At 49.3% G+C, this 58499-nt stretch overlaps 2 protein-coding genes across 4 annotated transcripts; one reads left to right on the forward strand and one right to left on the reverse strand.

Annotated features, from left to right (window-relative positions):
- The first annotated feature begins 4815 nt into the window (after nt 1-4815).
- Nucleotides 4816-21158, forward strand: PCDH12 (protocadherin 12). 2 transcript variants are annotated; one of them, XM_014850257.3, is made up of 4 exons: nt 4816-8048; nt 11507-11607; nt 13562-13713; nt 17159-21158. In XM_014850257.3, exons 1-4 carry the CDS (start codon nt 5169-5171, stop codon nt 17626-17628), a joined length of 3603 nt encoding a protein of 1200 aa, XP_014705743.3. In that variant the 5' UTR covers nt 4816-5168; the 3' UTR covers nt 17629-21158. The 2 variants fall into 2 exon arrangements, 1 of the variants encoding a protein (XP_014705743.3); XR_001399495.3 differs by lacking the exon at nt 11507-11607 and having other exon boundaries at nt 5027-8048; nt 17159-18387.
- A 1581-nt stretch (nt 21159-22739) lies between these two features.
- DELE1 (DAP3 binding cell death enhancer 1) lies at nt 22740-36594 on the reverse strand. 2 transcript variants are annotated; one of them, XM_070517283.1, is made up of 13 exons: nt 36317-36594; nt 35590-35704; nt 35372-35495; nt 33185-33332; nt 32080-32241; nt 31731-31819; nt 31533-31629; nt 28701-28843; nt 27710-27868; nt 27524-27616; nt 24811-24970; nt 24115-24354; nt 22740-23321 (listed from the first exon to the last, which is right to left on the reverse strand). In XM_070517283.1, exons 1-12 carry the CDS (start codon nt 36345-36347, stop codon nt 24116-24118), a joined length of 1560 nt encoding a protein of 519 aa, XP_070373384.1. In that variant the 5' UTR covers nt 36348-36594; the 3' UTR covers nt 22740-23321; nt 24115. The 2 variants fall into 2 exon arrangements, with proteins under 2 accessions (XP_070373384.1, XP_070373385.1); XM_070517284.1 differs by lacking the exon at nt 27524-27616 and having other exon boundaries at nt 36317-36475.
- Nucleotides 36595-58499: the final 21905 nt, after the last annotated feature.

Consider the following 58499-nt stretch of genomic DNA (forward strand, 5'->3'; position numbering starts at 1 on the left):
GGGACCAGGAGCATGGTCAGTAAGAAAGGCCTGTTGGCTATGGAGTTTGGTCCTTACAAAGGTGCTGGTGCTTCTAAGAAGTTCTAAATCAATGGTTCTCAGCGAGACTGGGGTGGAGATGGGGTGCATGCCAGAATGACTTGTGGAATATCGGAATTGAAATCTACATGCTGGAAGTAGGCCACTTCCCCTCTGGGTTGGGGAGAGAGGCATAATATATATGCAACCCTTATCAACTCAGAATTTATGTGGTCCAGTGTTGGGGCCCCGTTGTGATTACTAAAGCACAAAAGAAATTATAAATCTTTCCTTGCATTTGTCTTAAAAAATGAAGGAGATCCATACTTTGTAACAATTCATTCGAAAATCCTTATCTTCAACCTACTTCCTTCCCAGCCCCTGAGTTCTCTAGCACCCCCTCCAGAATTCCCTCAATCTTCGGCAATTCCCCTCCCTCCTCTATTTTGGCTTATATTATGTAGATCAATTAAACCTCTTTTTCCAGCAAAAAGGTCCAATCAACTTCCCAACCCTGTCCCAAATGATCTGAAAGATGAACCTGTTTCAAAGGGGGGAAAACTGGAGCCAGCAATTAGGAAATTCCCTTTGGCAGGCCGGGCAAGGGAAAAGTATGATTTTTCTTGCCCTGTCCACAGTATTTTGAAAAGCTTTCCAAGTGATTCTGATATTTGGCCCCTTTTTAGAGCTACCACTCTTAACCAAGACACAAAGCCTTTTCATTTCTTGAAAAGTCCTATTTCTTGGCAAATTTCCCCCTGCAAAGTGCATTCTTCTTTCTGTACTGGGCCCAGAAAGAGGTGCCATTATGTGGGAGTGGACATCTGTCATCTGTCACAACAAAGTTCCATGCCAGGAGCAGGTGACCCAGAACATCTACCTGAGTGTCCCCCTCAAGATTCCTGGCCGGACTGGCTCCAACTTCAGTAAGGTCTTGCTAAAAACAAAACAAAACAAAACAAAAACAGCTGACCTTGGGTGGTCCAGTCACCTTCCAATAAGAATGATCCTGAAGATGAAGCCTCCTAGCTTCATCAAAGCTGCCCTGGTGGTGGTGACTGTGGCCGCCGCTGGGCAGATTCATGAGCAACCCTGGGGGTGACCACCTAGCCCAGCAGGACGTTCGTAGTATGAGGCATGATCTTAGCCTTCATCCAGCTGGCTGGTGAGTCCCCCAAGGGCCACAGTCCCACCCTGCTTGTCTGACCCCTCAAGGTTCCTCAGGACTCGGGGCATTTTGAAAAGATCCTCTGACCCTCATCCCACTCAGCCCCCAGCCCCTCCCCATAGCCAAGGACTCAAGTGTGAATGATCTCAAGGTTGAACAAGACGTCTAAGCACCAATTCCAATCCTGCCCTTTAAAAAACATATATATTTTGGACCTAAATGAGGCCATCCTCAGCTGTTTCAAATGTATTTCAGAGAACCTCTGCAACTTCAAACGAATTTTCAAAACTCAGAGTGTTGAAGACTCTCCAGACAAACTCCAGTGACAGCTCCATTCGCCCCTCAATGTGTGGCTGCTAAAGATCAACTGACCCCTGCAGCCAGAAAGGAGGAGAGAAAATGACTAAATGGGGTCCTCATTCCCAGAGGTAATCGCCTGTAAACAGTCTGGTGCCTTGTTTGCTGGCTTTGGATTCTTAAAGAGCTGTCTTAGCTTTACGCCCCCAGTGCGAATAAAAGAAACAACAACCGTAAAAACCATCTGTGAAATCCAAATTCAAACTTTCTCGTGACCTGTGAGCACAGTTTTTGCATCCATGGTACCGGTCAAGGCAACACACCCACACACATACACACAGACGCAGAACACACATATATATATACATATAGTGTGTGTGTGTGTGTGTGTGTGTGTGTGTGTGTGTATGTCCTTTCAAGAATGCAAATGTTAACCCAGGTAAAATCAGGAATCCCGTAATTCCTTCGTGGGTGGCACTCAGAGAGACGACCGTGCCTCGTGTGTAGCTCCTTTCCTCGTGCTCTTCTGCACAGCACACGTCTAGAGCTGTGATATTTGTGAACTGCAGGCACCCACTTCCCTGCCTTTGGCCACCAGATGGCATTCTGGAAACAGTCTCAGTCCCAGAATTTCCTGCACCAAAGCTCCCTGCATTAATACTCTCAACTGCCCTCCGTCTCTCCCTCCTCTTGGTCCCCTTCCAATCCCTTTTCCAAGCTGCGGATGAAGGGGCTTTCTGGAGGGCAAAGCTGCGTGATGTTGGCCAAGTTACCCAACTGTCTGTGCTCAGCTTCTTGACTGCGATGCCATGGCTGTGAGCGCGGCACAGGACCGTGTAGGGAAAGCACCCTGGACAAGGCCTGGCATGTAGCTGCCATTCTCATCATCCTGCTCAGAGACCTTCAAAAGCTCCCCATGGCCTTCATGACCAGGTCCAAATCCTTAGCCTGGGACCCTAGGCCCTCCAGGATCTGGCGGCCCCCGCTGATGTCCCCAGCGCACCTCCTTCCTCCCCACACTCCACACACACCCTCTTGTATTACTGTAGACAGCCAGCTCGCCCACCTCGCCTTTGTCCACTCTCCTCCCTCCACCTGCTTTGCCTCTCCGCTGCCCACCCAGCTTCCTAAGGCTCACTCCTCCATGTCTTTCAGGATTCAGCTGAGTGCCCTTCTTGAGGAGCCTCCCTGACCCCGGGGTCTGAATCCAGAACCGCTCCAATGGGCTCACTTCTTTCATTTCCCTGCCCCAACCTTAGACTGCACGCCCCTTGGGGGTCCCTTTGTCTTGCTCACTGCCTTGCACATAGTAGGATGAGTGAGGCCAGACAGCAAGGCTGCCATGCTGGCTGGCTGTCCCTAGAGGGCAATGAACATACCACATGTCCCCGAGCTCTGAGGAGCCACTGAGCAGCCAGGAGCCTGGGGCCGGCATGGGCTCCCTTGAAGCACAGGCAGCACCTGGCCAAGCCCGAGCTGAGGGAGCCCTAGGAAATGAACTTTCCTCGCCAAGGAGGCAGAGAAAAAAGGGAAGGGACAAATACAAGACCATCTTCACCATTTCCATATGAGGCACAAAACCTGGAAAATAATACAAAGTAAAATAATAGTCGCACGTCATGATTTCTCTCTACCAGGCACTGTGCTGAGCCCCCACGTGTATCCTCTTATTGAGTCCTCACCACGAACTCACAAATGGTGACAGCACACTCTGCAGAGAAGGAAACCAAGGCCCCGAAGCCTCAGAGCTCGTGAGGGCTCTGCCTGTCTCCAAAGCCATGTGTGGGAAACAGCCCTGCAGATTCAGGCCTTGCTGTGGCTCAGGAGGCTCAGTAAGAGGTCTGGGAAAACTTCAGGAGAGGAACATGGGGCGAAAGAGTGTATAGTAAAGAAAAGACAGAGGGGAAGGGAAGGAACGCAGAAGGGCCTTAGGCCAGGGAGCTCCCTCAGCCAACCCCGTCCTAATGGCCACAGGCCTCCAGGCCAACAGGCCCTGACTGGGGTCACTTGTGTCCCAACAGGCACCTCCGGCCCCAAGGACGCAGCTGCAAACACCCATCAAGGGGAAGCCGGCCCTTAATTCTCATCACTTCGAATGCTTTGCAGACCCTGGACTTAACCTCGAGGTAGGGTGCAAGGCTGGGAGGAGGCTGGGGGCAGCAAATTGAAGAGAGAAATGAGAAGCCACAAGCCACCTCAAAGGCTACCTCAAAGGCCACCTAAGCCAACTGCCACTCGCCCCCTTCCTGGGCCACACCTCTGTGAGGAGGTGAATGGGAAGGAGGGCACACCTTAAAAGGTCCAGGAGGAGTGTCAGGGGGTGGCAAGGAGTGATCTTTTAGGGACTTTGTCAAAAACAGCAGTGGGGAGAGAAGAATTGGAGGAAGGGAAGGAAAAGGAGAGGAAGGTGTGGGAGAGGGAAAAGTATAAAAACCTCTGGGACAGAGGAGCGGGAGCTGGGGATTCCCCCAGGCAGGGGCTCAGGCTGGACCAGATGCAGAGAACAATGGGCCTGGAGGCTGCAGGGCCAGAAGGGAAGGAGGAGGGAGCCCACGAGGTCAGGTCAGAGAGGGCCTTGTGCTTCAAAAGCCAAGGCCATGGGCACCCTCATGACTGAGGGACTGCCCCAGGGCCAGTGCAAGAACCAGAGGCAGCCACAGGGTGGGACAAGCTGTGCAGATCACAACTCCCACCCCTAACAATGATGTCATTGCCTGTGACTAGGTCCTTCATACATCATTTCATTTCATCCTCACAATTTTCTGCTGAGAGGGCTAGTATTCTTATTGCTGTTCTCACTCTAAAGATGAGATGGGGGAGACCCAGAGAGGTTAAGTGACTCATCCCACCTGACCCAGCTGGTAAGTTGCAGAGCCAGGATTTGAACCTAAGCAGTTTGGCTGTGATGGCCACTCTCTTAATCACAGCAGCTTCCCATGAGGCAAAAATGAATGATCAGGGCAGAGTCAAGTGGGAAAAAGGGAACGGGAGAGGAATAACGGGGAAATGACGGAAACAAAGAGAGACAAGGAAGGGAAGAGAGCCGGGGAACATGGCTTGCCCAGGATGGGCATCAGGCCCTGTGTGGACAGGCAGGGGCTCAGACCCTCGGCTCACTTGGCCGCACAGGGGCTCCCTTTCCCTCAGCAGCTGCCTTACAGTGTGGATAGCACCTTCCCATCCGGCCGGAGCCCCCTGCTGCATCCTCAGCGGCAGGCCACTTGGCTTCACGGGAAGTGCTCTTTCTCTAATTGGCATTGAAACTCACAGCCCTCCCTTTTCCTGTAGGTGGGGTTTCCATAGGAAAAAGCTGCTTCTCTGTTTCCCCAGGCTAGCAACTGTTTGGAAGTCAGATCTTCACATCCTGCTCTACTGGGTCAGTCCCTCTTGGACCGGCTCTTGTCCATCATTTGCTGAAGGGAACCGACACATGCCCATCTGCAAGGTCTCCCCCAGCAATTTTACTTCATTGGTGCTTGGACCTCTCAGATTTCTTCAGATGAAGATGGCCTTGCCTGGGAATCCTGCTAGTTCCATCATCATCTAATTATGGGACGAGGCTGCGCCAGCAGGTCTGGGGGCCAGAGAACGGGGCTAATCCGGCCCCCCAGGAAACACTGGAGGACTTGCCCAGCCTTTGAAGAACTCTAGTGGTTTGTAAATCTGGCCCACTCTGGCGGTAAGCATGATGCGACTTCTGTCACTTCTGCTGGGGCTTTTGGGGCCAGGTAGCTACTTGTTCCTTTCAGGAGATTGTCAGGAGGTGGCAACTCTCACTGTGAAATACCAAGTGTCAGAGGAAGTGCCGTCTGGCACCGTGATAGGGAAGCTGTCCCAGGAACTGGGCAGGGAGGAGAGGCGTGGGCAAGCGGGTACTGCCTTCCAGGTCTTGCAGCTCCCTCAGGCGCTCCCCATCCAGGTGGACTCTGAGGACGGCCGGCTCAGCACAGGGAGGCGGCTGGACCGAGAGCAGCTTTGCCGGCAGCAGGATCCCTGCCTGGTTTCCTTTGACGTGCTTGCCACAGGGGATTTGGCTCTGATCCACGTGGAGATCCAGGTGCTGGACATCAATGACCACCAGCCACAGTTTCCTAAAGGGGAGCAGGAGCTGGAAATCTCTGAGAGTGCCTCTCTGCGCACCCGGATCCCCCTGGACAGAGCCCTTGACCCAGATACTGGCCCCAACACCCTGTATTCCTACACCCTGTCTCCTAGCGAGCACTTTGCCCTGGATGTCATTGTGGGGCCTGATGAGACCAAACACGCGGAACTTGTGGTGGTAAAGGAGCTGGACAGGGAAATCCACTCATATTTTGATCTGGTGTTAACTGCCTACGACAGTGGGAATCCCCCCAAGTCAGGCACCAGCTTAGTCAAGGTCAACGTCCTGGACTCCAATGACAACAGCCCTGTGTTTGCTGAGAGCTCACTGGCACTAGAAATCCAAGAAGACGCTGCCCCTGGTACTCTCCTCATAAACTTGACTGCCACAGACCCTGACCAAGGTCCCAATGGGGAGGTGGAGTTCTTCCTCAGCAAGCATGTGCCTCCAGAGGTGCTGGACACCTTCAGTATTGATGCCAAGACTGGCCAGGTGATTCTGCGTCAACCCTTAGACTATGAGAAGAATCCTGCCTATGAGGTGGATGTCCAGGCAAGGGACCTGGGTCCCAATCCCATCCCAGCCCATTGCAAAGTTCTCATTAAGGTTCTGGACGTCAATGACAATGCCCCAAGCATCCACATCACATGGGCCTCCCAGCCATCGCTGGTATCAGAAGCTCTTCCCAAGGACAGTTTCATTGCTCTTGTCATGGCAAACGACTTGGACTCGGGAAACAATGGTTTGGTCCACTGTTGGTTGATCCAAGAGCTAGGCCACTTCAGGCTGAAAAGGACCAATGGCAACACATACATGCTGCTAACCAATGCCACACTGGACAGAGAGCAGTGGCCTAAATATACCCTCACTCTCTTGGCCCAAGACCAAGGACCCCAGCCCTTATCAGCCAAGAAACAGCTCAGCATTCAGATCAGTGATGCCAATGACAATGCACCTGTGTTTGAGAAGAGCAGGTATGAGATCTCCACTCGGGAAAACAACCTACCCTCTCTTCACCTCATTACCATCAAGGCTCATGATGCAGACTTGGGCATTAATGGAAAAATCTCATACCGCATCCAGGACTCCCCAGTTTCTCACTTCGTAGCTATTGACTCAGACACAGGAGAGGTCACTGCTCAGAGGTCACTGGACTATGAACAGATGGCCACCTTTGAGTTCCGCGTGATTGCAGAGGACAGAGGACAGCCCCAGCTGGCATCCAGTGTCTCCGTGTGGGTCAGCCTCCTGGATGCCAATGATAATGCCCCAGAAGTGACTCATCCCATATTAAGCAATGGAAAAGCCAGCCTCTCAGTGCTTGTAAATACCTCCACGGGCCACCTTCTGGTGCCCATTGATACTCCCAATGGCTTGGGTCCAGTGGGTGCCGACACACCACCACTGACCCCCCACAGCTCCCAGCCATTCCTTTTGGTGACCATTGCAGCAAGAGATGCAGACTCAGGGATAAATGGAGAGCTCCTCTACAGCATTCGGAATGGGAATGAAGCCCATCTCTTTGTCCTCGACCCCTACCTGGGGCACTTGTTCATCAACATCACCAATGCCAGCAGCCTCATTGGGAGTAAGTGGGAGCTGGAAATAGTGGTAGAAGACCGTGGCAGCCCCTCCTTGCAGACCCGAGCCCTGTTGAGGGTCTTGTTTGTCACCAGCATGGACCACTTGAGGGACTCAGCCCCTGAGCCCGGAGCCCTGAGCACATCGGTGCTGACGGTGATTTGCCTGGTCGTCCCGATGGCCATCTTTGGGCTGATCTTGGCTCTGATCATGTCCATCTGCCGGACAGAGAAGAAGGGCAACAGGGCCTACAACTGCCGGGAGGCCGAGTCTACCTACCGCCACCAGCCCAAGAGGCCCCAGAAACATATTCAGAAGGCGGACATCCACCTCGTGCCTGTACTCAGAGGCCAGGCAGATGACCCTGGAGAGGTTGGGCAGCCCCACAAGGATGCAGGCAAGGAAGTAATGATGGAAGCAGGCTGGGATCCCTGCCTGCAGGCTCCCTTTCACCTCACACCAACTCTGTACAGGACCCTTCGTAACCAAGGCAACCAGGGATCCCTAGCCGAGACCCGAGAGGTGCTGCAGGACACTGTCAACCTCCTTTTCAACCATCCCAGGCAGAGGAACGCCTCCCGGGAGAACCTGAACCTTCCTGAGCCCCAGCCTGCAATGAGTCAGCCACGCTCAAGGCCCCTCAAGGTTGCAGGAAGTCCCATAGGGAGGCTGCCGGGAGACCAGGGCAGCGAGGAGGCCCCACTGAGCCCACCGGCCTCCTCTGCAACCCTGAGGCGACAGCGGAATCTCAATGGCAAAGTGGTCCATGAGAAAGAGTCATGTCCCCGTCAGATCCTGCGGAGTCTGGTCCGGCTGTCTGTGGCTGCCTTCGCGGAGCGGAACCCCGTAGAAGAGCTCACTGTGGATTCTCCTCCTGTTCAGGTACCTTGGGTGTGGGCAGCTCTCTCTCTGGTCACCCCTGGATCACCACCAATAGCATCAGACACCCTCATTACCCTCACATTCCTCCCATTCATTCCTTAGGCTCATCAGGCACTTTATGGTGCATTGAAAGCAGTGGTTCAGGGCACAGCTCCAGGGTCAACAGAAATTAGCTGTGGGATTCTGGACAACTGTCTCTGAGCCTTAGTTTCCTGATCCATAAAATAGGGATGATAGTAAGAACATCTGCCTCGCAGAGTTGTCCTGAGGATTTGACCAGTTAATTCCTATAAAGCACTCACTCAGGGTGCCTGGCACAAGTAACACACAGCAAAGGTAGTGATTAAGAGTACAAGCTTTGGAGCAAGGCTGCCTGGGTTCAAATTCTGGCTCCACCTTTTCCTAGCAGTGAACCACAGGGATGTCACTCAACTTCTCTGTTGATGATGTCCATGTTAACAGCACCCATCTCTTAAATTTGCTTGAAGATAAAATGAGCGCACTTAAAGCCTCTAGAATAGTGTCTGGCACATAGTCAGCACTCAGCAAATGTTTACGATTATTTCTGCAAAGCTCTTCTCCATCTCCACCTGCTCTCTTCTGATCTGGGCAACCTCCCCATGAAGCAGGCAGGCGTGGGCATCATTGCCCCCAGGCTCAGGGGCTGCATTTGACTTGCCTGAGACCCCAGAGCTTGCCAGCTACCTGCGGAATGGGGCAGTGGAAACCACCTTGGAATGTGGGTGTTTGGCAGATCTGGGTTCAAATTTCAGCACAACCTCTCAGGAGCTGGGCAACCTTGGGCAAGTCCTTTAATATCTGAGCCTCATTTTCCTCATCTATAACATGGGGATTATGATGCCAAACTTACCCTGTATCTGCCTCCCAGCAGGTTGAGGATTAAATGGGATGATGAAGGGCAAAGTGTCTAGTGACCCAGGATTTACGAGACACAAATGGGAGATCTTTTTCAGGGATGGTGCCTGGCTCACACCCATATCTGCTCCACTGCACCCCAGATAATTTTCCTGCACCAGGCTGCCTGCTTAAGGCATGCTTCTGTTTGGCCAGGCCATGAGCTCAGGTTTCCTGTGGAGTAAGGACATGGCTTCCTTCCCCCACCCCCTCCCCAGGAAGCCACCTGGAGAGGGCCTAGCTGCTCTCTTAGGAATCTTTTTTCTTTCTCCCCAAAGCCCCAGTACATAGATGTATATCTTAGTTGTAGGTCATTCTAGTCCTTCTACGTGGGCCGCCACCACAGCATAACTTAATGAGCGGTGTTTAGTTCTGTGCCCAGGATCCGAACCGGCAGACCTCCGGCCACAGAAGCAGAGCACGTGAACTTAACCATTCTGCCACGGGGCCAGCTCCTCTCTTAGGAAGCTTGCCCTGGACTCTATGCTGCCCCAAAGCCCAGTTGCCCAGAGCCATTCATTCATTTATTCATTCATTCATTCATCAAATGCTTACATGAATGAGCTCTTTGTGTCAAACACTGCTCTGGTTGTTGGTGAGCAGAGACAGCAGAAAGCAGGCATGGTGGGTGAACCCAGTAGGGTGATGGAAAGAGGGGTACCCAATTAGGATCAACTTAGGGTAAGAGGCAGCTTGCCTAATGCTCAGGCCTTTCCAGCAGCACTGTGCCACAGTGGAGTCAGACCCAGGTTCAAATCCAAACCTGCCACTAATTGCTGTGGAGCCCCCCTGAGCTCCAGGTTCCACATCTGCAAAATGGGTGTGAAGGTATCTCTTCCCTCGGGTTACTGTAAGAATTAAATGAAATTGTATACCACTCGATGGTTATTAAGTGCTTATCATAAGATCTATTAATCAGTGGTTTATACACTTTCACTCATTTAATCCTCATAACCACAACCACCACATGACCTGGGCCTCGTTATTAGTTCCTTTTTACTGCTGAGGAAACTGAGGCTCAAAATGCTTAAGTAATTTCTCAAGGCCACACAGATGGGAACTGGGGCAGGGGTAAATTTAGAATTTGAATTTGAGTCTGACTGACTCCAGAGTCTGGGCTCTAACTGTGAAGTGACCCTGAATGACAGCACTCAGCTCAGGGGGTGGCACTCGAGGAGTGTCCCTGAAATATCAACTGTCACCTGGGAAAAGGGTGGCAGTGCCTTAGGAGGGCTTCTGGGCCCAGGCTGGGAGGCGGCTCTGCCCTGAGGCAGGCAATGGGACCCTGTCCTTCCTAAGTCACAGTGAAGCCCCTGTCCTGGCTGCGTCCTCTTCCAACTCTGAGGTTGGCACTTTCTGTCTTGAGTTGCCCAGAGGGGCAGAGTGGGCCTTCCCAGCAGGAGTTGGGGTAGGCCCGAGGCAGAGGCCGTGTTTCCAGGAGCAACAACCCAAACTCCTTGCGCGTGTGGAGCATTTTTAACTTCCAAACCACCTAACTAATCCTGACAAACCTGTGAAGAAGGCTGGGTGGGTATTTCTAGCTCCAGCTTACAGATGAGGAAAGTGGGGTCTGAGTACGTCTGAAAACATTACACAAGCTAGAAATGACCTTGAACTCGAATTCAGCCTCCCAGGACTTTGTCTGTTGCCTTCTCCCTCACAAGGGACCTCCCTGACCTCTCGCCCAGCTCCTGCCCCATTCTCCAGCCTTTCTGAAACTCCCTTCACCCCTTGCCCAGACCCTCACCCTCTCTCCACTTGCCAAACTCCTGTGGAATCTTGGGGTCTCAGCAGCAGTGCCTGGCGTGTAGTATGAACTCAATAAACACCTATAGAAATAAATGAATCAACTCCCTCCTGTATGAACCCCCAACTTCCTCCTTGCTCCAAATTGGGTGAGGGGCCCTCCTCTGCTCCCACAGACCCCCCCTCCTTTCCCAACCCAATGCAACTCTTATAGTGACTTCTGTGCCCTGTCTTCCCTGGCAGACTGTGAGCTCCCTGAGGGCAGTGACTAGGCCTTGTTCTCATTCTTGTTCTCCTTGAATGAATGAAAGGATGAATAAATGAACGATTAAATGACACCATTTTTGCCTTCACTACAACATAGTCTTATATCTGGCCCACCAAAATTGGCTGAGTGTTTGAATACTGCTGGAGAGGGGCAGGGAATAACTCTTTAAGATAATCCTTATGAAAGTAATAATGAATCTATGTTTAGGAGATGCCTTTTCACCCCCATCCACAGATTCCACCAGGAGCAGGTCACCTAGGGGGAATGAGAGTGAAGGGATGGGCCCAGAGGGTCCCCATTCTCTCTTCAGACACCTAGGTCCTGCAGTGACATGGGAAAGCAGGGAATCTGCCTGCACAGGTCCCTGCCTCTGTCACATCACGGTTCACCATCCCCCATCTGATCACACAAACATCTGAAGCTGGAGGAAAGACTATAAAAAGAAAGCGCAGCATTGAGGGAAACATCCGGCAAGGAAGTGTGCTGGGTCGGAATTGTGTGGAGTCAACAGATTTTTCCTGTCTTCTAGCAAATCTCCCAGCTGCTGTCCTTGCTGCATCAGGGCCAATTCCAGCCCAAACCAAACCACCGGGGAAATAAGTACTCGACCAAGCCCGGCGGTGGCGGCAGGTAAGGAGCACGTAGCCCCCGCAGGCTTCTCAACAGCCCCACTTGCCTGCCCTCCCCCACTGCAGCCCCTGTGACCTGAGGAAGGGTGAGCACATCCCAGAGGCTGCTCCCCTGGGAGAGTTTAGCAAACAACATCCATCCCCCGACCCCCGCCCGGCAGCATAGTCCTGGAGCAATTGTATTTACAGTATTTACAGGACCCAGAGTCACTAAGGAAGTGACTTCATTCCTGAGGCTCTGACTGTCTGTCCTCTGATTGTAGAGGTGCTGGGCTATGGGCTTTAAATCTATAACTTTCGGCTTTCTTTCTCTTGACCCTTAAACACAATATCAGGGTTCCTGGCTAAAGACGTGGGTGGGGGAGTGTGTGGGTGTGTTCCTTTGTGCTGGCCTAGAATTAAAGAAACCTCAAGAGGACATCTGATCTAACTCCTTCATGTTGCAGATGGAGAAACTGAGGCTCTAGGTAGTTTGATCCAACCCAGCTACGTAAACTTGAGTAAACCAGATAAATCCTCAGGGCCTCATTTTCTCATCTGTAAATGGAGGTCACCACACTTCCTTGTAGTGATGGAGTAAGGATTTAATGATTGAATGTAGTCTAAGCCCATAGGCAGCGCACAACCAATGCTAAATCGTTTCCCCTTGAAGTGACTTTGCTCAAGAACACATAGTCAGTGAGTGGCAAAGCTGGGACCAGCCCCCAGGGCACCTGACTCCTGATTCACTGTTCTTGCTGTGACAACTTGTAGCTTCTTCTTTGTAAAGATGGTGAGAGGTAACATACAGCGGCAGCGAGTACACACACTCCAGAGTCACAGCCTAGACTTGAATTCTTTCCTTATCACTTAATCTATGGGGACCTTGGGCGAGCTGCATCATCTTCACAAGGCTTGGTTTTCTCATTTGTACAATAGGGATGATAACATGAGAACCCCTTACAGATGTGAAAGTTTTGATGAGAAGGTGCATGTACCTTGCAAAGCATAAGGCCTGACTCAGAGTTATTGCTCAATAAATATTAGTTGTTGTCATTATTACTTGCAAACTTCTCACCTCCCTGCTGATCCCTTCATAGCAGAAATGGCCATAGAAAAAATGAGAAAGGACCCCTAGGCCTTAAAGCCCCTCAGGGAGCTTTCCCGCCTGCTGGGATGAGGGGCCAGGCCTGCCCCCCCATGCTGAGGCAGTCCCAGGAACTGGCCTCCCCCAGGTGCCAGGGAGGGCTTAGGGGAGGAAGAGGCCAGTGTGGAGACAGGGTAGTCGATACTGAGTGGCTTTTGGTTGCTTCTCCTCAGCTACATCCTCTATTGACTTACTCTTCTGACTGGGGATTTGGCCACCAATAGGGAGGAAGGAATATTCAATCACTCAGTCCACAAAGCATTTAGTAAGAACCTACAATGTGCCAGGCCCTGTTCTCAGCACTGGTGAGAGAACAGAGAAGGAGACAGACGAAAAATCCCTGCCCTCACTGGAGCTCAGACTCCAATGGGGGGATGGACGGATGGAGGGATGGATGGATAAATGGATGGTTGGATGACGGCACTGGATCAACTGAAGTTTACTAAACTCCTACTGTGTGCCAGGCAGTGTGAAGGAATGGGAGGAACAATGGTGAGTAATCATATCAATGCCTTCATAGTCACTTCTGTTTGCTGAATGCTTACAACCTGCCAGGCACTGTGCTAAGCTCTTTACAACAATGTCTCCTTTTACCCTCACAATGCCCCATGAGCTGGGTATTATTTTATTACCCCCATTTTACTGAAGAGGAAACAGACTCAGAGTAGGCAGGAGGGCTGGGATCAAGTAACCCAGGTTGGTCTGGCCAAGCTGTGGATCCATATGGATGAATGAATGATGGCATGAATAGAAAAATGTTCATGAGCAGGAATGAACGAATCTATGCGTGAATTTCTTCACTCGTGGATTGGGTTGGCTTCCTTTGCAGGAGTGCAATCCCAGATACAGATGGGCCAGGTGCCAGGGCTGGTGGCCAGGCAGAACCAGACCAGGAGGAAGGGCCCTTGGACCCTGAAGAGGACCTCTCTGTGAAGCAGCTGCTAGAAGAAGAGCTGTCGAGCTTGCTGGACCCCAACACAGGTAGGGACTCCTTAGGGTCACCCCAACCCTGCTTCTGCCCTTACAGTCCCCTCACGTACCCAGGCTTTAGAGTTCTGCTCCAATCTACAGCTGGGAAACATAGCCATTCTGTTTCTGGGGAGGAATGACTATCAGCAATATTTTACTTCCCCTGGAGCTTTAGAAGATCTTCAGTTGTTTAAAGACCAGATTCTACTTTGATTATTCATTTTTAAAATCATCATAAGAATAGTGAACAATTACTGAGCTCTTGGTGTGCACCAGGTACCAGGAAAGCATCTTATACACATGATCTCATTTAAGCTTCCAAACAGTCCTTGGAAGCAGATACTATGAGCTCCAATTTAGAGATAAGCAAACTGAGGCTCAGAGAGGTAATGAGCCTGCCCAGAGTCATCCAGCTCATCAGTGGTTGAAGGGAGCCAACCTGGGCCTGCCTGCCATCTGGAGACCTCCCCTGACCTCCTAAATCATTTATCTGCATTTCTTTGGTGTGTTTAAATATCTTTTCACCCTCAGAACTGAGTCAACTCTTCAGTGTGCTAACATTTCTAACTGAAACTAAATGAATTTCTTCTAGAGAAACAATTAGTTTTGACAATAAATACATAAGGCGAACTCTCATTCAAGAATCTGCCACCTGTCCACGCTGCTGTGGACACAGGTCAGCCTCCTTTAGGTAACACACTTAGGTCCGACCATCCCTACGCTGTGGTTTTCTGTTTCTGTAGCCAATAAGCTACTTCTCATCTGGATATATCCGGTGTGCTCCATCTGGCTGCAAGCACACTGAAGGCATGGCAGGGACTTCCCTTTCTTTGGTTAAAAAAATACACTAATATTTATCGAGTGCTTTCTATGTCCCTCTTCTAAGTTCCTCGTGAGAAAATCTTACGAGGTAGGGACTATTCATTATCCTCATTTCATAAAGGAAGAAACTGAGGGGCAAGGGTGTTTAATAATTTTCCCAAAGTTGCACAGCCAATGGTTATTAACACAGGCAGTGTGGCTCTAAAGTAAAATTAAGTAAAATGATATCTAATTGAAATTAAGTAAAATGAAAAATTCAGTTCCTCAGTCATACGAGCCACATTGCAAGTGCTCAATAGCCACATGTGGTTAGTGGATATTGCTTTGGACAGCACATACATAGAAAGTTTTATAGGACAGCATTGTCTAAATTTAGGACCATGAGGTTCAATAAAGTAGCCACTAGCCAGATGTGAACATGGCTGGTTCTAATTGAGATGTGACATAAGTATAGAATACTTCCAGATTTTGAAGACTTAGTATGAAAAAAGAATGTAAAATATCTCATTAATAATTTTAAAAATATTGATTACATGATAAAATAATAAGTATAAAAATATTTTAGAAATTAATTTCCCCTTTTCTTTTCTTTTTACTTTTTTAACGTGGCCACTAGAAAATTTAAATGACCTCTGTGGCTCCCATTATATCTCTATTGGCCAGCTCTGGGCTGGAACCCATGGGTCAATTCCTGCATGGTCCTGCTTCCCCACAGCACGGCGGGGCTGGAAGAAGCGGGAGGATGAAGAGGGCAGCAGGGCTAGAAAAGCCTGTGCTGCTCACAGGCTGGACTGCGGTGGAGCTACTGGTGAGCACGCCTAACACTGGGGTCTTGGCTGCATCAGATAAAAGCGCCACCTGAGGATGTGATGATGACAGTGTTTTCCTGATTGCATGAGCTCACTGAATGCTCACAGCAATCAGACAAGATGAGTACTACTATTTCACCACTTTATGGGAGAAAAAGGAGGCTCAGAGAGGTGAAGCAATTTTCCCAAGGTCACACTGCTCATAAGCAGCAAAGCTGGGAAATCAAACCCTGGTCGTCCCAGGGCCCACCTGCCACGGAGTGAATTTTCCATCACTGTTCAGCCATTCTCATACACCCCAGTGATTTTCTCATTCCAAGCTTCATTCCTTCTGAAGCTCTCTGACCCTTGTACAAGGAAAGGCCTGATTCTGTAACACCAAACGAGTTCCAACCTTATTACCCCAGAGTCTCAAGGAACTAAGGTTTACATTTCCCAAATGTCGAGGGTTAATATTTATGTTCATTCAATCACTCAATAAACATTCACTAAGTCCCAGGCGTGGGCTGGACCAATCGGGACGGGGCCTGACCCCGCCTCTCAGCCCACACAGTCCCGCACTGACAAGGCAAGACGGAGACTCATTTATCGGTATAAATAGAAGCGATTAGCTGTATTTTGGAACAACTTTTCCAAATTACGAAAGTAATATTTGGTTAACTTAGAAAAATGTAGATAAACAAAGAGAGAATAAATCACTTCTGCCCAGGGGTAATTTCAGTTAACACCTTGACAGACCTCCTTCCGATCTTTTATTCTCTGCACAGATTTTAAAGCAGCTCACCTTAAACAAACATTAAATACATGTGAAAGTAGATGTGCTTTTTTTTTTTAAAGACACAGTTTCCTAACTACAGTACTTATACTTTCCTCTGGCTTGGCCTGGGACTAGTTTTTTGAGGCAGAATTTTCTGTTGAAGAGACGGGAAAAGGAGAAGTGCGATGGTGGCACTGGGGATCTCGGGGGCAGTTTTTCACAGCCCGTTCCCTTCCTGGGATAGCCCTCAGGCAGCCAGCCCCTTCCCAGCCTGCCTCTAGGCCAGAGTTTCCAGCAGCTTGAGAGGTGAAGGTTGAGGAGCTGAGGGCATGAGGCCAAGTGGTGACAGTACAGACCTCAGCGGGCCTGGGAATCCCAGAGGCCACAGCGGGGCACCTGGAGCATCCAGGGGAGGAAGAGTGGGGAGGGTGGTGCCGTCATAGGGGGCTTCGAAGTCATCAGGCCTGGGGTCAGATCCAGGTTTGGTTGCCTGGTAGATCTGTAATTTAACTTGTCAGAACTTCAGTTTCCTCATCCATAAAATGGGATACTCTTGACTTCCGAGGTTTGTGTGGAGGTTAAATGAAATAATGATGTAAATTGCTTGGCACGGAAGTACTTAATAAGTGGTCACTATTATTATGAATATGAACAGAAGGGAGGACCAAGCCAGGAACCCCAGCCTTGGCTAAGAAAGGGATTTTTCCCCCATCCTCAGCTAGTGGTGCCCCGGCTATACAGGAATAGGGTGAAAGACTCCTGGACCTGAAGCACACCACGGACGGGGAAATTCTTTAGAAACAGGCCAACTTCTAATTCTGGGCCTTCCTTCTCCTCTTGCCTCCTCCCCACTCAGCTCACGTGCCTACTTCAGTCAGCCACCTTCCTGCCCAGCGAGCATCCCTGTCAGGGCCTCTTCCTTCCCGTCCCCCTCTGGCCACCCCATCTGTCCCCCGCCACTTCCCTTCCCTCCTTTGTCCGGTGCCCTTGCCCTGCCCGCAGCCCCACCCTCGCCCGCCTGTCCCTTCTCTGGGCCGGGTCCTCACTGTGTCCCCTCCTCCCCTTGCAGGCCTGGCCCTGGACCGGCTGAGCACCCCAGACCCGGCCTGGATGGCAAGGCTCTCTTTGCCCCTCACCACCAACTACCGTGACAACGTGTGCTCCCCGGATGCTGCGGCTTTGGAGGAGCCAAAGACCTTCCAGACATTCGGCAAGGCGACAGGGCCTGAGCTGAGCCCAACAGGCACGAGGCTGGCCAGCACCTTCCTCTCGGAGATGAGCTCGCTGTTGGAGATGCTCCTGGAGCAGCGCTCCGGCGTCCCCGTGGAGGCCGCCTCCGAGGTGCTGCGGCGGCTCTCCGTCTGCGGAAGGACCCTCAGTCTAGACCTGGCCACCAGCGGGAACTCAGGAATGGAAGTACAGGGGGGCCCAGGTAGAAAGAGGGGGGCTGAGAGCAGGACCAGCAGCGGCAGCAGCAGCAGGGGCCTGTGGATCCAGGAACCAGGAGCCCTGGGAGATGTTAGGGAGCCCAGGCCCTGAGGATCCTGGGACATGAGCTGGTTTCTCAAATCTTTGAACTCACTGACCAGAGGTGGCCCGAGAATCTCAGGGTGATCGATGCTGCCCCACAGAGGAGGCAGGGGCCTCAGGACTAACAGCTGGCAGACCAAAGCAGCCCCTTGTTAGGGGTGGCTCTGCCTGTGAATTTTTTGGAGGATAGAGACAGTTTGTGGGCTGAGATAAGTGTTTGCTGGCAGAACACACGTAGAGCACAGAAGGTCGGTCCTCCTGTGGAACAGATGCCAAGGAGTGTCACAAGCAGGAAAGGATGGCCTCGATGCATACTTGAGGGTGGGGATTGGATCCTGGGGCTCCAGGTGAAGCTCTCTGACCTACTAATAAAGGAAAAGCAGTAGCTCATTTTCCTGTTTGTACCTGTCAAGAGGGAGGAGAGAAGAGGAACACAGTGAGGGTTCTTTGTCATTCAGTCCCCGGTATGAGGGTCGCGCTGAGCCTGGACAGGAGTTGGGCACACTGGTGCACAGTGTCAGGTACGCAGTAACGGACATGTGTGCTCTTGACCCCACTCATCTGTTGCTACATTATCAAATAATCTGCTTCTCAGCTGGAAAAGTAGAGCTAAGAAAAACGTGACTATTTACAGAGCATTTACATGAGCCAGGCACCAGGCTTACGATAGGACTTAATTTAATTTCCCAAGAACCCTGGGAGGGAGGTGTTATTATCCCCATTTCATAGACAGAGACACGAGGCTTGGAGAGGCTGAGTGTCTTGCCCAAGATCAAAAGAAGAAGCAGAGCTAGGATTTGGAGGCAGGCTTGTCTGACCCCGAAACCCATGCCCTTGAGCTTGACAGTAGACTGCCAGCCAAGGAAAGAAAATGAAAAGTGCCCAGGTGAGCTTTTCCAGTAGTGGACTTGTCTGAGCTCCCCTCAAGAAACACTGTTGAGAAGAACATTTCCAAAGCTGCTCGGGCCTGCATGCCTCTGCGCTCCCACACACAGACAGAGAGGGCCTGGGGTCTGACCTGAGGCAGCCCTGGGCCTCTGCAGGCTCCTGTCCTTTCCCAGCCAGCAGCCCTTCAGGTACAGAAGTCATGCTTCCAGACCCACCGTTCGTGGGTAAATCTTCCTCCATCAGGGCAGATTCAGGCCTCTGAATTCAGGCCCTAGAGGACATTGCGTGAACTGAGTCTATGAAATCGACACTGACAGCAACAAACCTTCCAGGAGAGGAAGGAGTGAAGAAATAGTAAATATTTTCCCAAGGCTCAGCCTTATAATTTTCCTGGAAATTTCCAAGCAGTCGTTCAGCTAGCTTCTCAATAGCATGGGGCTCTCCTGGACACTGATGGCAAAAATTCCCCTCTCTGTTCCTCCTTTTGTCCTCCTGTGGAGCTCAGTACTCATGTTCACTGTCCACATAAATGGGCCAATATAGTCCCAAGAGATAATGAAAACCATAGAAAACCAGAGATAATGAAAATCATATGTACTTGGATGCAGCATGGCATCATTATTCCATTATTCCACTTCATAGATGAGGGAAGTGAGATCCCCACAAATTAAGTGCTTTCAGGAACAGCGTCTCTGAGTCTCTGATCACCTCACTTCAGGTCAGATTGCTCTCTTTACCAGATCTGTAGTTTTCAAGCGATTGGGTTCCACAAGTCAGTGAGAGTAACCAGGGGAGACCAAGCAGGCAGGGTCTCCAGCCTGACCAGCCAGGTGCCTGAAACACAGCGACACTCGATGAACACTTGTTGAATGGATGAGGGAATGATAAATGAGTCAATAAATGTTTCAGAGTTCCCTTTTATCTATATTGGAGCTCTAGGTAAGACTTCATTAGGAAAAAAACAGTTCCATTATGTGAACACAAAGTCTGAAAACCACAGCAGACACTGTTGACCCCCCAGTTACTAGTGGCTTTTCAGAGCAGAGCTGATGTCGGGAGGGTGAAGAGAAGAAGAGGTGAGGAGGAGGTGACCTAAGGAACCTGGAACCATGGCTGGAGACTGGATCGTTGGATGCACTGGGTCACTGCCTCGCTCTAGTTCAACAGTCCTGCCTCTGTCGTCCTCAGACCCCAGAATACTAGGCAGAACTTCATGCACAAGCATTTTTCTAGGCAGAAGATACAAAGTTCTCTTCAGATTCTCAAAGGAACCTGTGAACTATGACGGTAGTACAGCACTGCTCTAAGTCACTCTCTAAACCTCCACAGATGTGGGCAACTTTAGTCATCAGGAGTCTGAGCATTTTATAGCCAAGGAAGTGGCAAAACAGCAAAGACTGACTTGCCCAAAACCACATGGCAGGTTTGTGGCAGCGCTAGCATCTTGATCTGGGATTTAGTTTAAAGTTCTTTCTAATACATCGAGGGTTCTTAACCTGGGGTCGTTGGTTGGGTTTCAGGATCTATGAACCTGCTGAATTGAATGCAAAATTGGGAGGGTGCACATTTTTCTATGGAAAGGAGTCAGTGCTTTCATCACATTCTCAAAGGGCTCTATGACCTAAATAAGGTTAAGGACCACCACATTCCTTTAGGTCGGTCCTCAGTTCTGCCTTCCCTTGCAGAACCTGCAGAACTCACAGGTAGGGTTGCTCCTGTTCTGAGGCAACCAATCTTTGCTCAGGGTTGGGGTGAATGTATGTGAGGGTTGGTGTTCTCGCCCACAGCATGCAACCCCCTCCTAGCATGCTGATACCAGCCCTTTCTTAATGACAGGATAAGAGTGAGACAGTGTATATGGTAACAGGACTGAGTGTGCTGAACAGGAAGGTTACAGAAACTTCTTGACATCAGCCAAGATGTCAAAGCCGAGACTTTGGATGTGCTCAGAACAGTTTCCACCAAGATGGGCTCTGTCCCTTGGGAAACGGAGGGAGCAGGAAAGCCAGCCAGCGCTCAGTTAAATGTCGTCTTAATTTGGAAAGCGCAGAGGGACATTTTATATCAACAGTCAGCCGTTCGCCAGCACCAGGAGTGCAATGCAATGCTCACTCGGAGCCCGGGGGCAGCTCAGAGATTGACAGGCAGCCTCCCTGTCTGTCACCCAACCTGAACTTGGCAGCTCACTGACCCTACCTCTCTTCTGTCTGAAACAAGACTGAGATGGCAGCCACCACCTTTGGGGCTCCGGAGAGAACCAAATCCCAAAAAGGAGAGGACAGGATGGGGGAGGGAGGAGTTTCAGCATAGACTCAGCCTGGCACATAGTGTGTACCTAGAAAACAGGTCAGCCCTTTCCAGCTCCTACTAAGTACTGGGTACAATGTAATGGGTGGGGGGAGGAGGTAAGCATGTCAGAAACACTTATTCAACAAACACTATTTATTGAGCAATTACTACACGTCAGAAGCAGCACTAGGAATAGCAGTGGGGGGAGGGGTACACAGAATCATTCATTCAACATTTATTTTAATATTCAAATATTCAACAAATATTTAAAGCACCTACTATGTGCTGGGTGGGCTTGGTGCTGGGTGTTGGGTGGACAGGGGGCAATGCATAGAATCACACACTCACTGAATAAATGTTTACTGAGCATTTACTGAGTGTCCTGCACTGTATTAGCACTGAAGATAAAATGAACCAAGCAGCCTTGTTCTCACTGTTGTCAGGGCTCCCCGAAAACAGCATTTCCAGATAAGGAAACTGAGGCAGCAGAGTCTTGCACAAAGGTCTCATTGCTGAGGGCACAGGCCTCAAACCTTGGGTCACCCTGTATTCCGACCCAGGGTGGCCCTGCTGACAAGGGCCACCTCCCTGTCCGCCTCTCACATTTCCTTTCAGGACACTGACTATGAGTCATTAATATCGGAATTTTCACAGCAAGAATGCAGCAGTTCCCGGGTCTGCCGATGAAGCCCATCCCCTGGGACCGATGGAAACCGCAGTGAATGAACAGCCAAGGATTTTTGGTCCCTTGACAGCATCTCTCACGACTCTTCCATCCTTCCCTTTCCACAAAGAGAGCTTAAAAATATCCCATCTTCACATTTGGCACACCAAATTGAATGAGTACTTAACTTGTAACAACGGAGGGGGAGGGGAGGCGCATGTGGCCATCAACACAGGACGCCCAGTGTTCCCGGACTATCTGAAGTGCCCCTCAGCCCCAGACATGGTCAGGAGGAAGTGGTAATCAGAGAACCCAAAATGTCAAGAGGAGGGGAAGAGGCTGGCAAGTGGGGCTACACGGGAGGGCAGGAAGTGACATCTTACACAGACGGTGCCCCAGGAAGGTTCCTTTGCAATCTGCAGGGAGCCAGGCTCTGTGCTCAACTCACGTTGGGAAACATTGGGTTAACCAAGTTCTTTACTGCAGGACTTCTTGGAACTTTGAATATGCTGATATGCATTGTGAATCTATAAAAAAGGGGATGTTTAGTGCAGCATTTCCCAAACTTATTTGACCACAGAAACTTTTTTTTTTTTTGCAGAAAGATTAGTGCACTGTGCAGCTTAAAAACCTGGGCTTTAACCAACGTGTGTATTGAGCCCTTACCTACACGGGGCCTTGTGCTAAGTGCTGAGGATAGTGAATTACAAAGACAAGGTCCCTGCTCCTAAGGAGCCATCTGTGGGAGGTAGCCAAATGAGGGGACCAGTTGGGGGAGGCCAGTGTGCAGGGCAGCCCTGGAAAGGGAGGTGCTGGAGCTAGAGGAAGCTTAGGGCTCCATCGGAGAGATGAAGGTGCTGGGAAAAATATGGCAGGACCACGAGTGGTAAGGGAGAGAAAGGGGTGGGCAGCAGAGAAGGAAATGTGGACCCCCCCCAACTCCTCCCACCTCTGAACGGGCCAAGCTGGGTGGTCTTTCCCATTTGAACAGTCACCAGGGAGTTTGGTCTTCATCCCTCCCACCCCCCACCCTCAACCACATCTATGCTATTGAACTTGGGCTAACATCCAGAAGCTAGGGAGCAGCTATTCACAAATTCAGTAATTGGAATCATTAGCGTTGACTCAGAAATCATTTTTCTCTAAGTCTCTCTCTTAGCGAAGCTTTTAAGACCCTTTAAATTGGTTAACGGAGAGTTTAGAGACGAGGATGGAGCCTCGGCTTTCAGCTCCCCCTGTCCATCTCCCCAGCTCTCCTCAACACACTCAAGGGCAAAAGTGATGAGAAAATCCAGCATCTGTTTTATTAAACTGCCATCCATTTCTGGCACACCCTTCACAGACGAGGATCTCAACATCGACACTTGCTGCTCCAAGACTCCAGGTGCTCAACCTCCATTTACTCCTTCACATCAGCAGGACGATGACAACACTTTCACACAAAATTACAGGGTGAACGGGTGCAAAAGAGCCCAGGGCCAGGAGTCAGGAGGCGGGTCCTCTCCAGGCCTGGAGACTCATAAAGCCATGTAACCATGGGCATCTCTCTGCTTCCTCGGGCCTAAGTGAGCACCCAGGTCCCTTCCTCAGTGAAATGCCCCACATCAGCCCTGTAGGAGGGGAGGGCAGATACCACTGCCCTTGGTCTACAACTGAGGAGACATAGCAAGTCAGGTCATGGCTTCAAGCTGACATGGCCAGGATCTGAGTCTTCACACACTTTCCTTTTCCTACTGTGCTGGGGTGGGTGCTTAAGGTTCTGCGGGAAGGTGGGTGGATAACTGGCCTCTTCTTTGGGACTCAAGTTGTGGTATCTCTCCGAGTACCCACAGGTTCCATCTTTAGGGCTGAGTGAGAAGGTCTGAAAAAGTCAAGCAGATACATCAGACATTTAGGCAAGAAACTCCTTCCTTCCGAATCAAAGGTGAAATGGAGATGATCGTGAATCCACTGGGGATGAATGAAAGCGAATGTTGGAGCTCACCTGGGGGCTGACCTGATCCAGTGCTTCCCACGTTTTAGCTGTTCAAGGAACCACCCTCACAATTTTTGCCACCTCTCTGGATCTGTGCTCCCCTTTATGCAATGTCACGGTGTTTAACTTTAAATTGATTCATTATTTTAATATCTGTGAAACTATAATGCACTAGTCACATTTTTACATTATATATTAAATATACAACTACTAAAATAAAAAATATTCATTCAAGTACCACTTAAAGTCTTCTTGTGAACCCCCAGAGGCACACACATCAGATGTTGGAAAAACGTGACGTAGGCCCAGCCTGAGGAAACTGAAGCACAGGGAGGGAGAAGGTAAGGGATTTGCTCAAAGACACAGGCCAAGGTGAGGACCAGGGTCTCTGGACAATTCAGTAGAGTTTTTCACAGGTCACTGGATGAATCCTTTTTGTGCACAGACCAGAAATAACTGTGAAGGTATCCACTGCTCGTCTGTAAGGCTACCAACTTGGGGAAAAGGTCAAAGTTATTTATTAGCAATGCACTTGAGCTTGCTTCAGAACCTGAGCTCCCAGTGGAATGTGCACCCTGGAAAAGGATACTAACACCCTATTTTTGTTACCATCCAACCTCCTCCCAGCCTTCCCCCCACTCAGCACAGTGAGAGGTACACTGACTGTGTTTTATCTCACCTTAGCCAAAACCCAGTCTGACGAGACTCCTTTCCAAGGGGTAGGGGTGAGGCGGGAGAGCCCTGCTGGGGGCTCCAGGGCTGGCTCTGAGACGCCCGCTTCTACAGAGGAGGCCAAGGTTCCCTGTGCTTGAGGCATGTGGGAGGCACAAGGTTCCTGCCAGCAGAGTGTTCAGGCTGCAGAGGGAGGGGCTGGAGAAGGACTTCAATCCTCTAACTGCCAGGTCGCTGGACCCCGGGGCTGCAAAGAGAGGTGAGAGCGACTCTTATACTACTGTCTTCTTGGATTCCTACCTTGGAGCAAGGACTTCTTAAAGGACTTGGTTCCCCCTGGGATTAACCCAGGCCTGCCTGAGTGAATCAGGAGTGAGCAGGGCTCTCAGAGCGCTAGAAGGGTGATCCAGGGCATGGAGGCAGTCTCAAGATATGGTCTCTCCTGACAAATCATCAAAATGAGTAAGGGACTACCAGCACCCTCATTTCAGAGGTGAAGAAACTGAGGCTCAAAGACATGGAGTCCAAGTTCAGTGACAGAGCAGGGATTAACTCTCATATTTGTCTGACTCGAAAAGCTCTATTCTTACCCACCACTGGGGCAGGAAAAGACAAGGGGATCAAGGGCTACTGCCACCCCCTGCTCTGTCATGGGGTACTGACTCAGGGGAGGGACCCTGCTGGTGTTGATTTGCGTCTTTACCTGCTGCCTCCACAGAAAAGAGGGCCCGCAGCCTCTCCTGGGCGGGCTCATTCCCCAGAGCCGCTGACTGCTGGTAACATCTCACAGCCTCTCCCAGACTCCTCTGCACACCAAGGCCCTTCTCGTAGCAAATTCCCAAGTGGTACCTGCTCTGTGAGTCCTACAGGAGAAAATGGACAGATGCGCGCATACGGACACAGGCAGGAGTGAAGAACCGAAACGCTGAGGCAGGAGGAAGGGGAGCAGTCAGGCATGCCGGGGCTTCATCCGTGCAGGGTCAAGGCCCGGGCCTGGCCCTTCCTGGACCAAGGGATGTCAACTATGAAAAGCCAGAGGCACAGAGCTCGCCCTACACAAAGGAGATAACATCCCCCCACCCAGGGAGATTCCAGCCAGAGCAGTGTGGGAGCTTCTCTCGCTGAGGCTGGTGCTGAGAGCATGGAGAAGGGAAGGCCACAGGAAGCACTCAGCCCAGTGACATGAAACCTGGGAGTCAGACTCCTATGTCATCCTGAAAGAGCCAGGAGCAAGGATGGAGGCTGGGCTTCCCAAGGCCTGGTGTGCCTTGCTGAACCTCTGCTGAGGGGGCTGCAAGCATACCTTACAGAGAAAGTCTTTCTTCTCCTTTGAGGGACTAAAAGACTAATCTCTTTGCCCATGGCTCTGGGTCCTCTCTCTCCTCTCTGAGAGCTACACTCCTCGGAGAGGCAGTATCAGGTGGGGGTTAGGAGCCCAGTCTGTACAGCCAGACCACCTGGGCTCCAGTCTCGGCTCCACTGCCTACCAGCTGCGCCAACTCAGGCATGCCATCCTATGTCTCTCTGCCTCGGTTTCCTCATCTATAAAGTGGGCATGATAATAGCACCTACCTTATTATGTTGTCATGAGGATTAAAGGTGTTCGTATATGAAAAGTGCTTAGCTTACTGTTATTTTTATTTTCATATCTTTAGTTGCCCACATCATTAATTTCTCCCTCTCTACTGGAATATATGTATTTTTTTTTGAGGAAGATTAGCCCTGAGCTAACTACTGCCAATCCTCCTCTTTTTGTTGAGGAAGACCGGCCCTGAGCTAACATCTGTGCCATCTTCCTCTACTTTGTACGTGGGACGCCTACCACAGCATGGCTTTTGCCAAGCAATGCCATGTCCACACTCGGGATCCGAACCGGTGAACCCTGGACCGCCAAGAAGTAGAACGTGTGAACTTAACTGCCATGCCATCAGGTCGGCCCCTGGAATATTTTATTATATTCAATATCTCAACATAAAAAAACAAAGCACTCTGTTGATTTCCAACCATGGTCTCATTCTCTTACAGCTTCCACAGTCAAATTTCTGGAAAGGGTTTGTTACATGCAGGCCAAAGTCTATGTAATAAATACGGTGGACTCATGGCTACCGGCTGAAGCTTAGAATACAGCGCTGGACATTCATAAGACCAAACAGCCTCCCTGCAGCACTGTGCAGTACCAACCCAGGAAGACATCATACCTAGTGGAGTGGCTGAGAGTGAGGACTGTGCCCCGACACCGTGTTCCATAACATCCCTTTGTGCACTTCCCCTCTGAGCATGTTGGTGACCAACGCAGGCCAGGGTGCCCCCAGGCTTGTCCAGCACATGGACGTGAGGCCCACTCAGCCTGAGTAAGACTCTGGGGCTCTTTCAACAAAAAGCCAGCACAGAGGCGGGTACGGGTTGGTGACATCAGCCCCCTTTTGACAGCTACTACAGATACTTTGGGCAACATCGAGTGAAAAAGGAAAAGTATTCCGATGCCTAAGAGTTCCGCGAAGCTGTCAGCGTGTTGGTAGGAAAACAAAGGGAAGCAGCAGCTGCCATGTGGGGAAAGTCTAGTCCACACACATCGCTTGCTCTAATCCAGGGCTCTTGGTCCTTCAAGATTCAACTCAAAAAACATACTGCCAAATACATTTGAGGAGTAGAGCGAACCACAGATGCCTTCTTGGTGACTGACAGTGACATAAAGCTCTGAGATTTCCTCCATTAAAATTACCTTTTTAACTCAGTATTTCCTGAACCCAACTGACCATTTTTTCCCTATTATTTATAAACATCCCATGGAACTAATGCTCTGTGGAACAAACTCTGGGTCATGCTGCCTGGCTGCCTCCAGTTCACGGACAAGCAGACATCCCCCAGCCCCCAAAGTGCTCAGTGTCTTCCCCCAACGTGTCTTCTGACTCCCTGGACTATGCCGCTTGTGATGCTGCACCTGTAGTGTGTACAGCTTACAAAGTGCTTCCACACCTATTCTTCTAGTCAGACTTTGATCCTCACAACAGCCCTGTGAAGTAGTAGACAGGTAAGGCAGGCACTATTATCCTGATTTTAGAGATGAGGAAAACAAGACGTGACTGGCCCAGTAGTGTGCTGGTAAATGTTTAACAACTGGCTCTCCAGGGGGAAAAGCTTTGCTTTTAGCATTCAGCAATTTCTCGGTGCAAAGACTCCTCCCATGGCTGATTTTAAGCTACCGACAGCTCTTGCAGGCTGGTGCAAGCCAGCTCCAGCATACCAGTGGACCTGCCCAAAGGTCACAGAGTAAGTCAGTGAGAGGTAAGGCTTGAGGCTAGCTTAATGCTCCGATCAACCGTCTCCTAAAGACAGGAAAACTCAGTACCAGTTCCAAAATCCCTTCCTTTATCAGACTCGATCCCCAACATGCCTGGACACTGGAGACCTCATACCCCATTGTTGGCTGCAAGCCAAAGGTATTTCACAGCCCTCTGCTCATCCAGGTATGGCTCCTTGGTGAAAAGCACCCCGAGGAAAGCTTGAGCCTGTGGTTAAGGAGGAAGGAAAAAGGTATCAAGGCCACATGGAGCCCCGCATGCCCCAGCCGCCAAGGAGAGACCCCCACCAATGGCACTCACCTCTCTCAAGCCTGCGTCTGCAGCCTGCTTCAGCATGGACACTGCCCTCTGCCGCTCAGGGTCCCACGAGGAGGATGGGCCCTGCAGCAGGCACCTGGCATAGCGGTACTGAGCCAGGCTGTGGCCCTGACTGGCAGCCAACCGGTAATAAAGGGCGGCCTGGGGCAAAGGGAGAAACACTCAGTCAACTGGTAATTCTATAAGCCCAGCTTTTTCTTGGAGTGAAATTTTAAAAAACTATTTTAATTAAATAATACATAATCATTATAGATTAGTCAGAAAATACAGATAAGCCAAGATTTTAAAACACAGATAAACCAAAAATAGAAACACAAAATCCCAAGAAATCTTGCCTCCTAAAAATCACTCTCTGTTAACATTTTAGTGTACAGCCTTGAAAATTTCTTCCCACATATATAAAGATTTATATATACACACAGATCCATTATATATACATTCACACACACATATATATAAATGGATGTGTGTGTTTAGGAGAAAGAGAGAGAGAACTACACTCTGTTTTGTAACCTACTTTTTCACGTAACAATACACCATAAATGTCTTTCCCTGTCAATAAATATAGATCCAGCACATTATTTTTAAGGCCCACATAGATGTTATTAAGCAACCCTCTACCAAAGGAACTTCAAGTTGCTTTCCTTTTTTCGCCATCTATACAATTCTAAGAGACACAGTCTTATATATAACATCTTTGTGTACTTATCCTACTTTTTTAGAATTAACTAATCCATTTATCAAGGCAACATTCTAGGCCCTGAGGATACAGCTGCAAAGAAGAAAGACAAGGTCTCTGCCACCCTGAGATTTAAGTCTAAATTCCCAGGAGTTAGGAGCTTCTTTCTTATTTTCCTCTCCCAGCTGGAAGAGAGGAGCTGGACTTTCCCCAAGCCCTGCTCACTGCTTATTTCTGGAGGTCACTCCGGGCAACACAGGGGACGAGGCTGGGGCAGGGGAGGAGATGCAGTACCTTGCTGAGGTCCCTGGGGGTGCCTCTGCCGTGCTCGTGACACAAGCCCACGTTGTACTGTGCCTTGCTGTAGCCGCGGTCTGCTGCTTTCTGGAAGTAAGAAAAGGCTACCGTGTAGTCCCCATTCCTCATGTTCTCTGTCCCTGTAAGACAGCACAGGGCATAAACACAGCTTCCTCTGTGAACTTCCCCACGTCCTTAGCCAGATACCCACAGGCTCCTTCCTTGCTTTTTTGTGCTAGACACTTGGCACATATTTCCATCCTCTGAATGCTTCACTGGTTTGCTACGGACATGAGGAGGTTCTGCCCTCCTATACACCATCCTCCTCTTGGCAATAGCATCCTGACTTCCTTTTGGGAACAGCCCTCCCCCAGTACTGTCAATCAAGTGCCTGTGCTCTTCCCGACCAATGAGACCCTCTCTCAGGAAAGTGAATCTTGATCTGGTTGCTATCAGAGAGAAACAGCTTTGCGGGTTTATTCTGGCAGCAGGACACTCTCAGTAACTGAACCCTGGGTCCCTGGAGCTTCCATGATTCCTGTCCTTTCTGAGGCTTGGCAGGTCAACAGATCCCAATAGACTCTTTCTGTGCTTAAGGTAGCCGGGCTGGGCTTAGGCTGCTTGTAACCAACAAAACCTAACTGATACAGCTGGTACTGTTCATCCTGCTTTAAGAGGAAACTACGAGAGATGATCTAAGAGAGCTGAGACCTGGACTCAGGCATATGCCACGCCAAAGCCCATGTTCATTTTATCATCCACACCAAAAGGAAAACAGGAAGGAGCTGGGCACAGCCAATTCTCGACTCCAAGCCCTTGCCAAGCTGTTTCTCCGGCCTGGCATATCCTTTTCTGCCTCCACCATCAGGCCTCCCCATCCTCTATCTGCTCTGGAACCTTCAGACCACACTCAGGCTTTAAACACTCTTTTGGTACTTTCTTAATACACAAGGCTTTTCCTATGAACTAAACTGTTCCAAGAGCACAAGGCCTGTCTCCTCAATTAGACTGTAAAATCCTGGAGGCAGAAGCAGAAAAAGAATGTAGAAGAAATCATTTTGCATGGGGTGAGCTCTATACAAATGCAAAATATGATTACGGCCCACACTCCCTTTGTGTGCCTTCACAGCGCTTAGCACTCGCTGAATAAATGAATATATGAATGAAGGAACAGGCAAGAAAATTCTCAGAAGAGACTGTCTGCCCATCAAAATCACAAAAAGCTAATGAGGCGGAAGCCAGGTTCCATTCAGCCAGCAGTGAATTACAGTTGCCTCCCTGCTGCCTGAAAACTTGCTGTCCAGGGTTCGCAGAGCCCTCTGTCCTTGAGGAGAAGACTCAAGAGGGCAAAGGATCCCACCCTGTGCCCATTCCCCACACTGGCTCCCTGATCCAGCTACTCTTCTTGGTCCTCTCTGCCTCTAGCCTAGACCAAGCCACCATCACGTTTTGCTTAGCCATCAATAACAACTCCAACCAGTCTCCTGTTTCCCCGCTGGCAGTCCTACCATCCACGTATGTCTACACAACAGCCAGAGAGATCTTTGAAAAAGTAAATCAGATCATGTGACTGCCCTCCTTCCTGCTTCATGGTAAAACCCTCCAATGGCTTCCTGTCCCACTCAGAAAATCCACACTGCACTGTGGCTCAGAAGACCTCATTGATCTGGCCCTGCCTGTTTCTCTGACTCCATCTCTTTCTATTCTCCCCTAGATCTCTAAGCTCCAGCCACATTCACTTTTCTTTTGTTCCTTTAACAAGGAAAACTCAATCCTGCCTCAGGACCTTTGCACTTGCTCTTCCCTCTGCTTGGAAAGCTCTTTTTCCAGACGGAAAGACTGGCTTATTTTTGTTAGTCAGGTCTTAACACAGGGATCTTCCCATCAGTGAGGACTTTCAAGTCAAAAGTTGTTCCTTGCCCAAATCACTAACACATTCTCCTGTTTAATTTCCTCCATAATATTTATCACCATCTGAAATTCTTTATTTGTTTGCTGACTTATTGTTTCTCTCCCTCAACTTACACATCAGCTCCATGAGAATAAGGACTTTGTTTTGTGAATCACTATATCCCCAACATGTAAAATAGGGCCGGGCAAAACGTGAATGCTTAATAAATTTATACTGAATGGATCCCAGCCTCTCACCCACCTGCCCACTAGATCTAACAAATGATGCTGGGAGTCTGGGTCTCCACATTCTAAGGCCTGAAAGTTAAGCCAAGTCACTGTGTAGAACAGGACAAATGGTGGCGAGACATCTGGAGTCTCCAGATGTGGCTAAGAGGTTCCTATTCGTGCACTTGAGGGCCTGCTCCAAACCTCAGGAGCCTGTTCTTGCCTGTGTGGCAGAAAATGCAAGGTGTCCTCCAAGGTGTATTTTCTCCTTCTTACACAGTAACAGAATTTTCAGGTGAGCACCTGGTCATTCAGCTAGAGACTACATTTCCCAGTGTCCTCTGCAACTAGGCGTGGCTGTAAGCCTACATTCCGGACAATGATATGAGCAACTTCTAGGTTGGAAAGGAGTGGTCCTTTACTTTCTCCACCCTCCCCCTTCCAGCTAGCTAGAATTTGGATACGACAGCAGGAGCTGGAATAGCCAAAATGGGCCTTGAGATGGAAGCCAGTTTTAAGAATGGCAGAAGTACTGGAATGAGAATGGGTCCCCGACACCACTGTGTCACCGTGCCAGATTCGGTCTACCTACCAGGGAGAAAATAAACTCTCCCTTATTTAAACCACTCCCTACTCTGACTGTATGTGACCAGCCCCAGACTCTTTCCATGTTCCCACCCGCCTGCCTTGAGGCGATGTCCACCCAGTTACCCAGGAAGTTGAAAGCGATGGAAACACTGAGCTGGAAGAGCTGCTGAATGGAAGTCACAGCCTCCTCAAGGGGAAGAGTTTTGGATTGCTCCTGTTCCTGGGGAAGAAATATAAAGACTCATCGGGGACAGTTCACTGGGATCGCTACCTGCCCAGGGGAATGTTATGGGGATCCGACTGGCCAAATTTGGATAATACCTGCTTTTCACCAGTGGGCTGAGGCTGGGCCGGTTTTGCCTTGGATCTGAAGCTACTGCTGGCATGCAGGAAGTTGACATCACTGGGGTCTGCAAGGCGAATGGCCGGCACCCAAGCAGGGCAAAGGAGAGGGTGTTATTTCTCCTTATCTCCCCCTCTCCCAGTCTACCCAGCCCCTCCATCTAGCACCACTGCCAGGAACCAAAATAATTCGAAATTGCCCCAGAAAGCATGAGACCTCAAGGGAATGACAATTTCCTTACCTGGCATATGCAGCAACAAATGTCCATTTGCCTAACTCCCCACCCCTGCCCTGGCCTTCTGCTGATTCTACGAGGTGGGGACATACCTTCCTCAGAGGGATCCTGAGGACCAGCTCCTCTCAAGGAACTGTGTGGAGAGAGGCCCTCGGCCTGAATGGACCGATCTTCCGGGCTCAGCCTGGGTTCCCTGAGGCCAGTGTGCCTGGGAGCTGGGCCATCAGGGCTGGGGAGAATAAGCCTCCGCAGCGCTGGAAAGAGCCAATAAGAGTGGTCGTGTCAAAACGGCAGCAGTTCAGCCTGTGGGGTTTTTGACGGAGTCCTCCCTGAGGTTTGGGGGACCAAAGGAAGAATTTGGAAACTCCTGTGACACCTCCTTCTCATGCCTCCTCCTCCATTTCCTTTGCTGGCTTCCCTCCCTCTGAAGAGTGGAGAGGGGCCGGCATTTATGCTAATCTCCCACCCTAAGAATAAATCACTCCTTTGCTTGAATTCCTCCAGCGGAGGGAGGCATCTACCTTATTCACTGTTGTAGCCCCAGCACCCATCGCTGTGTCTGATGGTAATATTGATAGTGATTATAATCATAATACTAATGACAAGAACTTAAACTAATAGTTACTGAGTACTTCCTATGTGCCAGGCACTGCTCTAAGTCCTTGACATGTATTACCTCATTTAGTCTTCCCAAGAAACCTATAGGATGGGTTTTATTATTACCCTATTTTATAGATGAAGAAACTGAGGCACAGGGAAGCTAAATGTGACTGGCCCAAGGACGCAAGACTAGTATGAAAAGCTCTAGGGCTTGAACCCTGACAATCTGACTCCAGAGCCTTAACCATGGCACATAATAGCTACTCAATCAAGATTCCCTTATTAATGAATGACTGACTAGAGAATGACCTAACTGGCTGAGGGGTAGGCAGGAAGCCACACCCAGGATCTGAAGTAGCCTGGACCCCTGTGGGGCTCCCTCCACGGAAGGTGAGGAGAGGACACAGACGACACTGAGGGGCAGGCGTGGCCCACACCCTGGGTGGATAGAACTTCCTCACATCCCCCTTCCTCTGACTTCAGATAGGAAAGGCAAGGAGCTGCCGGTGGCTCTTTTCCTGAGGTGTGTCCAGAGATGCTTCCTGGCCCAGAGAAACTCCCAGCCCAGCCCTCCTGTCCCCGGGACTGAGAACTCACAGGAGCACGGGTGCCACAAGGGAGACGAGAGGAAATGGTCCAGGGGACTGCGCCAAGAGCAGCGCTCGGCTCGCAGAGGTCCTGCTGGCAGGTTTGCCTGGAAGTGGATCTGCCTTGCCAGCTGCAGGGCCAGCACGGCCAGAGTGCCCTGGGAAAGACAGCACATCAGGGACACGGCTCTCCACCAGACAACTCCTTCAGTCTCAGCCTTTAGCTCCAATGCCACTTCCTCGAGAAGCCTTTCCAGCTCCTGGCTGGAGCAGCTCACCCACCACAGACGCTCATAGCACCCATGCTTCCCCTCTGGAGCCCTGATCACACTGGTACTTAAATAATCATCTCTACGATTACCCATCTAAGGTCTGTCTCTCCTGTTAGTCTCTAAGCACCACAAGGGCAGGAACCACGTCTGTTTTGCTCACCAGCGTATCCCCAGCACCTAGTAGGGTGCTAAGATACAGCACTAAGAAATACATGCTGAATAAACACGTGAGCAAGTGACTGGACAAACGCAGTCTAAGCAGGCAAAAAGATAATGTGGGAAGTTGGGGCTTGGCCACAAATGCAGCGACAGGCCAGAGTTCCCCAGCAGGCTCCTTCTCTTTCTCCAGCCTGGCACGACTCCTCCCGTCCCCCTGACCAGGTGGCCCCACCACACAGTCACAGGTACAAGCTTGCTGAAGGTGTCTCTTCTCCGACAGTTCTGCAGAAGACCTAAGCCAGCGCCTAGCTCCATGACTGTTCCGTTTTCCCCATCCCTTCCGGTGTTGTGCACAGAAAGGGACATCCAAATACTTATTTGTTGCAACAGGCGCTATGGACAATGGCAAATAAGACAGACACAGTTTCTGCCCTCATGGAGATTATCTTTGGCGAGGGAGAAAGACAAAATCCAAGCACACAGAAACGAATAGGATAACTAACTATAAATCATGCTAACTGCCTAAAAGGAAACAAATCAGGGGTTTACACAGAGCATAACAGGAAGGCCTGACAAGACAGGGAGTCAGGGAATGTCTCTCTGTTGGGGAGATGCGTGAGCTGAGGCCAGAAGGAAGAGAAGATGCCGGTACTGTCAATAACAGGGACATGTACCCACGTTACTCGGGGACAGCTCATGCTCACACCCTTCCACATGGGCAGTAGTGACAAAGTTGAGGGATGGCATCAGGACCCCTAGGATCCAGGCCCAGTTTCTAAAAGGACTCACTGTGGGATCACCCTAGGGCTCAGATCTTTGACAAAATGGGCAAATGCTCCCCTCTCTTGGGTGTGTTATGCTTCCAGTCCACAGCTCCCCAGAGGGAAGTGCCCCTGTCATGCAGACATTCCAGGCTCAGCTCTGCTGATGACACCGATTTAGAGATGAGACAACTGAGGCTCAAAGAGGTCAAGACACTTGCCCAAAATACACAACATGAAAGTGATAGGGATGAGACGTGACAGACATGAGAGTGATGTGTGTGCCAACTTCATCCAGAATACCTTACAAGCAGAACCTGGAAGGCAAAGATTCTGCCCTATTAGATCTAGTGTTTGCTATTGAGCACCTGACTTTATAGATTAGATTCAACAAACATTTACTGAGCAACTATTAAGGGCCCGGATCTCCACTAGGTGTTTTTACAAGCCATACGAGGTGTAGCAACCAAGCTGCAGAGCATGGGCACTGAGAGCAGGCGTTCCAGAGTAAAATCTGCTTCCTCTATTTAACAGCTGTATGACCTAAGCATGTTACCTAAAGTTTCAGAGCCTGAGACTCCTCATCTATAAAATGGAGAGTATATCTCCCTTGCAATTTTTGTAAAGATTAAATAAGATAGTACATATATAATATTTCACATTAATAAATAAAATGTTAGCTATTTAGTAGTATTTATTGTAAGCTCCATGAAGGCAAGAATCATATCCACCTTGTCCTCCACTATTTCCTAGTGCCTAGTAGAAATGCCTGGCTCAGAGAAGGTGTTAACTAAATGTTTACTGAATAAAAGGATGAATAAATTTGGGGGAGGGAGGAGAACAGGAAAGAGGAGTGGCAATATCTCCCCAGATATGCTCCAATGGTTTACTCAAATTTTGAGTGTGGGCACAATGATGCCGAGGCTCTTGTTTCTAGGCTATAGTTAGATGCAGGATCACTCTTACCCACACTGAAGGTCAAGGACAGGACTGGGGAAGCCTTACCCACGATATGGCATCCCTCAGGGTGTTTGGGGAGACACAGGCAGACATCCACTGGAAGGCAGCCTTCCATCCATGGGACCTTGGGCCCCTGCTTGTGCCTGGGCCTGGGCCATGGGGGCCCGACCTAGATGATGCAATAGAGGCTATCAAGTTCTGTCCCAAGTCTGGGGAGAGGGAGCCCAGGGGAGGAGATGGGTGACGGAATGGCAGTATCTCACCTGTCAAAGCTGGGCACAGGGACCAGCAGGGCAGAGGAGGCAGCCTGAGGGCCATCTGGGCTGGTGGACTTAGAGCTCACCCCCCGGAGGCCAGGTCCCAGCAGACGGGGAAGAGCTGTGCAAAACAAGGATTAGTTACCTGACATGAACAGGATGGAGGCAATGGCGGGCCCCACCAATCTTCCCTCTGACCCTTGACAGAGCCCCACCCCAGGAACCCAGGAATCACTGGCTCCGTAGCTACATGTACAGATACTAGGGTGCCACCCCAGAACTAGTAAACCACGATCATTCACGGTGGAGCATCTATGTTGTGAAAAAGCTCCTCAGGTGATTCTGATGCCCTCCTAGGGCTGACACCACTGTTCTAAAATGACAAACTCTCAATGTTTGGGGCACTTTGTCTCTAAATCCCACCTCTTTCCATTGGCTCCGTCTACGCCACTGGCCTCTAAGTACCCATCTTTCATCGACTCCGCCCACCATCTCCTTCCATTGGGCTCCTCCCCCTTTCAATAGCCTCACCCATCTCCTTGGCTCTAAGCGCCACCGTCTTCCCACTAGCTCCATCCTCAAATTTCAAAGATCCCCAGGCTTCTGGGATGTAGCCCCGCCCCGCCTCCGCTCTAGCCCCGCCCACTACCGCTCTGGCTCGGTCCTCCCGCCCGCCCCTCCTCCGGTTCGGAGTCTCGGCTGCCTCAAGGCGCGCGGCTCCGACGCCCCTTACCTCGGCCCAGGAGTCCTGGGAGGCGCCACATGTCGCCAACACCATAGAGAGCTTGCAGCCGAGAGAGCGAGGCCAAATCCCGGGACAGCGGCTAGAGTGGCCGCTGTGCCGCCCTCCGGGTGGCCGAGTCCCCAAGGAAGCTCTCAGCCAGCCAATTAGAAAGGAGCCCAGCCGGAAGGACGGCGCCCAGCGAAAGGAAGCGGGGGTGTCGGCGTATTTCGGAGTGGCGGGGAGGTGAACTGCGGCAAGGGCGTGGGGGTGTGGGCCCGGCTTCCCGTGGAAGAGGTGTCGTTTGCCGCCTGCGCAAGAACGGCGCGAGCGCGCGGAGGCGGGGGTCAGGTGGAGAAGCGGGCTGGAGCGGCCTCGGTGGCGCAAGAGGACCTTGCAGACGCCATGGAGACGCGAAAGGGGAACAGTCTTCCCCAGGCCCCGAGGCTGGAGGAGGTGGGAGTACTGAGGCCCAGTGGGCGGAGGAGAGCATAGGGCCGGACGAAGGAAGCCCGTAGTCCGAGCTTCCCGTCCAAGGCCATTTTCTTAGAGATGCGCGCCCTGGCCCGACTGGGTAGGCGATGAAAAACCACAGTTAGTCTCTGATTCCGGGATCCAGCTCTGGCTCAGCTTTGTCTCACCATGTGGCCGACCCCTTCCCCTGTCTGGGCCTTAGTCTGCGCTATGATCCCGTCAGATGGAGTGATCTCGACTGGTCCTTCCTGGTTTGACTGGAACAACTTGAGTTGCTGCTTTCAAAACACCTAAGAGCAGACCCCTCCCCCCACACCTGTTAATCAGAGCCCTCATCTTCAGACCCAGCCAATGTTATCTGTGTGTTCTTTTGTTGGGAAAAGAATGTTCCTCTTTCACCACTCTTGAATCCATGAAATAAAGGAGCTCAGATTTGAATGTAAGGTAGTTAGACTTCCTCCTCGTTTCCCCCGTGTGCATGACCTCCCGGTGAGTGGAGGCCTCCACCTGGGGTGAGAGTACTGGGCCACCTTCTAGACCCGGGCATGGGATATGACGGGTGTATTAATTGGTTCAACTTTCAAGCTGTATTTCAGCCACCGTCCTAAAATCTGGGAAGACAGACGAGTTAAGAGCATTTGTGGCCACCAGGAACGCATGGTCCAGTGTTTTCAGAGTGGCCTCTTGAGTTCCACAGTTTGAATCCCAGCTTTCTTACTTCCTAGCCATGTGTTCTTGGGCAATTTACTTAACCACTTTAAGCCTCAGGATCTTCATATATAAAATAGGAAAAATGATACCTCATGCAATTGTTGTGAGGCTTAAATAAAATAATACATTTAAAATGTTTAGCATAGGGGCCAGCTGGTTGGCATAGCTCTTAAGTTCGCGGGCTCAACTTCAGTGTCTCGAGGTTCGCCGGTTTGGATCCCAGGCGCCTACATATGCACCGCTTGGCAAGCCATGCTGTGGCAGGCGTCCCACATAAAGTAGAGGAAGATGGTCACGGATGTTAGCTCAGAGGTAATCTTCCTCAAACAAACAAACAAAAATGTTTAGCATAGTTCCTGGCACATAGTAATAGCCTAGTAAATATTAGTTGTTATTAATTGCAGCCGTAGAGAAGGGAAGTAGGCAAAAGTAATGATATGTTCCGACAGAAGACTGATCACCGGTTATGGGATACCACGGAAGCATTCAGAAAAGTAGTTCCATTTGAGCTGGACCTTTAAGTATGAGGAAGAGTTTGCCAGATGGAAAAGGGAGAAAGGCATTGCAAGCAGAAGCAGCTGACTAAAGGCCTAGAAGTGTGAATATTGAGAAACTGTTCAGAACTATCCTTGCTGTGGGATTTGGGGCAGCCGCCTTTCACGTTCCTTGTGTTGCTGCCTCAAGATAAAAATAACAAGCATGCTTGGGGTCGGTCTCGTGGCGCAGGGGTTAAGTTCACCCCTTCCGCTTCGGCTGCCCGGCGTTTGTCGGCCTGGATCCCAGATGCGGACCTACGGACCGCTTGGCATGCCATGCTATGGCAGGCATCCCACATGTAAAGTGGAGGAAGATGGGCACGGATGTTAGCTCAGGGCCAGTCTTCCTCAGCAAAAAGAGGAGGATTGGCAGCGAATGTTAGCTCAGGACTAATCTTCCTAAAAATTAAATAACAATAACAAGCATACTGGTTCGCACTGTTCTTCCTCCTGGGACTTCCGTGCCCTTCTTCCCTTCATCCTGTCGGTGGTTCACTTCATTCTTCAAGGCTCGGCCACATCCAGCTCTTCAGTGACGTCTCCCTAACTGTTTGAGCCCTCCCTGCTCTCCATTTTTCCCAATTCCTGTAGCACGTAATTTCTTAGCACACAATTTAGCAGTAATTATATGTTGTCCTGTTATTTAATTATCTCATTTGTGTAAGTCTAGTCTCCCCAGTTCTCTCCCTCAGGGCAAGGATGGCATTTTCCCATTTTGCGTCGCGCATTGGGCTTGACATAAACTGTCAGCCCACAGAGGATGTTCAAACAATGCCCGTTGACTAGACACCTTGTGCCGCTGACGATTACAGACAAGAGCCCCAGACCCCAGTCATGGGACTTATTGATTTGAGTGGAAATGTATTCATTCCACACACAAACATTGAGGGCCCTCCATGATTGAAGCTGGTTGAAAATTTTTGAAGAAGATGAAGTGTCTGTTCCCATATGTAAAATGGCATGATGACATCTCTTGTCCCTACAAGCCTAAGAAACTAAGGGACCACTTGTTGAGGGATAGATGGCAAGGACAGCTGGAGGCCTCAGTGACACAGCAGATCACTAGTTCAGTGCTGCCCAGAGGAGCACCATCAGGGGTGGCAACTGTGTTCCCTTGCCTGTAGCTTTGCCTGAACTTCCAGGCCCAAACCATCGGCCATCTTCTTCTCCTGGTCCCAAGGTTGCTCTGTGTTGTTGGCTTGTGGCCCAAAGTCAGTTTGACCCAATCCCTCCACAAAGGGAAGCTGTCTAACTCACATTGGGAACCTAACTGCCCGGATGTCCAGTTAATCACCTTTTTTGAGGCCATTGTGTACTGGCCACGGTGAGTGTTCTAGACATTTGTTGTTGCCGTTGTTTTTGTAGACGTTCTTAATTTGCATTAATCAAATATATGAGAGCTTATTCTGTGCTGGAGAATGTCCTGAGTATATAGCAGTTTTTTTTTTTTTTTTGAGGAAGATCAGCCCTGAGCTAACATCTGCTGCCAGTCCTCCTCTTTTTGCTGAGGAAGACTGGCCCTGAGCTAACATCTATGCCCATCTTCCTGTACTTTATACGTGGGACGCCTACCACAGCATGGCATGCCAAGCGGTGCCATGTCTGCACCCGGGATCCGAACCTGCGAACCCCGGGCCCCCGAAGCGGGACTTGCACACTTAACCGCTCCGCCACTGGGCGGCCCCTATAACAGTTTTTAAAAAGTGGATGTGGTCCCTGCCCTCACAGAGAAAATAGTCTAGGAGGCAAACTAATTCAGTAGATGATTAAAATACAGAACAGTGTTTTAGTTATTTATTGCCGCATAACAAACACTCCAAAATATAGTGGCTTAAAACAACCATTTTATGATTTCTCTCAGTTCTGTGAATTGACTGGGCTCAGCTGGGCAATTCTACTGGTCTCACTTAGGGTCTCTTATGAGGCAGCTGTCAGATGGCCAGCCAGATGGGTCTGGAGTCATATGAAGGCTCAGCTATGACCCTGGAAAGCCTGAGTCTTTCCTCCTCCATGTAGTCTCAGGGCCTCTCCAGCTGGGGAGCTGAACTTAAACGGTGGTTCAGAGCTTCTAAAAGTACAAAAGTGGAAGCTGCCAGGTTTCTTAAGGATAGGCCTTGAACTCGCTCGGTATCACCTTTCCTGCACTCTGTTGATTGAAGCAATTCACAGAGTCAGCCCAGAATCAGTGTAGGAGGGGAAGACACAGGGCACAAACACTGGGAAGTGTGGTCTTTTGGAGACTAGCAAGAGCTTTCATGGGGAAAGTACAGGGTGCTGTGGGAACACCTAGGGGATGCTCATAACTAGGTACAGAAGCCAGGAAAACTTCCTGGAAGCAGCGACATCTAAACTGACAAACCTGAATCACGAGGACTGGAAACTAGCCAGATGAAGAAAGGAAGGGAAAACACAATTCAGGCAGGGGAAGCAGCTGGTGCAAAGTCCCAGAGAAGCAAAGAGAGCTCAATTTAAGATCACTGTGGCTGCGGCTGGCCCCGTGGTGCAGCGGTTAAGTGCGCACGTTCCACTTTGGCGGCCTGGGGTCCACCGGTTTGCATCCCAGGTGCCGACATGGCACCGCTTGGCAAGCCATGCTGTGGTAGGCGTCCCATGTATAAAGTAGAGGAGGATGAGCACGGATGTTAGCTCAGGGCCAGTCTTCCTCAGCAAAAAGAGGAAGATTGGCAGCAGTTAGCTCAGGGCTGATCTTCCTCAAAAAAAAAAAAAAAAAGATCAGTGTGGCTGTAGCTGAGGAGGTGGTGGGGGGTGTGGGGTAGTGGTGTATAGGGAGTAGTGGAGGGGGTAGTATGGGACAATGATAGCCCTTTACTCTAGAGAGGTAAATGGGGCTAGATAATAAAGCCTTGTAAGCACCCCAAGATGTGTGGACTCTGTCCTGAGGGCATGGAAGATCAAGGAAGGAAACAGGGGTGTTATCAGGCCTGAAGGATCCTAAAAAGGCCATTGGCTGCTGTGTGGGGGTGGGTTGGAGGGGGCCAAGTCCTCATTTTCACCCTGTCCCTTCTAGCCAGTGACCTCACCTTCATCACTGAGAAGGCTGAGTCATCACCTCAGCAATGACATCAGTTCTATTTTTTTTTTTATGAGGAAGATTGGCCCTGAGTGAAAATCCATTGCCAATCCTCCTCATTTTGCTTGAGGAAGATTGTCACTGAGCTAACATCTCTGCTCATCTTCCTCTATTTTATATGTGGGCTGCCACCACAGCATGGCTTGATGAGCAATGTGCAGGTCTGCGCCCAGGATCCAAACCTGCAATCCCTGGGCTACTGAAGCAGAGCCGGCCCCTGACATCAGTTCTTTTTGCGTTTTATTAGTGGGAACTTTTGTTATTAAAAAAACACAAGCTCCTTCATGTAAGTTTTTGTTTTTGTTTTCTGGGATTTTTATTTTAAAAAGAACATTTTACCCAGCAGGATCTGGACATGAGGTTAGCCAGGTGGCCAAATAATTTAAACTGAAGTGTGAAGTGTGTCAAGGAAGCTCCTGCCTGCCAGAGCAAGGGGCACGCCAGGCTGAGCGGATATTACCCCTCAGTTAAGTAACGGTGGGTTAGAAGAGCACCGGCCTAGTAAAAAGTCAAACAGTACTAAAAGGCTTATAAGAAAAGCAGCAGACCCCTGCTCCACACAGCTCTCTCTCCTCTAGTCCTACCCCTAGAGACAACCATTTTCAACTCTTTGAAGTTTCAGAACTGGTTCTGGAATTGGCCTGGCATCCAACACAGCCCTCCCACTTACCACCTGGGTTCCCTCGGTCATGTGAATTATTCTGTCTACCTCAGTTTCCTCATCTGTAAGATGGGAATGATAATTGTACCCTTCTCATGAGATAACACAGATTAACTGCCTGGCACATGGTCCATAAATGGTGACGATGAAGAAGGATCTAATTTGAGAGCAGCCATGGGTACAGCCGTGGATGTTGAGCTGCACCCTATACAAATAAATGTAAGGCGTGAATGTGAGCTGGAGGAAATGACAAGAACATAGACTCATTTGGAGAGGTCTCTCTCTTCCCTTTGTTCTAAGGCCAACTGTATTGCTCTCAGTCGCATTCCCTTCCTGTGTTTTCAAGAACCTTATCTCTGTAATTATCCTGACCCTCATGCCAAGACGTACATCTCTCTACTAGTTTTTTTCTTTCTGCCTATGAAATAAACACAGGCCTTTCCTATCTTGAGGGGAAAATTCTTTATTTTATCCTCCTGCCCTTTTCAGCTGCTATTCTGTTTCGTTCTCTCTACTGCCGGATTTCTTAATTGAGTAACACACACACTGCCTCCCATTCCTTCATGACTCCCTTGCTTTTGAACTTTGTCTCCCAGCTTCCATCGCTGTTCTTCTAACACAGCTGTCACTAGGGTCATCAAAGACCCCCTCATTATCCACCAGTGAGCCTTTGCTCAATCAATCTGCTTGACCCAGAGTACTTGACTCAGTTGACCATCCACTACTTAAATCTCAGGAAGAAAACCGCCTCATCACCCCACTTCCTTATGTCTGTCAATTGTATCGTTTCCTCAAGCCATTCAGGAAAGAAATCTTGAACTCAGGGTTGGCTCAACTCCCTTCTCTGCTCTCCCCTACATTAGTTTTGACTCTTATTGCAAATATTAGAAACTCACTGAAGCTGGCTTTTTAGAAAAGTTTTATCAGGATATGGAGGAGTGGGGGGACATCTAATGGACCCAAAGGCAGGATGCAGCTGGAGCCCAGGAAAGTCCAGGACTGTAGACTCAGGAGCCAGTGAGCTGAGTCCTCTCTCTCCAGCTTTCTTTCTCCATTTCCCGTGATCCACACAGACATCCCAAAGGTGTCAGACACTCCCACATCCAGCTAGTCACCAGGTCCTGTAAAAATTGCCATCTTTTGCGTCAGGCCCTTGAATCTGTCTCCTCCCTTGCTTCCCTCGTGCTGCATCGCCTGTGTTTGTTTACCTCCTGATCTCTCGTTGCTTCTTCCTCCTCCTGACCCTGAGTATGAGCACTGCCCATCTTTCAGTCCTCTGCCCACTGCTCTTTTCTTGAACTCCCTTCTGTGCTGCTGACTCCTAAATGAGAGTAGAGTGTTTAAGAGCTTGGATTCCTGGCTTTGAATCCTCCACGACTTTGTGGGTGTGTGAACTTGGGAAACTTACTTGAATTTTTGGAGCCTCAATTCCTCATCTGTGAAATGGGGATAATACTGGTACCTTCCTGACAGGGTTGATGTGAGGATTCACTGAGCAATCGCACGTAAAGTGCTTGGTTAGCACAGTGCCTGGCTCACAGAAAGGACTCAATAAATAGCAACGATTATTAGCCTTACCCTATTCTGTTTCCTGAGATCTAGTCTTCTATCACCTGCTAGACTTTTCCACCAGATGTTCTGCTGTGACCTCAGATCCACCTGTCAGAATTCTCCAGATACAGCTGGAAGATGCAGCTTTCTGAGAGCTGGAGGGTAGGGGGTCTTGAAAAAGAGGAGTGGTCTCATCCAATCCCCAAAGGAACCCTCCACCTAACCTCAGCCAGGCCTCAGCAGAAAAGACTCAGAAGAGCAGCCCCCCCCCCCCCCCCACGCATCCAAACCCTTTGCTGGCTGACTCTTGGAATGCGGGCAGGCAGGTAGGCAGGGCTGCCGTTAAGAGAGCAAATGAAGGATGTGAATCCAACCTTTAAAAAAAAGCCCCAGGGGTGGAGAGAGGAGATGTAGCAGGATCACTGGAGTTTCGAGGTGGGTGTGAACAGTGAGAGCAGCACCCTTGGGGCGTGAGCCCGGCTTAGGCGGGGGCCTCCCTGGAGCGCTGGGGATTTGGCAGCACAGAAGCCAGAGGCACTCCTGTTTTTAGCGGAGCTGTCGCGGGTCCTCTCCGCCGCCTTGTGAACGTTCCTCATCAAGCTCAATGTGCGGAGCAGGGAGTACGGCTTTCACCTGCTCCTCAGCCCTGCGCTCCCTCCTCCCTCTCTGCTTCTGGGTGGCAGCATCCCTACCGGCAGGGCAGGAACGTGGTGAGGGGCAGTGTCCCACTCTCACCGAGTGCAGAACGGCGGTCACGGACGGGGAGGGTGACTTCACCGTTTTTTGCTCTGAGGCAGTGGCCAAGTAGTTAAGAACTGTGGCTCTGAAGCAGAGTGTGCTCCTGTTCAAATCCCACTTCTGCCATTACTACCTTTGTGACTCTACACAAGTTGTTATCCTCTTTATGCCTCATCTGTACAATAGGGATGACGATAGGGCTATCTAATAGTTGTGAGTTTTAGTAAGATAATGCAGGTAAAGTACGTAGCTTAGTTCACCTATACCACCTGGAGCCAAAGGCCCTGTCCTTGTAGAGCAGCTGTCCCCATTCCCCACAACACACCCTCACTGCTGTCTCCACCTCATCTGTGTTGTCCTGTTTACATGTCTGTCTCTGCCATTGGACTATGAGCTCCATGAAGTTAGAGATAGAACTGTATGGATCTGCATCCTTGGTGCCCAGCATAGGACCTGGCACATAGATGAGTTCAATCAACACGTTCATTGTTGGAAGGAACTCGTAAAACAATATAGAAGACTCAAGGCTCCCTCTCGCCTCAGAGTCCTACCATCCACTCTGGGTCATTCACCACAAACAGAGGGCCTAGGCCAGTCACTGTCCTGGGGGCTGGGGATACCACAGTGAATGCAATAGGATAAGCTCCTGGCCTCGTGGAATGAACTGTCTAGGGGGTGATGGACGTGAAACATACAACAAAACCGATGATGCATTACAACTGGGAGCATTGCTAGTAGGAAGCCCAGGCTGCTCTGAGAGCATAGAGCACAGGCTACATTTGGGGGAGGGGAGAATCACGGAGTTTTCTAGGTAATGTGACAAGTAAACTGAGGCCCAAAGAAAGGGCAGCCTAGTTGAAGTGGAGGGTGGAAAAGTGCCTTCCACACAGAGGAAACAGCACATGCAAAGGTCCTGAAGCAGAAGGGAACTAGGCTACTGGATAGAAGACAAGGTTAATGAGACTGGAGCCCAGTAATGGAGGGGGTCAGTAGCCTCACCAAGGCCCCAGAGCTGGGAGCACGGGTTATGCACAGCCTTGTAGGCTATGGTGAGAATTTGAGCCTTTATCCTAATGACTATAGCTAGTGTTTATTCAATTTTATGTAAATACACACTGTGCTAAGTACTTTACATGTTTTCTCATTTACTTTTCACAACAACCCAAGGAGCCTGATGCTATTATTCCCATTTTACAGATGATGAACCCCTGGCTCAGGGAGGTTAACTTGCTCAAGGTCACAGAGTTGGCCGCGGCAGAGCTGGGATTTGAACCCAGATATCAGGATCCAACGCCTGGCCTCTTAACTCCTGCGCGGCCTAGCCTAAGATCTACATGCAGTCTTTGCTCTGCGCCGCCTGTTTCTCAAGGCCTAGGTTCCTCTTCCGCAGCGTGTGCCCCCCATCCTTCTCCCCGGAATTGGGGGAACCCACGCAGAGGTTCGCTCTGGCCGGATGAGTTCTGTGGCTGCAGGCCCGACTGCGGGTGGCTGCGGCCAACGAATCGCCCCGACCGGGTCCCCACCCACGTGCCGGGTCCGGGCGCGGCCGCAGTGCGGTGGGCGCCGTGTGCGTGCTCGTGCGGCCGCGGCGGCCGCGCGATCCGGCGGTAACGGACACCCGAGGGCCGCCGGGGGCGGGGAGCGAGGGGCGCCCCTCCGCGACCGGCAGGGGTCTCTCTCTCCCCGTGATGCCGGGGCCGAGCGCCGCAGCCCGGATCACGTTCCCTGCAGCCTTGAGGGGGAAAGCAGCGTTCATTTCTGATTAAAAATGACTATTTTTAAAATGGGCTTCATTCTTTATTTCTTTCTGTGTCTCCCAGGGCCAGAAAGAAGCGGAAAGCGACGCCGAGAATCCATTCCAAACGAGCAGCCAAGAGGAGACGCGGCAGCTCCCAGATGTTGATGTTTTGTTTTTTGACATAAATCTTTGCACTCATATGGGAGTTTTCATTGATTCATGTTCCCATCTGCTGAATTTCCTTTTATTTATTTAATATGGCTTTTTGGGGAAATCTTGCTCCGAAGCTCTGGAGGAGCGTAAACTGTGGCAACCGCTGCACCCCTCCTCTCTCGTCCAAACCTTGGTTGCCGGGCAAGAGAGAGCCAGCGGCACTCTGCAGAGAAGGTGGCTCCACGTCCTCCTCCTGGGGAGCAGGCGCCCTCGGGCCCGTGTGAACATGGCTGTTCCCCTGCTTGGGGCCTGCTCCAGGCTGTTAAGCCCAAGAGGGAAACAGCATGAGAGAGTCGAGTCACATTGAGTTTCTGTTCCTTCTCCTTCCCGCCCACCCACAATGCCGCATTCCCTTCACGTTAAAACATACTTACTCTCGTTTTAACAATTTGGAAACCAGGAAACATCTAACAGTGGAAGTCTACATCGAATGGGTAGAGTTCTCTCCTCTTGCCTGACTCAGCGCGCGTGCCTCCACCCCAGCAACCAGCCTTGGTAATTAAGAACCTCGACTCTAGAGTCAGACTGCCTGAGTTTGCATCCTGAGTCTACTTTGTAGGGTGAATTCTTGAGCAAGTTAACTCAACTGAGCTTCAGATTCCTCATCTGTAAAATGAGAATGATTATTATTTCTTTCTCAGATCGAGGTTTATTTTACAGTTGAGGAAACTGAGGCTGAGAATAGTTGAGAGATTTGCCCAGCTAGAACAGAGCCAGGACACACTTCTAAGTCTTTCTGATCCTCATCCTCCTCACCCCCATCCCTTGTCCAGATGCTCCTCCAGGATTCCCAGGGTAGGTCATCTGCCTGGCAGAAAGGGGGTACCCTCTTTACCGTGAGGCAGAAGAAAAGATGAGAAGTTAGTGGTTCAGAATGTCTGACACCTTCGAACAATACCCATTTAACCTTGGAACATAGACCCAGATTTGGAAAGGACCTGGAGGTCATCTCACTGGGTCTCCTACCTAATCCATGCAGGCTTCCCTGACAGGTACAGAGAACTCGCCCCCTTACAGGACAGCCCCTCCTATTTGAAGATGCCTCTAGGTATTAGGAGACCAACAGACCATTGAATGGGACTATTTGAATGTAAGAAACCAAAACTTCTACAGACCAAGCCCTTTAAGACCTGTTGTTGCTAAGGTCCCAGGCTGTGTCTCTAGTCTTGAGTAGAATGGAGGGATTACTCAAAGTGCGAGGTTATTCCATGGCACCATCCTTTGTGAAGCATATACTGAATACACATTCCTTCCCTATGTGTATCGATACCCATGCAGTCCAATCTTCTCTGCATGTGCTACATGGGACTCTCATTGCAGGGCAGGATATGGCTGCATATCTGGGACTCTGTGATCTGCGGCTCTATGTACCTGCAGCTTGCCCTGCAGGTACACATGCCCTTAACGCTTCATCCATGCATGCCGTTTTCTGGAACTCCCATGTGTGGTACACAAGCATGATGTCTCTGCATGTGCTCAGTGCTTTACAGGAAATAAGCTCTCGAAAATACGTTTATTGAAAAGAGTCAGACTGGATACAAGAGCACTTCTCTTCCCTTCGCCCAACAACTACCTAGAATAGAACAGTTGTCTTCTTGAAACTTCAGTGAGCCTATTCATGGGCTACATGATTTGTCCTTGAGATTGCCATGAGAGACAAAAGAAGGGGAAAATTATTAGTCAAAGTAAGCAGAACAGAAACAACCCTAGAAATAAGGGGAGGGAGGAGGCAATACTTTGTAGTGAGATGGCTAATTATCCACCAAAATCCATCTTCCCCTTCTTCCATGGTAATAGAATTGAGCTGGGATGTGGCTGTCCGATCAGGGTCTACATTTTCCAGTGTCCATCCCAGCTAGGAATGGCCAGGTGACTAAGTAAGGAAGTGATATGGACCACTTCCAAGCCACATTCACAGATAGAACCTTACACGTCTATAAACTCCTACACAGGCTTCCACTCTCTCACCAGCTGGGTCTCAAACATGGCAGCAATCTGGCCTCAACCATGCACCCCATGACAAGGCTCTAGGGTAACCTTGCTTTCCCTACGACTGTGGCACAGAACTGCCTGCTGATCTGAAACACTCTCTTCAGAAGATGATTTGAGAGAGAAATATACATTTAGAATTTTTAAGTGAGTTTTTTTAAACTGAGTTTTTATAACAGTTTTTTGACTGAGTTATAGTGGCTTGCTAGTTATAGCAGTTGAGTATACCTTAATTAAAGCAGAGGGTAGGTAGTGAGCTGGTTAAGAGCATGCGTTTCAAAGTCAGATTGACTCGGTAGAAGTCCTAGCTCCACCCCCTGGGAGCTGGTGACCCTGGGCTACAATGAACAGCCCTGAGCCTCAGCTTCCTCATCAGTAAAATGAGAGGGATAAATAGAACACTTCACACAACCATTTTGAAAAACGATCTTTGGGCTTGTCTGTTAAAACTGAACATACCCATAGTCTATGATGCAGCCATTCTGTTACTAATTACATACTCTAGAGAATTACAGATCCGTGTACACCAGAACTCATGTACAAGAATGTCTGTGATGGCCAAAAAGGGGAAACAACCCCAATACCCACCTATAATAATGGAAATGTAAATTGTGGTATTTCACACAACAGAATATACAACAATGAACATCGATTAACTTCAGATACATGAAACAACATAAATTAATTCCACAAAGATTCATGCTAAACAAAAAACCGAACTCAAAAGAATATATATTGTATGATTCCATTCATATATAGTTAAAAAATAGGCAAAACCAAACTATATGATTTAGGAATGCATACACAGATAATAAAACTATAAAGAAAAGCAAGGGAACGTTTATCACAGATAAAATATATATTATAATAATACATAATATACTAACATAGGGGACAAGTATGTGTTAAATATACACATTTTAGACGTCTTCTGTGTATCTGTTATATTTCACAACTAAGTTTATAAAACATCACTCACCTGGTAGAGTTGCGTGAGAATTGAATGAGGTAACACATGTAAAGCCCTGAGCTCCACTGCCTGTCGCGTAGGATGTGCCCCATGGAAGTGATATTTTTCATGTTGAGGGAAAGATCTAGGGCCTTGGAGAAGGCCACATAATTCGCCAGTGATTAAATTAAGAAAAGGCCCTAGTTTTTCCTTTGCAGCACAGTGGCCTCCTATTTCTGTGATATCCTGTGCGTAAGTATAAGGATGTGTGTATGGGGTCGGGGGGGGGGGGGGGGCGGGATTGATTTAGGGTTAGTTGACAGTCACAAGCTTAGTGCAGAGTTAAAAACTTCACTGTCCCCCTGAGAGTAGAGGGGAACTCTGGGGGCCTAAATAAGAGGGCTGAGAGGAGAAATTACATCTGCACAGGCCCCATGGGAGAGGCCCAGGCAAGAGGCTCCAGCCAGTCCCCAGGATGTCTCACCTACACCTTCTCGGCTGTATCATGCTTCCTGCAGTATGGATGAGGCCTCAGAAGTCAGCACAGGTGACAGTAGGATGGCCCAGGCCCAGCGCAATGATGGTGAGGGAAGCCATTCTGCTGACTGCGTGCTCTAAGGCTCCGTGGAAGCAGCCAAGAGTAAGAGCAGTCACCCAGCCAAAAGGATCAACCAGGAGGCCAGGGAAAGCTGGCTAGACTCTTCCAGCCAGGAGATGCCAAGGGAGGTGTGCATCTCTGCGTGCCATGTCCCAGGGTCTCAGAACTGAGACTATGCCCAGGCTTGGCCATGAGCTCCCTAGATATGCCTCCCCAAGGAGAACCCCGTTTGGTGTACTGGGGAAGCCTCTTTTGCCAACCAGAGTATGCTAATTTCCACCCCGGGGGCTGATACACTTTGTCATATGGTGGAAGTCATGGAGAAAAGGGAGTTTAAACCTTGGACCCACCATGTAGACTGTGGATTCTTGGGCTAGAGACTCCTTAGGATTCTCTCCTTTTAGTCTGACCCCTTCCTGTTAATCCAGCTCAGTAATTCCATTCAGCCTATATTGACTGAGCACATATAATGTCCAGGTGCTTTTTCTAAATGCTGGGGATGTTATGTTGAATAGGGAAGACATGAGCCCTGCCCTCATGGAGTTTGCAGTCTAGGGGAAAAGAGGTGCAAGATAAGCAACTAAATGAGGAGGCATATTACAAAAGGAGAGGTTCAGGTTCTATGGGAGAGGGTCAACAGGAGGCTTAACAGAGTTTAGTGATGTTTCTCAAAGTACGGTCCCTGGACCACCTGCATCAGAGGCATCTGAGGTCCTTGCATAAAATTCAGATTCCCAGGCTTCAGGCCAGATGGACGGAGTCAAAAGCTCTGAAAGGGAGGCCAGAAATCTGATTTTTTTAATTGAAGTAAAACTTACATAACATACAATTAGTCATTTAAAAGTATACACTTCAGTGGCATTTAGTACATTCACAATGTTGTGCAATCATAACCTCTATCTGGTTCTAAAACATTTTCATCATCCCCAAAAGAAACCCCGTACCCATCATGCAGTCACTGTCCCTGCCCCCTCCCCCAACTCCTGGCAAATACTAACCTGATTTCTGTCTCTATGGATTTACCTTTTCTGGACATTTCATATGAATGAAATCATATACTATATGACCTTTCATGTCTCTCTTCTTCCATTTAGCACAATGTTTTTGAGGTTCATCCATGTTTAGCATGTATCAGGACTTCATTTCTTCTTATTGTTTAATAATATTCCATTATGTAGATATACCATAGTTTGTTTATCCATTCTTCCACTGATGGACATTTGGGTTGTTTCCACCCTTTGGCTATTGTGAATATTGCTACTGTGAACATTCATGTACAAGTATCTGTTTGAGTACCTGTTTCCAATTCTCTTGGGTATATACCTAGGAGTGGAATTGCTGGGTCATATGCTAATTCTCTGGTTAGCTTTTTAAGGAACCACCAAACTGTTTTCCATAGCAGCTGCGCCATTTTATATTCCCACCAACAGTGCACAAGGGTTCCAATTTCTCCACATCCTCACCAACACATTATTTTCTGTTTTTTGATATTATGAGAAAATATCTCATTGTGGTTTTGATTTGCATAGGAATCTGATTTTTGAAAAAAAAAACTTTTCATTTTAGAATAATCTTAGATTTGCAGAAAAGTTGTAAAGATAGTACAGAGTTCCCGTATATCTCTCACCAGTTTTAGTTTCCCCTACTGTTTCATCTCACATCGCCATGATACTTTGTCAAAAGAAGGAATCGGCTTTGTAATAAGCACACACACGCACACAGACACACACACACTGACTCTTACATGCACTAAAGTTTGAGAGCCACTGATCTAGGGGTCAGGAAAGTCCTTCCCGGGGAAACACACTTCAGCTGTTACTTGAAAGATACATATAAATGTGTAAAGGGAACAGGGTGTGATCCAGGAAGAGGGAACAAACAGTGCCAAAGCCTGGGGGTAAGGAAGAACTTGGAGCGTTTGAGGATAATCATAATAGCAATAATAGTAATTTATTGACACTTACCATATGCCAAGTACTGGTAAGCACTTTAGAACATTATTTTACCCAATTTCCCACAATAATCTTACAAAGTGGGAAATGTTATCATCTTTATTTTATAGATGAGGTAACTGACACTTGAAGGAGAGAAGTAACTTGCCCAAGGCCACTCAACTATAAAGTGGCAGAGGCAGAATTTGAACTCAGACCTTTCTTTTCCAATTCCTTTTCTCTCACTAGGCCCCAGCAATCGTCTGCTTGCAGCAAGAAGCACAGCGTTAACCATGTGCCTCCCCGCTCCCCTTACTCTTCCCACTTTCTTCCCCAGGGTAACAGAGCCAGAGAGGCCTTCGCATTCCAAAGCTGTGCCTTACTGTTATACTCTGTCATTGAATTGATGGTTGAATGAATGCATGAGTAGAAATAAGTAGTATCAGCAACGATCTGCAATTATATACTACTTCATGTGTTTATTTGTTTAATCCCTCTCTCCCTTGCTATACTGTCAATGCACAAAGCCAAGGATCCATACTGTTTGGTTCACCTAGTACCGGTAGGTGCTTACTAAGCATTTATTAAATAAATGAAGAAAGATAGGAACTCAATAAACATTTTTTTGTATGTTGAATGAGTGATTTTTATTTTCGGGAAAGAAGAAAATCAAATGGGTTGTTGGATGCCATTTGAGGCATTAATCGTAAGTTCCCTCTCTCTCCAGCAAAAACCTCAACCTCAGTCCTCCAACTGTCACACTCCATAGAAAGTGCCAGTGGTTTTGATTCCTTGGAAAGAGATACATAAAAGACCTTGATCTGACCTAGGAAACATCTCCTTCACTATTGGGACGTCCAAATCTTGAGATGGGGGGTAGGAAGTCTCTATTCGAGAATATCATTGAGAAGAAAACAGGACATTATCCTAACAGCCTCAGAAAGTCAACTGCCTGCAAGGAGGGAAGAGGGTAAGGGACCTCCCCAGCCCTCTTCCCACTCTGGGACTCTGCTTTCCAGAATAGCACCAGATCACGAGCAGAGTGACCACACTGCAGGTGAAGGCATAATTGCTCCTTATTTCCCCTGGCTCCCCCAGTGTTAAATTAGCTTTATGTCAATACCGCATTGGCAGCTGGGATGAATTACTGAAGCTCGTCCACTGCAACGGGCCCAGGTTCCACTTGCCTTATGGAATGGAGGTGAATGTAAGCACATTATTTCTGTTTGCCTTGTTGCGGTCAGTACATTTTCAGTCTGTTGTAAATATGAAGGGACTCAGCCCTGACCAGCAGATAATCCCAGCCTCTGCTTCTCATGAGATCAGCGGAGAAAGGCATCGCGGGAGGGGAGGAGCACACAAACACATCTGCTGGCCCCAAACTCACAGGGGCTCTTAGTTATCACAATTTACACTGTAGCCCCCAAGCACCTATCCATACTCATATAAGCACACGCAGTCAGCATTCACACACGTATATATGCATACGTACATTCAAAGTCTCAGTAAAGGCACCCTCAGCAGGGGCCCAGGATCAAAAATATGGAGGGTGCCAACACTTTGAAGAATGATTTTCTAAAAGACTATGCAGGGGGCTGGCCCGGTGGTGCAGCAGTTAGGTTCGCATGTTCCATTTCTTGGCGGCCCAGGGTTCGCCAGTTCGCATCCCGGGTGTGGACATGGCACCATTGGGAAAAGCCATGCTGTGGTAGGTGTCCCACATATAAAGTAGAGGAAGATGGGTATGGGTGTTAGCTCAGGGCCAGTCTTCCTCAGCAAAAAGAGGAGGATTGGCAGTAGTTAGCTCAGGGCTAATCTTCCTCAAAAAAAAAAAAGACTATGCAAAGTTTAAAGCTTCTTCTCCGCCCCCAACAACGTTTTGCTAGCAGGGGTGGCTCATTTGCCCCTGACACTTGGCAGACATGGATGATCTGGGATGTCTAAGGTCAAGGGTGGGGAACCCAACTGCTGGGGGCTCCTATGTGCATATGGGGGAACAGTTTTCCTTCCCAGCTCTCCCCCAACTCCCCCATGAGCTGGCGTACCCCTGGATTTAAAGATATGTTTCTGCTGCTTGGCTCAGATGTCAAAATTATTAGTTATAGCTCTGCATTTATCCATCCACACCTGCACTAACATTCATAGTCACAAACATGCATTTACACTCCTACACACACACACACACACACACACTCACTATATACCGAGAGATAGATCTCCTGGCCACAGGTTGGGTTTGAGTGCTGCTGAAAAGGCCTTCTGATCCTATCAGCTGGTCACACACCTCTCAAAAATCCCACCATTAAACATTTATCCCTTTGTGAGTTCCCAATTAAGAATCAAATACACACCATAAAGTTATCATTAGACATTTTGGCAGGAACTCACTCTGCCAGGGCGCCTCCCCCTCCGTGGCTGGCTGACTCTTACTCATTCTTCAGGTCTGATCTGGCCTTCCCCGTCCTCTTCTCCCAGACTAACAAGGGAAGTTAAGTTCCCCCATATCCACTCTCATTACTCTCTGTTGTTTTCCTTAGATGCACCTATTATGACTATAATTAAATGATTATTTGTGTGATTATATTTGTATAGTTTGTGACCCCAGTAGACTGACAGCTCCAGTTGGTTAGGGGCTGCCTTTCTCTCTGTTCTTTACTGTACTCTCAGTGCCTAGCGTAGTGCCTGGTACGTATAGATGCTCAACAAAATTTAAATAAAGTTGCAGGGTTTGAGGAAAAGAGAGCAGAGAAGGAGGGAATGGTGTGCAAAAGGTCAGAGCAGATGGTTCCAAACTCTTGATCTTGGGCCTCTGAATATCACCGTCTCTTCCTTCCTCACCTGCCAGTGTGACAGAATGTCCCCTTCCCTGGGGCATGTAAAGATGCCAATGAGACCACACAAGGACAGCACTAGGATTCAAGGGGACATAGATTTCTCAGCTGGAGGGAACAGGCTTGAGGGGCATCTTGGCCTGGTCTGGCTCCCCACTTTTCCAGAATGTGACTAAGAGCTCATACTTCCAGAGCAAGCCTTCTGTGAGGAACCCCTTTTTCTAGATGTTTCCTGGTAATTAAGATGGAAGACATCAGTTGTTGAGAAAATATGGTATTGATAATAATAATAAAAATACTATTGGCTAACATTTATTGAAAGCTTACTATATGCCAGGAACTGGACTAAGCACTTTATATGTATTTATATATAATTATTTCAATTAATACTCCAACCATCTTGTGAGGTAAGTACATATTATTCCCATTTTACAGATGGGAACAAGCTCAGAGAGATTAAGTCATTGGCCCAAGGTTACACAACTAGGAAGTAGCTGAGCCAGGAAAGAATTTTTGAGGCCAAGCTTTTACCTACCAGGATATACTATGTTCCATTTTAAGCCCATGAAGAGATGCCAGCCCACCCCTTATCCCCAGACTTTCATACTCACTCAGCAGACATAAACTGATGTCATTCATGAACTTGGGATTTATTTGAGATCTTGGAAGCTGCCACTATTCTCTTATCCTAGAAGCACCTGAACCTGGCTCCTGATTCCTGGAGTCTGAGAGGAAGAGAGATGCCAAAACATCTGGAATTGCAGAAGGAAGCAGATATAGACAGCTGGAAAGTGCCAGATCCTTGATGTTCTCCAGCAAAACATTCATGGGCTCAGGCCCTCCTGCTTGAGAGATGGGCCCACTTTAGCCTTCCCTATGTATTTCTCTTCTCCCACTGGTGGTCCTGGGGGCTTATTTTAGAACGATGGTCTGAAGCAGGTGAGAGGTGAGCCACATAGGGCGACACAAACCAAAACCAGTCAGTGTGAGGGAGGAGCTGCCACTGAGGATGGGCCCTGTTTTCTTGGGACTGCACTTGGGGCTCTGGCTTATTGTGTACAGCCCCTTCCAGGAAGTGAGAATTGTCTTGGACATTGGATCATGGTCTCTTCTTTCCCCCTCTCTTCCTAGTGCCCTGACTTCAGCTTTGTTCCTCCAGTGATCAGCAGAGCCTGAACGCCACAGCTCCAAATTAGGTCTGGAATTAGTTTAAGACTACTAAGATCCCAGACCTCATGTGGCTGAAATTTGGTCTGTCATAGACACTTCCTGGCTCATCCTTTCAACCTGCACTGATCCTGGTGTTGTCTCCTCTAGTCTGAACTCCTAAAGGGCAAGGTCCAAATTAGTGTTGAATATGGTCAATTGGCATGCATCCTTCATTCCTACTTTCTTCTATTGTGTCACAGAGACTAGAAAGCTGGAATACACTTCCCTGACTCCCTTACAATTAAGTGTACTTGTGTGACTGGAAGGCAGAAAGGAGGAAGTGGCCTTCTTTCTGCTATTTTCGGCTTTCTGCTGGCAAGCAGAATCCTGGAGACATGGGATTCTCCTGTGACAGCCATTCCAGCTTCCTAGTCTCTTCTTTCTAATTCCTAGATGGCTAATCTCTGGCAATGTGTTCTTTAATTCAATAGTTCAAGTATGGCCTTTTAAGCTCCCATCTTTCTGGTCATGGCATATGTATTAGCTCTCCTGGTATTAGCTCTCTTGGTACAATTTCTAGGAGTCCATTCTACAAGTGTTTGCAATGTTTTTGTAAGCACTTAATTCCCTATATTAAATTCCCTTCAGTTTAAAATACCTGGAGTAGTTTGTTTCCTGCACTGAATCAAGCCCTCAAAAAGTTATGAAATGACTTCTTGGAGAAACTCGAGGGGAAAAAGCCAGTATGGTGAAGGGGAGGAAGCCAATTGAGCACAGACAAAAATACATTATCATAAATCAGCTTCTATTACTGACAACCAGCAGGCTTTCCCACTTAGAGTATAACAAAGATAGAGGGTGGGACAGAGCAGGTATGTAGGTAGGCAAAGAAATAGACATATTTCAAGGATTGTAAGGCTTATGAATAGGGGATAGACAGGCAAATAAACAAAAGTTCAAATGTGAGTGTTCAGAAGTCTGCTATAGACCAGCATTGAATGGGAAATAATGTTTGTGACCCTTAGACACACACAGACATACACACACATGGTATGACTCAGAATTTTCTCTCCTAGTTTGAAAATTCTGCCCCTTTATTCACTATGATGGCCCCAAATGGGATGAAGATGATGTAGAAGGTAAAAGATGCATGTGTGTTAGGAGGATAAGAATCAAGGTGAAGTGATAAGACCGCAGTGGAAGAAGGAAGAATAGAGTGGGAATAATGAAGGATATAATGGGAGCGAACTTAAATTGAAAAGAAGGAAGGAGGTGAATGAAGGCGTGTTTGAGGGCAAATAAGCAAGAAAACCAACCTCCTCACTCCTGGATATCTTAATCTCTATTGCACAGTATCTGGAAAATAGCAGGTCTTAGATATACATTTACTGAACTGAAGAACAGCATTAGGGAGGATAGGGGAGGCAGGATCACACAGGATGGGGTATGTGTGTACTAACAACCACTAACACTTACCAAGTTTTACCATGAGCCAGGCACTCTGCTAAGCACTTTACAAGCATTATCACGTTAAATCCACATAAGCACTCCATGAGGCAATTACTAAATTATCCCCATTTAATAGATGAAGAAACTGAGGCTCAGATAGTTTAAGTAACTCATCCAAGGTCACACAGGTAATAAGCGGCAGAGTTAGGATTTGAATTCTGACTTGTCTGACTTCAAAACCAGTGTTTCTCACCACTACATTATATGTATTCCCCTTTGTGTCAAGGCTAGGTCCATGCCTACCCCCCAAACACACATAAAAGCTTAGAGAGGACCCCAAGGGACATGGTCTCACACCTGGCCTGTCAAAGAGGATAGGGCTAGCAGAGGGGGATAGGGGCAGGCAGCTGGGGCCAGGCTAGGCCCCCTGTCTGGGGAGGGACCATATTAAAGCTTCATCTTCAACAACACAAAGAAAAACAATTTGAAACTTAATCATCTCCCAGAATTATGATCCCTCCCCACAGCAGGGAGCACATTAGCAGAGCTGAGAAATGATAATTCAGCAGCCCCCAACCCAGCAGGGAGGGAAAGAGAGGAGGAGGGAGGAAAACAGAAACAGAGGCAGGGGGAGAGATGGGGGGTGAGGGAGAGGCACGGCCTGACCTCTCATGTTTCTTTCTTCTGCCAGGTCGGGAGACAGAAGTCCAGGGGAGTGGCCTGGTATTGACCAGAGTGGCCAGAATTGACCCTTCAATTCTGCTCAGATAGGGCAAGGGTAAGTTTCTCCCTTGGGTCAGTTCTCAGCACCAATGGATTCCTATGTCCGGAGTTGCATTCACGCCCACCCAGACCAGGTGTAGTTTGTGGTCTTAGCCTGGGTGAAGGAGAGTTCCCAAGCCCCCTGGGCTGGTCCTGAGCACCCTCTTGTACGATGGTACCTCGGCGAATCAGCGGTCCGTCAGGACCCGAGGTGCTGGACAGCTCCCAGCCCCAGAAAGGGTTCCCCGGAGTGAGCCGGAGGGGTGGGGCGAGACTTCCCCCGCGCCGCGGCAGTCCCCACCCTCAGGAAAAGCGCGAAGGCTTCTGGGAGCTAGTGGAGGAAAGGGCTCCGGGTCCTGCAGGGGTCGCGATGCAGATCTGGTGGGGACCTGGAGACTGGAGCCCTGGGGGCAACTTCTCCAGACGCATTCCTTCCTTCTGAGTCGAGACCCCCCCACTGCCCCCATCACCCCCCGCCGGGGACAATGGTGCCTTCAGCCCCCAGATATGAATGGAGCCTTTGAGAGCCGCACGCCACGGGGTCAGCGGCGGCCACGGGGTCCTGGGGCTGCCCAGCCTCCAGAGCACGGAGCCACTGGGCTGAGGCGAGTGCCGAGCTCTTGGGGGAGGGAAGGTATCCTATGGTCCCTGTCTGAGAGACTGGTGGCTCCTGGGAAAGAGAGTCATCCAGGATCAGGCAGGCCCTGGTAAAGGATTTTAGTGGGGTGGGGAGAGAGGAATTCCCCCTCCTTATGCCAGAGGAGAAGACAGTTTGCCCCTTCCTCAAGAGGCAGAGAGAAAGCTGCGTGGGGACAACCTACCAA

Source organism: Equus asinus, chromosome 9 (assembly GCF_041296235.1).
Source record: "Equus asinus isolate D_3611 breed Donkey chromosome 9, EquAss-T2T_v2, whole genome shotgun sequence".
In the NCBI taxonomy this organism is placed as follows: Eukaryota; Metazoa; Chordata; class Mammalia; order Perissodactyla; family Equidae; genus Equus; species Equus asinus.

What these genes read in the sequence shown, in the direction of transcription:
- DELE1 (XM_070517283.1), bottom strand. Translation starts at nt 36,347, where the DNA reads ATGTGGCGCCTCCCAGGACTCCTGGGCCGAG. An exon ending in TGAGGGATGCCATATCGTGG is followed by an intron (nt 33,333 to 35,371) that starts GTAAGGCTTCCC and finishes TGTCTTTCCCAG; the next exon opens with GGCACTCTGGCCGTGCTGGC. An exon ending in CATCGCTTTCAACTTCCTGG is followed by an intron (nt 28,844 to 31,532) that starts GTAACTGGGTGG and finishes GCTGTCTTACAG; the next exon opens with GGACAGAGAACATGAGGAAT.
- PCDH12 (XM_014850257.3), top strand. Translation starts at nt 5,169, where the DNA reads ATGATGCGACTTCTGTCACTTCTGCTGGGGCTTTTGGGGCCAGGTAGC. An exon ending in TGGATTCTCCTCCTGTTCAG is followed by an intron (nt 8,049 to 11,506) that starts GTACCTTGGGTG and finishes CCTGTCTTCTAG; the next exon opens with CAAATCTCCCAGCTGCTGTC. An exon ending in CTTGCTGGACCCCAACACAG is followed by an intron (nt 13,714 to 17,158) that starts GTAGGGACTCCT and finishes CTCCCCTTGCAG; the next exon opens with GCCTGGCCCTGGACCGGCTG.